Genomic DNA, 60,948 nt, shown 5'->3' with positions numbered 1-60,948 from the left:
GAGAAAGAGAGAAACATGTGCGTGTCTGAGAATGGACGGATGCGTAGATAGACACCGGGGTGGCTGGGACATACAGTGGGTACTGTTCTCCTTGGTTAAATCCCCCCAAACCACCCTGAAATGCAGCTACCAATTCTTAACTCCTTTTATTTTCAATCAAACACACAATTCCCGTGTAAGTTGCGAGTTAAACGATGGAGCAAATGAGACTCTTCTCCCTCGCCAGAGTCCACGTTGACCAGACCTCAGGACACTACAGACCTGCACACACAGACACACACACAGACACACAAGGAAATCCAGTCCCTGCCGTGAGATGGGGGTGGAGGACTGAGGGGCACGGGGCTGAGCTCAAGCTCCAGCGTGGGCTGCCCCACGGGGACGTCCGGGGAAGGACTCTGCCCTCCCTGCTCTGGGTTCTGCGGAGCTCAGACCCTTCAGCGGCCGTTGTCGCGCCCTCTGCGCTGCCGTGGAACATGGTCCCTCCCGGTGTCCGGAGAGGGGGCAGGAGCCCGGCAGGGCTGAAGATGGAGGGAGAGAATGAAGAGGACGAAGCAGTGCTGTCCCCTCCTAGGAGCCCGGAGCCGGGCACTCACCGCACCTGTGGGACACAGAAGGCAGAGGGGTTCAGCCGGTGCCGCTCACGGGCAGCATCCTCGGCTGGGAGAGCAAGGCCAGAAGGGACCCTTGGGACCATCTAGCCTCGCCCAGCCACGCCTGCGTCCTCCCAGGATGTCTGGCTTGAGCTGGAGCTCATCTTCCAGACAGAGACACCAGCCTTGTCAAACCGCCTCAGGGAACGGCCACTGCCCAGCGGGTGCCGCACACCAAGTCCCTGGGGAGCCGCAGCTGCCTCCGCCGATTCTCCCTGCTTCTGGTACCAGCCCCATTGCACCGCGGCCCGGCACAGAACCGGCTTCACGGGCACCTCTGGCCCTTGTGCTTCTGGGCCCGACGACTGATCCTTAGCGATCACGGCTGAGTGCTTATTGATTGACGCTCATTGAGCCTTGCTCTTGGAACATTTCCTCTTGCATCTTAATTAGGGATCATTCAGTTTTGGTCATTGATCATTAATTCCTCATTATGGACAAGTGATTCTTATCAATTGATAATTATTACCAGCTTATTGATGCTTGATCCTCGATTCTTTAACATTAATTACTGATCTGTGAGTGTTGATTATTGATAATTAATTGCAGATTAATGGCTATTCAGCATTAAGTACAGATCACTAGGTACTGACCAGGGACAGCCAATCCGTGATTTTTGATTTCTCAGTGATAAACGATTGGAATTGATAATAGACTGTTGATTCTCATGTATTGATCACTGCCGCATTAACCTTGATGTCAGCTCATTAATTAGTGATGACGGGTGGTGGATTATTAATAAGTAATCGTTCCTGATTCTCTCTCATTGATCGTTGGTCACTGTCAGGAATCAGGGCTGGCAGCAGAGCCAGTCCCAGGCAACCTGACCTGCGCACCTGGCCTGGAGCCGGCTGCCTGATTGGCTCCGCCCTGATTGCTTGGCAGAGTCAGCAGCCCGGTTCATGAGCCCAGCAGAAGTTAAGCAGCTGCCCAAAGAATTTCCCCAGGGCTGCGATAGCAGCTGTGACTGCTTGTTCCAGCCCGGCTCCTGCCTTCTTCCCGTCTTGGTCCAGCCATGCGCCTAACCCTGGGCTCCAACTCCTGACTGTGGCTCTCGCCCTTGGCTCTGGCCTCTGACAATCACTGACTATGGGTGGTGTTGGCGGCTGGCTGCATGCTGATGGCGTGGGATCGATTCCTGAGCACGGGTTGTTGCTCTCAGCAGTGACGCGGGACCATGAAGGTCGCTGCTGCTCTTACCTTAAGCAGCGTGACGCCGGCGCTGTACAACAGGCTGAGCAGGAAGAGAGCAATGAAGGCAACAGGTGTCCAGAGACCGTCAGATTCCTCCTCTCCTCCTTCAACAGAGACGCCTTGGTCCTCCACGAGGCAGAGAGGAGCTGGGGATGAGACACACGTGCCGGTTAGAGAGGCCTCTTCGTTAACCCAGGGAGCTGAGCAGGCACAGCGGGGAGCTCCGATCTGTGCTCTTGGCAAGAGATCCCCGTCCAGAGCCAGAGACAGAGGGTCCCTGCCAGCGGAGACCGGGCAGGCTGCAGGTGGAGACCCCCCGTCACAGGCTGCAATTCTCACAGCAGCCTCAGGGATTTCAGCCCCAACTTCCATTAAATTTCACGCCCTTTGGCTCCTTTACACACCCCAGCCACTCCGAGCATGCGATTCCCCTCCCCAGGCCAGCAACAGAGCTGGGCTGAGACCTGCCAATGCATAGCTCAATGGGGCCATGCACACCCATCCAACAGCGACATCTTCCCAGCCAATGCCAGCTTGAGCTATGCTGGGACCAGTTCCTGGGCAGCAGAGGCACCAATTCCCCCCGATCCCTATTCTGGGGACCTGGGGAATTTACCCACAGAGCTGTTCTGAGACCTCCCTCAACTCGTATCATCCCACAGGGAGTGAGGTCCAATGAACAGGGCACTAGGATGGGACTCAGGACCCCCATGGGTCTATTTCCAGCTCTGTCATTGACTTTGCAGGACCTCAGGCAATTCACCTCCCCGTCTGTGCCTCAGTTTCCCTTCACATCCTTTCTCTTTTTGGACATTTAGCTCTCCTGGGCAGAGACTATCTCTTACTCTATGTGTGTGCAGCTCCTAGCGTATTGGGGTCCCAAACTCAGTGGAGACCTCTGCACACGACTGTAATACACCTAATAACGGGGCCATCTGATGGGAGCAACTTTTAAGCCACTACCCGCTTGGACTCCATTTCAACCCATGCTCCTAGAAGAGGAAAGATCTGTAGCTCATCACCACATTTGGGCAACACCTGACCAGCCCACCCGCAAGCCCTACAAAAAGGGGGGAAAGGCACGGCCACCCCATCAGCAACACCCTGAGCTGCCCCATATTGTCAGACACTGGAAACAGAAGTGATGGCCCCCAACTGACTTCTCCCTTGGGGCGACTCTGCCACCATCACACAGCAGTGACCTCTGTCCCTGTAGGCAGACGTCTCCATGGCCCATTTCTAATTCCTTCAGCCGTTTATGTTGTTGTGTCATGGAGACTGAGTAAAGACCTCTCCCGACTCATCCCACATGGGATACCACTCAGTCAGAGCCCCTTTCACCCACCACCAGCCTGGGCTCCGCTGGGAACCCGTTCCCAAGAGTTGGAAGGACTCACAGCCCAGCATTCCCTGAGCCTGTCCATGTGTCTTGTCAATGGCATGAACATCGACTGGGAAATGGCCTGGAGCCTCCTCAAATTAGAACACACCTGGGCACTCAAAGGGCTGGCATGAGAGGCCTCAGCTGTCTGGATGTACCAGCTGAAATCTTAATTCACTCACCAGTGCACTCTATGGCCCAGGCAGTGGATGGATAATTGACGTGACCTTCCTAGCTCTGAAACCTTGACTGGTGCATTTGTAGATCTTAAGGCAAGAAGGGACCATTACAGTAACAAGCCTGACCTCCTGTATATCACAGGCCAGAGAATCTCACCCAGCTACCCCTCTATGCAGCCCAATGACTTGTCTTTGCTGGGAGCATATTTTCCAGAATGGACCACAGGCTGGATGTACAAATCTCGAAATGGAGACTCCACCTCTACCACTGAAAGTTCGTTCCAATGGTTCCCTTCCAGATTTCATGCCTGTGATGGGGTGTGCATACCTTCACTGTCCAGGAAAGGGTTAATCCCACCCTAGGGTTGGAGGAAGTCCTGCCCCTCAGGTCAGGCTAAGCGTGCTCCAAATGCTGTGCTGGTAGAAAGAATACCATCTCCTCCATAAATTTATCAAGCTTTGTCTTGAAGCCAGATATGTCTTTTGCCCCCACTGCTTCCCTTGGAAGGCTGTTCCAGAACTTCACTCCTCTGATGCTTAGGAAGCTTCATCTAATTTCAAGTCTAAACTTCCTGATGGCCAGTTTACATCCATTTGTTCTTGTGTCCACATGGGTACTGAGCTTAAATATTTCCTCTCCCTCCCTGGTATTTATCCCTCTGATATATTTATAGATAGCAATCCTATCTCCTCTCAGCCTTCTTTTGGTTAGGCTAAACAAAACAAGTTCCTTGAGTCTCCTTTCATAAGACAGGTTTTCCATTCCTCCTTTCATCCTAGTAGCCCTTCTCTGTACCTGTTCCAGTTTGAATTCATCCTTCTTAAACATGGGAGACCAGAACTGCACACAATATTCCAGATGAGGTCTCACCAGTGCCTTGTAGAATGGTACTAACACCTCCTGATCTCTACTGGAAATACCTCGCCTGATGCATCCCAAGACCGCATTAGCTTTTTTCACGGCCATGTCACATTGGCAGCTCATAGTCATCCTGTGATCAACCAATACTCCAAGGTCCTTCTCCTCCTCTGTTACTTCCAAGTAATGTGTCCCCAGTTTATAACAGAAATTCTTGTTATTAATCCTTAAATGCATAACCTTGCACTTTTCACTATTAAATTTCATCCTATTACTATTACTCCAGTTTACAAGGTCATCCAGATCTTCCGGTATGATATCCCGGTCCTTCTTTGTATTGACAATACCTCCCAGCTTTGTGTCATCCCCAAACTTTATTAGCACATTCCCGCTTTTTGTGCCAAGGTCAGTAATAAAAAGATTAAACAAGATTGGTCCCAAAACCGATCCCTGAGGAACTCCACTAGTAACCTCCTTTCAGTCTGACAGTTCACCTTTCATTGTGACCCACTGTAGTCTCCCCTTTAACCAGTTACTTATTGACCTTTCAATTTTCATATTGACCTCCATCTTTTCCAATTTAGCTAATAATTCTCCATGTGGAACCGTATCAAATGCCTTACTGAAATCGAGGTAAATTAGATCCACTACATTCCCTTTGTCTAAAAAATCTGTTACCTTCTCAAAGAAGGAGATCAGGTTGGTTTGCCACGATCTACCTTTTGTAAAGCCATGTTGTATTTTGTCCCATTTACCTTTGACCTCAATGTCCTTAACTACTTTCTCCTTCAACATTTTTTCCAAGACCTTGCATACTACAGATGTCAAACTAACAGATGTCAAACTGTAGTTACCCGGATCTCTCTTTTTCCCTTTCTTAAAAATAGGAACTATGTTAGCAATTCTCCAGTCATACAGTACAACCCCTGAGTTTACAGATTGATTAAAAATTCTTGCTAACGGGCTTGCAATTTCATGTGCCAGTTCCTTTAATATTCTTGGATGAAGATTATCTGGGCTCCCCGATTTAGTCCCATTAAGCTGTTCGAGTTTGGCTTCTACCTTGGATGTGGTAACATCTACCTCCATATCCTTATTCTCATTTGTCGTCCTACCATTATCCCTAAGCTTCTCATTAGCCTCGTTAAAGACTGAGGCAAAGTATTTGTTTAGATATTGGGCCATGCCTAGATTATCCTTAACCTCCACTCCATCCTCAGTGTTAAGCGGTCCCACTTCTTCTTTCTTTGTTTTCTTCTTATTTATATGGCTTGTGACGGGGCAAGGCCAGATGGCTATGGAAAAGTACTGGGAGATAGATAGATTAGCTCCTGGCTAAACAAATCCCTGGTACCAGGATAAGTGAAATGGCAGCTGTTCCAGGTCAATTAAGACACCTGGGGCCAATTAAGAACTTTCCAGAAGGCAGGGAGAAGGCTAGGTTGATTGGGACACCTGAAGCCAATCAGGGGCTGGCTGAAACTAGTTCAAAGCCTCCCAGTCAGTCAGGTGGGGGTGCATGTCAGGAGCTGTGGGAGGAAGTTGTGCTGTTGGAGAGGCTGAGTAGTACACCCCATATCAGGCACAAGGAAGGAGGCCCTGAGGTAAGGGTGAAGTGGAGCTTGAGGAAGTGAGGGCTGCTGTGGGGGAAGTAGCCCAGAGAATTGTACATGTCATGGTTCTAAAAGGTCAGCTACCATAGCTGATACTATTAGGGTCCTGGGCTGGAGCCCAGAGTAGACGGTGGGCCCGGGCTCCCCCCCGCCCACCGTTGCCCCCTGATTAATCACTGAGACTGGGAGACAACAGAGACTGTGCAAGGAAGGATAACTTCTCCTCACCTCCCTCACTGGCTTATGATGAAAATGGCTCAGTAGACTGTGACCCTTGTCTCTAGAGAGAGAAGGGTTATAGGGAGGGTCACAGTGAGCCTCTGAGGCTAGTGAAATGCACCAGGGAAACACGGGACCCACGGAGGCAAGGACAGAGCTTTGTCACAGGCTATAGAACCTTTTACTATTGCTTTTAATTCCCTTTCCAAGGTCCAACTCTACATGGCTTTTGGCCTTTCTCACTTTATCTCTCCATGCTCTGACCTCAGTAAGGTAGCTTTCCTTGCTGATCCCTCCCATCTTCCATTCCCTGTAGGCTTTCTGCTTTTTCTTAATCACCTCTCTGAGATGCTTGCTCATCCAGCTTGGTCTACAACTCCTGCCTATGAATTTTTTCCCCTTTCTTGGGATGCAGCTTTGACTTGAAGTAATTCCAGGCCTCCTCTGCCTTTAGATCCACAAGTTTTTCAGTCCAATCCACTTCCCTAACTAAGTTCCTTAATTTTTTAAAGTCAGCCTTTTGGAAATCAAAAACCCTAGTCACAGATCTATTTTTGTTTATCCTTCCATTTAGTTTGAACTGAATTAGCTCATGATCGCTCAAACCAAGCTTGTCCCCTACAATCATTTCTTCTATGAGGTCCTCACTGCTCACCAAAACCAAATCTAAAATGGCGTCCTCTCTTCTCAGTTCAGCAACTACTTGGTGAAGGAATCCATCAGCTATCGTATCCAGGAAAATCTGAGCCCTATTATTATTACTAGCACTTGTCCTGCAGTCTATATCAGGAAAGATGTGGACAAATTGGAGAAAGTCAGAGAAGAGCAACAAAAATGATGAAAGGTCTAGAAAACACGACCTATGAGGGAAGATTAAAAATTGTGATTGTTGAGGCTGGAAAAGAGAAGGTTGAGAGGGGACATGATAACAGTTTTCAAGAACATAAAAGGTTCTTACAAGGAGGAGGGAGAAAAATTGCTCTCCTTAACCTCATAGGATAGGACAATTAGCAATGGGCTTTAATTGCAGCAAGAGAGGTGTCGGTTGGACACTAGAAAAAACTTCCTGTCAGGGTGGGTAAGCACTGGAATAAATTGACTAGGGCGGTTGTGGAATCTCCATCATTGGAGATTTTTATGAGCAGGTGAGACAAACACCTGTCATGGGTGGTCTAGATAATACTCAGGCCTGCCATGAGTGCAGGGGACTGGACTAGATGAGCGCTCAAGTGAGCCCGTGTCCCACTGCCCTTGCCATCATCCCCTCCGGTGACGGCCCCTGGGTGTGGCCATTACCACACTGCCCTGCATTTGAGGTCCTCTCTATTCACTCTGGCTGCTAGGCCACACTCCCCTACACTCAAGGGCTGCTAGATTGACTCTAGCCCCAAGAAAACAAAGTCCTGCACTTCAGGGCTGATATATTCACCATGGGCACTAGGCCACACCGCTCTGTGCTCATGGGTGCCCTTTAATAGACTTATCCTCCAAAAAAGAATTAGATAAATTCATGAACCCACTTATATTTTGGGCCATCACAACATCCCCTGACAACTACTTCCACATGTTGACTCTGTTGTGTGAAGAAGTTCTTCCTTGTGTTTGTTTTAAACCAGCTGCCATTTAATTTCATTGGGTGACCCCAGGTTCTTGTATTATGTGAAGGGGAAAATAACACTTCCTGATTTACTTTCTCCACACCCGCCATGATTTTATAGACCTCTGTCATATCCCCCTTAGTCATTTCTTTTCTAAGATGAAAAGTCCCAGCCTGTCTAATCTCTCCTCAGACGGAAGCTGTTCCATCCCCATGATCAACGTTGTCCCCTTTCTCTGTACCTTCTCCATTTCTAATACATCTTTCTTGAGATGGGGCGACCAGAATTGCATGCAATATTCAAGCTGTGGGCATACCATGGATTTATACAGTGGCATTATGAGATTTACTGTCTTAATATCTGTCCCTTTCCTAATCGTTCCTACCATTGTTACCTTTTCTGACTGTCACTCCGTGTTGACTCCAGAACTGAATGCTGTATTCCAGTATTGGTCTCCCTAACCCCGTACACAGAGGTGAAATCACTTCCCCTGCACACTACCTCCATGTCTATACATCCAGGGACAGAGCTGGGAGGAAAGAAGGCTCCTAACTCAGTCTCACCCTCCCGCCTAGCTCTCTAAACACATAAAACCAGATTCCTGGGCACTCTGCCTCTAACCTTATGTGGTCAAGTGAGGACGCATCTCCTAAGGGTTCTCACGCCAGAGTGGCTAGGGCTACATTGCGAGACAGGTGCAATAGTTAAGAAACAAGTCTTGGAGATGGGGGATCAGGGCTCTATTCCCACTTCTCCCACTGACCTGCAGTGTGACCAGAGACAAGCCACCTGGGCTGGGGTCTTTAAAGGACTCTGCGGAAATTAGGTGCCAGTGAAGATAAACTCACAATTGCAGTGGGAGTTGGGTGTCTTGCTTCTTTATAGCATCCCTATTTTAATCCTTTTGTGCCAAAATATCCCATCCCAGCCTCTGTCTGCTTAGACTATCAGCTCCTTGGTTCCAGGACATTTGCTCTGTGTGTGTTCGTACAGGGCCCATCCAATGGGGCTCTGACCTCAGTCAGGAGATCTAGGAGTTGCAATATCATGAATAATAATGGATGGATAGCAACTCACTGCAGAGGGATGGACAGGTAGAAACATGACAATGCATGAAGATGGATGGATGCAGAGAGGAGATTGCATAATTTTGCATGGATGGACATTGTAGAATCAAAGAGACAGGTATAGAATCATAGGATATCAGGGTTCGAAGGGACCTCACGAGGTCATCTAGTCCAACCCCCTGCTCAAAGCAGGACCAATCCCCTATTTTTGCCCCAGATCCCTAAGTGGCCCCCTCAAGGATTGAACTCACAACCCTGGGTTTAGCAAGCCAATGCTCAAAATACTGAGCTATCCCTCCCCCAGAGCCTAGGATGGGTGGATGGATCCTGTTTGGAAGAATGAATTGATGTAGTCTATACATAAGGAAAGGAGGATGGCTGGAGAGAAAGAAAGAAATAAAGGTGGGGGGATACATCTAGATATTGTGGGAGGAAGCGTGGATGGGTGGATGAGACACAGAGACAGTCTCCGCCAGAAGACATACCCTTCATCACAAACTCTGGCATGCTGCATTTTTATTTGGGCATATTCCACACACAGCCACGCTCTGTACACCAGAGCTCCCACAGCTTTACACACAGGCTAAGAGGAATCCCAGACCCCACGAGGTTCCCTGGCCATCTCAGATACGCCGTGAGGAGCCCACGCGGCTCTGCTCCTCAGTAGCAGGTGACGTCGGTATCAGACAAGATCACAGAGACATTGACGGCAGTGGGTTTACCGGAGGCTTTGTCCACGCTCCGGTGGATGAAGGTCATGGGCAGACCCTCGTGCCCCACCACGCAGGCGTACGTGTCCCCCCGCTCCCATTCAGATGCCAAGACATTGAGCTTGCTGTAGATGAAGTAGCGCTCCTCCTTCCCAGCCTCCCGGACGGGGCCAATGTTGGTGTAGGCTTCCTGGGGCACGGGCTGGTCCTGCTGGGTCCATGTCACCAAGATGGCTCTGGGCCGGAAGCCGGAGGCCAGGCAGGTGATGGTGGCCAATTCCCGGAGAGCCAGCTCCTCAGCGTGAGGAGGGGAGATGTAGACAGAAGGGGCCCGGAGGGAAACCACTGCCATGAGAAACAGCAAAGGGTTGATGCGAAGGATTGGGACCCAGGAGTCCTGGCTACCATCCTCCACCCTCATCGCCCTGCTATATCCCACTAGACCCCCCACTCTCCACCCAGACCCATGGATACAATCCAGGAGTTCAGGCCACACTAACCCACCAGATCCAAATACCTTCCCTGAAAAGGGGCTAGAACTCAGGACTCATGGCTTCCAGTCTCCCTATTCTAACCCACGACATCCCACTCCCCTCCCAGAGACAGAAAAAGAACCCAGGAGTCCTGACTCTGTCCCCCTCTGTCTCATAAATTTGCCCATTTCATCCCAACCACAAATTTGCGACTCCCAGTCCCAAAGACCTCAAGCCGGATCAGAACTAGCGCCCCCTAGAGACAGAAGGTCCCGTGTCCCATTCCCCACATCCTGAGCCAGCCATTCCCCCAAGCCTGCAGCCAGATGGGAGCTGGCGCCCCCTACAGGGGAAAGGCTGAGTTCTTACTGTGACTCTTGCGGATGCTCTTGACAATGGCCGATGGGATGTCTTGGTGCTTCACGGTGCAGGTGAACTCCTCCCCCGCCTGCCACTCCTCCACGCACACCCGCAGGATGCTGGTTGCACTGTAGGTGCCATCTTCCTGCAGCACTGGCTCCCTGGAGACCACAGCCAACGGGCCCCCGCTACCCCGGTTCCAGGAGACCTCCAGGCTGCCGGGGGTTTCCATGCCACTCACCAAACAACTGATGGTGGCGTTCTGCCCTATGTAGAGGTCCTCCAGGGAAGGGGGAAGGAGAGAGACCTCCAGAGGGTGTCGATTACAGTTGCTGACACCTGGTGGGGGGCAGGAGGCAGCGTTGAGGGCTGGGCTGAGCAAATATTTCAACAGGCACGAGGTGGAAACTGAGTGCCTCTCTCTCAGGGGCACAAAGCCCAGGGGCTGTTTGGGAAAGGGGCTGAGGGTCATTGGAGGTAGAAATAGGGCACTGGGTTCCCTGGTAGAAGGGGCGGGACCCTCATCTTATGGAGCAGTGGGGAAAATGGCTGAGATTTTCCAACCAACTGAGAGATTGGGATTCCTCGGTCCCATTATGGTTATTTGGGTCTCTGGGTCCCAGCAGCAAATCTGAAGGTCTCTGGTTTTGTTGGCAGAAAGTTCCATTGAGGAAAACATGGCTGGGAACAGACCAGCCATGGTGGCTCAAATCAGGGTCCTTCTGGCCTGAAATTCACGAGCTTGATGACCCGCCTGAGCTCAGTGCAGTTATCCCCATTTCCCAGAGATGGCAGCTGGAAAACAGGACAAATGACCTGCCCATGGTCATGACTGGCACCCAGATCCTCCTGCTCTAACCACTAGACCCCACACTGCACCCACGGCTCAGGACGGAACTTGTGTTTCCTAAACCCTACCCCCTGCACAGGCAGAAGGGCCATTTATATTGCACACCCATGGTCTGCCGAGGTCCCTCAGGGCATGAGTCCCTCAACTTCCACTGCAAGCCGATGGGGGAGGGGAGACCTCGAATCACTTTAGAAATCTCAGAAGGGAAGCCCAGACTGATGGAAGTCCTGGCACCCAGGGACAATGTCCTCTATTGAATGTTATGTGAAGGATATGCATGGTGTCACTCATGAGATTAGTTTCTAAAGTGGATGCTGCTGGAGCTGGGATTCCAGATTCATATGGACTCCCAAGCCCCACTGTGGGGCAATGGAGCTGAGGGGTTTCTCTCCTTTGTTTGCATGAGTTCGTCAGCTTCTGAATCCGATATGGAATCTGCCCCACCCCAGCTCATCTTTTCCTTGAGAACAGATTTTAATGGGTGCCTGTCATGGCTGCAGATCCAGGAAGACATTCCTAATGTGCCAGCAACAAATTTGAAGAATAAGAAGGGACCATAAGGGCAAAATTGTGAATCTGCCACCGTGGGAATCCGTGTTCAAGAGTGGAGCAAACAACACCCAGGGTGATCCATGGTTAAGAAGAAAAGAACATTTTCAGCCAACCACCTCCCAGCCATGAAAAACCTCTTTGAACTTTCCTGAAGAGCAAGAGTGTCCACTCCAATGTCTTGGCCAAATCACAGCCCAATGAGATTACATTCTGCACCCTCCCTTAAATTCTCTCTTGCAATTAGGACAGTTTTCCTGCACTTCCTTTAGTGGTGATGTGCTCTGTGAGGCTGTGGAATCATCTCCTCCAGGGGTGGGGTGGGATCCCCATTACTTGGGGCATTTTGGACTGGATAATGCCTTGGAAATACAGGGAACTCTCCTGCACTGGAGTGGAGGGGACATTCTCCACCCAGATCAGGTTGCAATAAGTCTTGGTTTCACCAAAGACAGCATCATAATGGAGATAGAAATCCTTCATTGCCACCCCTCCCATGAGGGCTCACATGGAGTCACGCGGTTGTTCATGCCATTGGCTGGATGGGATAAGAACACATGTGAACATCCCCAAATTAATACCTGCCTCTGAGAATCCACTTACCGAGGGACACCTTTTCCACAACCCTCTTGGGCTCTTCCATGGCTGGGTGATGCACCACGCAGGCGTAATTTCCTTCTCTTTGACTTTGCTCAACCTTCAGGACGCTGTAGGCAGAGAAAGTGCCATTTCCTGACACAGGGCCACTGTTGTAACTGGACTTGAGTTCCGGGGAGTTATTCTTCAACCATGACATGCTGATCTCTTCAGGGTAAAAGCCACTAGCTTCGCAGATGAGAGTAAAGGAGACACTGTTCCCAGAGATGTCTTCGTGGTATGCTCGGGAGACGGTGACTGTGGGCTCCTTCTTACTGATGCCTAAATGAAAAGGAAGAGGGGCAAGAGAAAAATAAGATTTGGTTAGCATGTCTAAGTTACGGACTTAGATCCAGCAGCTATCACTGTGTGAAGGGGCCAGGGAGGGCAGTTGTTCAGAGTATGTGTGAAACTAGACCAGGCAAAACAAAAAGCCAACCATTGAGCATCATCTCCCTTGAAACTCAAAGACTCAAATGGACCATCACCCAAAGACTCAACTGAACTCCAAAGCCTTCCCCGCAGAATGTACAGTGAACTTCAACCTTAAAAGGCAACAACTTAACATCATTATCTTCATCTTCATCACCATCATCATATTCATTTTCTTCACCTCCCTTGTCTTCATAATTACTTCCTTCCTCTTTATCGTCCTCTTTTTCAGATCAAAATCTTCATCATCATCCTCTTCCTCTTTATCTTCATCATCTCCTTCAGCATTCTAACATTCTTTCTCTTTTTCTCCTTCAGCATCTTCATTTCCTTCTTCATTGTCATCGACATCATCTTCATCATCTCCTTCGAGATCATCATCCTGATCGTTATCCTCAGCTTGGTTTTACCGTAATGCAGATGGGCAGGGGACTTTCAGCTAGTCCTGCGTCCCAAACCTGAACCCTCACCCCAAGCCTTGAACCACACTATCTCCTCTTCACCCCAAGTCTCCGCCATGCATCATCATGACATTGGGTCACCAACCCATTTGCTCACTCAGATGGAGCCTCTGCCCTCCTTCAAACGCTCACAGCAAAATTCAACACAATCGAGATTTTCAAAGGCTGGCTAAGGGACTTGGACACCTTGGGTATTTCAATGGGATTTGGGAACCTAACTCCACTGGACACTCTTAGAGAGTCTCACAAGAAATATCCCTGAAAGGCCGAATGCCGGATGACAAGCACCAGCCTGATTTCCAGAGATAAGAAGTACAAATGCACATCAGACCAGAGTCACAGATAGGACACTAAGTCCCTCAAAGGCCACATCCCCAGATCCCAGGGAGCAAAAGGGAGTGAAATTCTTAGAGGAGCTGGCATTCAATGATAAGAAGAAAGTGAGTACTGGGAAAACCTCTAAACTGGATATTAATGGTGATCCCCTGAATGAGAGATTCACAGGGGAAATATTAATTACGGCTGAAATACACTCCTGTGCTGAGGGCCTCGGCTCTGCTAAAGAGTTATTTGGGGGGTTTAACTGGGACTTCAAGGCTTCCTAGGACTTGTGTGGGATGAGTTTCACCCTCTAATCCCAATTAACAATGACTGGAATTTGCCTTTCCCTTTCACATGCCAAGGCTACTCACCTGTATTGCTCATGCTTATGTCCTGGGTTAGTTCTCCAGAACAGAGTGTGGTCACTTTGCAGGTAAATATGGTGCCTTGTCCCCACTGGGCCAGTGACACAGGGTGAGAACTGACCAGGCTGGTGGTCCCGTTGCTGTTCTTCTTGAGAGTTTCTGTCTTTGCCGCAGAGCTGACTTGCCCATCCACTTTCCATGCGATTCTGCTGGCTGCTAAGTCATAACCCAAAACTAAACAGGTAACATGACCAGAATTTTTGATGACGTCTTCATAGGAGGGTTTGGTTAAGTAGATGCTTGGGTCAAGTGAACTTCTGAGGCAGGCTGAGAAATTCAAAGAGATGTCATTGACCAGCATAAATAATGTGGAAAGGCAGAAAAAGACTATTGAAATCTAATCTAATCTAATCTATCCATCCATCCATCCATCCCCATCAGAACACTGGTAGTATCCATCCCATCCATCCATCCATCCCCCCATTATATCTCTTTCTCTTCCCATCCACCTACAGTATCAATTTCTCTATGGTACTCCTATGTCTCCCATCACACTGGGGTCTAGGTGCAGTCCCACCTACCCTTAGGCAGGGCTGGTTTCTGAGTAACTCTCCACCCCACCTCCCCACCATGCACGGGCGTAGCCCCTCACCCAAGCACTTGCTGGCGTTGTGCATGGAGAGCTCTGTTCCCACTGCTGGGTGGGTCACGTGACAGGTGTAGACGTCCCCCATCTCCCAGCTCTGCCTGGTGACGGTCATACGGCTCTGCCCCATGTAGGAGCCATCTGTGCCCATTGCAGAGGAAAAGGCCGGGGTGGGGGGGCTCCTCTCCTTTCCATTCACCAGCCATTTCACGTCGGCTTTGCCGGGTTTGAAGCTCAGGAGGAGACAAACCAGCTCCAGCTGGCTCTCTGTGGTGCTGTCCTCGCAGGTGGGGACCAGGAGGTGAACCTGGGGTGGCATTGTCAAACCACACACTGAGAGCAGAGAGAGGGGAAAACACAGTCCAGTGTCATTCTCCTTAGATCCCCACTCCCCTTCCTGAGAGAGTGCTAACTCTACAGTCCTCCCGGCACTGGCAAAAACTCGACCTTGTTGTGCTGTGTTTACACTGTGTACTTTATTCAGCCTCTAGGGATTAACTTCACAGCCACGTAAGGGATTAAAACAAATGGGAACAGGGCCCTTAAATCATTTAGGCAAATATTGAATGCCTCCATGCATTCTTTCCGTACATGCTGCATGGAGTGTGTTCTCCCTGGTAAACAGCAGGGACAAAGCTGGAACTTGAGCTGTGTTTCTTTGAACTTCTTTTCCTTAATTAATGTCCCCTGTTTAAGGGGGACTGTGGTGCTGTAGAGCATGACATGGCATCAGAAGAAAACCTGGGAGAGGACTGACTGTGTCTGACTATGGAAAAAGGGTCAAATCCTCAGCTGATGTAAATCGGCACAGGGCCACTGACTTCCGTGGAGATCAGTCGATTTACACCCGTTCAAGTTCTGAGCCCAGAATGCCTACGTTTGCTGCTCTGGGGTTGTATCCATTTCAAAAGATGCCCGAGAACAGCCAGAGTGCAAAAAACACACACAGCTCCATGACAAAGAGGTGTAAGCGAGTGCTAGCTTGTAAGGGGGTGTAGCCCCGATACGGCCAGTGGTTGCTGGGAATTGGAGTTTCATGGGACTGCTTGCTGCAGTCTATATAAGGGAAAGCTTCTGGCTCAGTGCTGAGGAAAGCACCTGAGGGGGAAATCTCTAGATGCGGACCAGGCAGGAGGGCTAGGAACCATGCGGGAAAGGGGACCTAGTGGGAAAGGGGGGGTGTGCTCCCCATCCAGCCGGCTGAAAGCTGCGGGGGCCCCGGGTGGCTGGGAGCCTGTGCTCTGAGTTGCACTGGTTTTGCTTTGAGTCCTTGTGTGTGAACAAACCTGGCCTTTGGACTGAAGCAGCGAATGGGCTTTGTTCTACGCCCCCAGTGGGAGGAGTCTGGGTCTGGGTTTGGGTTTGGGTGAGGGTGAGGGAGTAAGGCAGTGAGCCGAAGATTTCCCCTGTACAGAAGGGCAGCATGTGGCTTAGGTGCCATTTCAGACCAGCTGCGTGTCTAAGATTTCCTAAGGTGCCTCAGGGATTTACATGCCAAGTGCCCAGGGGAACCGGGGGCCTAAATATTTTAGGCAGGGCTGAAAAATCTCCCCTTTAGTGGAACATAGGTCTCTGCCCAGGGGTGCATTTCACCCTGAGGTTTGCCTCATTCCAGGGCCCACGGAGAGGGGCGCTGGGGGCGGGAGTTCTGCAATGACAAAGCACCAGGGCTCAGCGTGTTTCAACATGGGGCCAAACTTTCCCCACTCTTTCAGGGTGAGATTTTTCCAAAGGCACCTACGGGATGTGGATTAAGATTAACTGGCTCCCAGACCCTCTCGGCGCTTTGAAAATCTCAGCCTGGCTGCCCCCTCCTCCCCCCGCCGCATGTCTTACATTCCTGAGGGAACTTCCCGGACACTGTCTTTGCTGTGCCTTGATGCGTCACGTCGCACTGGTAAGGGTCGCCCTGCTGGGAACTGTCAGAGGGGATCAGCAGACTGCTCTGGGTGTGGAGCCCATTGCTCATCGTCACCTCTGGGAAAGTTTTGACCCCCTTGGTCACTTGGCCAGAATTCCACTTGATGTCCACTGGTGATGGCAAATAGCCAGTTACGAGGCAGGCCAAGCTGGTGTCCGGGGGCACATTGACGGTCTTGCTGCAGCAGGGAACCAGGGGGAAGACGGAGGGCGTTGTGGGGGTCGCTGGAAAAAGAAAGAGAATATGAGAGAAACCATCAAAAGGGGGGAAACTCTGAAAACCAGGCCACTGATCTACCTACATCCGTCCATCCACCTCCCTCTGTGGCCTGATGGCTGCCTGGCCCAGTGGCCAATTCACTGGGAAAGGAGTCAGGACTCTTAGGTTCTATTCCCAGCTGCTGTGGGACCGTGGGCCTGTCGCAGACCTTCTCTCGCCCTTTAACTTTCCATTGTGAAGTGGTGTCCGAGTGATGGACGAAAAACACGAGAAATGGGATTCTGACCTTGGCTGCTCCAGTGTAAACCTGGAGCAACTCCAGAGGACTCGCTCTGGTTTTGTGCAAGTGATGCTGAAAGGAGACTCTGGTCCTTTAGAAGGCAGAAATATTCCCCACACGCCTCACAATGTGAGTCCAGCCCTCCTCAGCTCTCCAGTGTGAAGTGAGCATCAGTACTGTTATTGAATAGATGGGGAAACTGAGGCCTGGAGAGATGACGTGGCTTCCCCAAGGTGACAGGGGGAGTCTGTGGGAGATCTAGGAACCAAAGCCAGCTCCCTAAGTCCCTTCCTCTGTCTGATGACAAGACCATTTGTTAAAGCTAGGGAAGAGCCCTCCATGAGTCATGGATGGATGAGATAACTCAACACGCACACTTTCTCCTCCGGTCCCTGCCCTTCTGTGCAAACACATCTTTCAAACCATACACCTCGGATTCTGAGCTCTTCAATCTGCCTCTCCGGGACACTGACAGGTCCAGGGGAAATTCACTGAGGATGAAATATTCACTCCCAGCTGGCTTTCCCAATTTTACAGTATTTTGGGGGTTGCAGTCCTTATTTCTGGATTCTGGTGGACTCTCCATGACACGGAGTCCTTAAAGCCAGCTTTGGCCTCTCTTTCTAACTGCTCTGCTTGACCAGAAGGTGGGGGCTTGGGCCAGGAATCGCTGGGGGACATGCCGATCACAGTGATCCCTTCTTCTGCCCTGAAACTCCACGAATTGATGAGTTCTAAACACATCAAATTGCAGTGGACATTCCACCACCAGTCATGGTGCGAGGAACCACCCAAGTACTTCTCACCACCTTCACAGGAGCAAGGACCAGAAGAGACCCTTTGTGTAATAAAGACAAACTGCCAGGAGACATTAAAAGAAAGAAAAATGGCTAGGAGGAGACATGATACTTGTGTGCACCTAGGTACAGGACATCTATCTATCCCCGAACACACCCACTATCAATCTATCCATCCTGGGTGGTTGAGAGTCAGGACTCCTGGGTTCTATCCCCAGTTCCAAGACAGCCGTAAAGTCTTCTTCTTCACCCTCCCACACTGCAGGTTCTCAAAAAGAGCCCCCAGGGGCCTCAATTTTTTCTGAGCTCTGCGGCCGTCGTGACCAATCTCTGGGGAAAACTGACCAACAAAAAACATGGGCTGAAAAGGGGAAGTTTACACAAGTGAAAGTCACACCAATGTTGTTTTTTCACCCTGGTTTTTTCACCTCGCCAGCCTGTCCAATTTTCACACCTTCTCACCAGCTGTAACAGTGAAAGCTCCCCAGTGGGCGTCATCTCTTGGTTTTAATCTATAATTATCTTGACTACCATTTGGGGGGGAGGAGAGGGGATGTCTGACAGGCAAAGATACCTCAGAAGAGCTACGCGACAGCCACAGAGCAGAGCTGGACTCCCGGACAGAAACCCCCGGTCTACAGTGCCGGACCACGACCCAACATGGCCGGTGATTTGGTGAGTAAATTACAGGAAAGTGGCTGCTGTTGGCTTCTCACATGAGTGCAGAGGGTGTTTTAACCCTATCAGAGATAAATGGGGGGCAGAGTGTGCTGGAGAGGGGAGCAAGACACCTGGGTTCCCTCCCCAGCTTTGGGAAGGGAGTGGGGTCTAGTCAGAGCAGGGGGCTGGGAGCCAGGACTCCTGGGTTCTCTCCCCAGCTCTGGGAGGACAGTGGGTCTAGTCAGAGCAGGGGTCTGGGAGCCAGGACTCCTGGGTTCTCTCTCCAGCTCTGGGAAGGCAGTGGGGTCTAGTCAGAGCAGGGGGCTGGGAGCCAGGACTCCTGGGTTCTCTCCCCAGCTCTGGGAGGACAGTGGGTCTAGTCAGAGCAGGTGGCTGGAAGCCAGGACTCCTGGGTTCTCTCCCCAGCTCTGGGAGGACAGTGGGGTCTAGTCAGAGCAGGGGTCTGGGAGCCAGGACTCCTGGGTTCTCTCTCCAGCTCTGGGAAGGCAGTGGGGTCTAGTCAGAGCAGGGGGCTGGGAGCCAGGACTCCTAGGTTCTCTCCCCAGCTCTGGGAGGACAGTGGGGTCTAGTCAGAGCAGGGGTCTGGGAGCCAGGACTCCTGGGTTCTCTCTCCAACTCTGGGAGAGAAGTGGGGTCTAGTCAGAGCAGGGGTCTGGGAGCCAGGACTCCTGGGTTCTCTCTCCAGCTCTGGGAAGGCAGTGGGGTCTAGTCAGAGCAGGGGGCTGGGAGCCAGGACTCCTGGGTTCTCTCTCCAGCTCTGGGAGGGAAGTGGGGTCTAGTCAGAGCAGGGGTCTGGGAGCCAGGACTCCTGGGTTCTCTCTCCAGCTCTGGGAAGGCAGTGGGGTCTAGTCAGAGCAGGGGGCTGGGAGCCAGGACTACTGGGTTCTCTCCCCAGCTCTGGGAGGGGAGCAGGGTCTAGTAGGTTTGAACAGCTGGTCAGGATGCCAGAGCTTTGAGCAGGGGGTGGGACTAGGTACCTCCTGAGGTCCCTTCCAACCCTGATATTCTATGTTTCTATGATTGACTGTTGTGCTCTGTTCTCACCTACGAAGGGCAGTGGGGTATGCCCCCTGTGTGGACCCAAAACCAGGGCAGGGTGCAGAACATGGCTCCCCTGCAGAGCCTGGATATGCTGGGGAGGTCGGGATGGGTAACATAGGCAGCGCTGTGCCCCCTGCCCCCCACAGAGACAGGGGAACAGAGGTGCTTATCTCACACTCTACCTATAAGCTGGGATAACAGTTTTGAAAGAACTGTAGGGAGCGAGCCCAGGGCTCGGTTAGCAGGGCCTGTGGGTCGGGAGTGAGGGGCACTCACAGAGCTGTGGGGGAGCCAGGGCTGGGCTCGCACAGTGCTGTGGGTCAGGAGTGAGGGGCACAGGCAAGACCGGCGGGGCAGGGCTGAGATATCAGGCAGCTTCAGGTCAGCATTGAGGGGCACTAGCTGAGCTGGGTGGGGGAGCCTAGGGCTGGGCTAGCAGGGGATGTGGGTCAGGAATGAGGGGCACCCGCAGAGCTGTAGGGGGAACCCAAGGCTGAGATAACAGGGGGTTGCAGGTCAGGAGTGAAGAGCACCGGCAGGGCAGTGGGGCAGAGCGGGGCTAGCAGGGGCTGTGGGTTGGGAGTGAGAGGCACCAGCAGGTCTGGGGGGAGCCCATGGCTGGGCTAGCAGGAGGCTGGGGGTCAGGACTCAGGGCCATTAGCAGACGTGGGGCGCTCAGGGTTGGGGGGCTGAAACTAGAGGTTTGGGGGAACAGCTGAATTGTTTCTAAGGGACTTTTGTTGTCTCCTCTCTTTAGCCCAGTCGCAAATATTTGCAACCAAAACCTTTCTAAACTGAGGTATAAATTTCCCTTTGCATGTCCCTTGTCAGAAGTAAAACCCTGAACTCACTGAGTGCAGGAACACGTCTCTCTGAGCCGTCCCAGCCTCCCTCCACCAGCTCTGTGCTCATGCTCCATGCTGAGGGCCGAGCGTGGGGAGTTCCCAGCACAGCTAGATGTCAGCTTGGCTGCCTGGGGCTGGACGTAACTGGCAGCCCCTCTTCGGGCAACAGCTCAGAGTTTAGGCTCCTAATTTGGCCTTTGAGTTGAGCTGGCTCCGTTTTTGCGGCGCACTCAGCTGGAGATGCGTTGGGCTTCCTTTCCAGGGGGGACAAGCTCTGACGTCTCCAGCTAAAGCCCACTGGAGATGCAGACCCCGGTAACTGCTCCCCAAGGTGCCTCAAGTTTGGGCATCTAGAAAGTGAGGCCACTGGAATTCTTGGGAGATTTCTCCTGTAGAGTTCAGCAAAATCTTCATCCAAATTGGTTAGAATATGAGTGTTTCTTGAGTGGGAATCTGGCTAGAAATGTCATGAGCGAGGGGGCGTGAAAACCAGTCGACTACTATGTTTGGGGGAGGGAAGCTTTTTTACCCTAACCACAGAACTATCACCCTAAACCAAACCTTAAACCCAAATACTTATACCCCCAACTCTGACCTAACTCCCTAACCAGGACCCTAACCCCAGTGTCCTAACTCCCGACAGATGCACCAACTCCTTAACCCCAACACCCTAATCTCGCCCTTTCCCTATAGTCCTATCCTCATCCTGAACCCTGGCTCTCTAGCCCCTACTCCCTAACTCTGACCCCCAACTCTGATCCTCTCGTCAAACCCAACCCCTAACCCTAACGTCCCAACCTTATCCCCCCAACCCTGACTTTAGGCTGCTTAGGCTGCAATGGTCCTGGGTTCAGTAAAGTCCTCATCCTTATTTCTCTGTAAAGCTCCTGGCGCGATGGGTCCCTGATCCTAGATTGGGTTTTCTAGACACTGTGATACAAGTGCTAACGACCAATTATACCCCAAACCATAACCCCAGCTCTAACCCTAACCTCCCAACCTTGACCCTCTGAGCACTAGGGTTTCCATGTCTCCAGTTGGGTAACAAGCATCCCAGCATCAGAATTGAGAGTCATCGTGGCAAACTGGCCCCTTGGGATAGGACCCAAGAGTCTCACTAACTCCCTCTGGGAAATGGCAGCACAACCGGTAGGAATCTGATGGTTGAATGGCTTCAAAATTGGCTAGAAATCCAATCACAACACATCAAATATTGAACTTGAGAGTGGAAAGGTATTTGACCCGAACCATTAAACCATCACACTTAATTATAGCCCGTAACCCCAGCACCTAACCCTAACTGCTAACCCTTAATCCTCCTCCCCATGTATAATGATAACCCGAACTCTAACCCAAAGGGCCCAAATGTCCCGGGTTGATTTGGACAGTCCCAGTCTTTCCTATCAGTGTCTCAAGTGAGTTCCCAGGACTCTAATAACGTGTGTTTGAGCGACAGAATTGCTAATTGGCCACTAGGGACTGATGATGTTAGAAGTGAACCTAGGAGCCTAGTGAGAATATAACATTTAATATTCGTACCCAAGCTAAAATTGCTGGTCTAACATCTGCATGTCTCCAGCTGGAGACCGGAAGACCCAAACGTTTCTGGTACCACACTTCTTCCGAGAGCCCAGAAGTGTCCCCCAATTTCAGTTCCTTGGTCAAAAACTTGGGTTGTTTTCTAGCTGCAGACACTGTGATTTCTCCAAGGAGAATTTCTCTGCCACTTTGGCACCTAATTCCCTTTGGTTCCTCGGGAAAAACCCGGTGCAAATAACTGGGAACAACCCTCCACTCTGGGAAATCAACCCATGTCCCTGCTGAACCGCGGCACCAGCACAATGCGTCACCCAGTCCATAGAGCAGAGGTTGGGACACAGGACTCCCGGTTTCTGTACCTGGCTGTGCCACTGACCTGCTGTGACCAGGTCCCTGCCTCACTCTCTGCCTCAGTTTCCCCTCTGACCCTTCCTTTACCTTGCCTATTTGACCTGTAAGTTCTTTGGGGTAGGGACTGTCTGTCATTGTGTCTCTCTGCAGCAGCCGTGTAATGGGGCCCCCGACCACAGACAGGGTCTGTTTAGCACTAAGTGATTTGGGGGCCCTGATCCTGGTCACTCTGTGACACAACCAGGAAGACGGGGGGCAGCCTCTCTCAGGCACCCACTTACACACAGACATTAACAAGACCTTGCAACAGTCTCACCACAAGCTGTCTGCTGTGCTGAGTGGAGCAGAGTGGGGCTCCGTTAGGGGACGCTCTCCCCCGGCATTGAGTGCTGGGCCCAGTGCCACGCTAGGGCCCCCGTGCTGCAGGGAGCCGGGTAGGGGCTGCGTCTCATGGCCTCGCTCTCTCTCCCTTTGCAGTTAGCCCCACGGCCCCGTCTGTCTTCCCCCTGACCTCCTGCCCCGACGACGACACCCCCCAGGTCACCTTCGGCTGCCTGGCCAAAGGATACTTCCCCGAGCCGGTCACCGTGACGTGGAGCCCAAGCGTCGCCTCCTCGGGCGTGAAGACCTATCCCTCCCTGCTGCAACCTTCCAGCGGCCTCTACACGCTCATCAGCCAGGTCACCGTCCCGGCCAGCAGCTGGAAGTCTAACACCTATAGCTGCAACGTACAACACCAGCCCACCAGCTCCAGCATCTCCAAGGAAATCCCAAGTAGGGACGGCGCGGCGCAGCCCGGGGGGGAAGGGGAGGGGCTGGGGGTCTCTCAGGTCCCTGATCTGGTGACTGTGGCAGGGAGAGAGGATGGGAGCCTGCCGGCGCTGTGAGCCGAGGGAGTCGCTGTGGTGGGTGGATGGACGGAGAGGGAGAGACACCACGCCGAGAGAAGTGATGGGTGCTGCAGTGCAGGGAAAGGAGCAGAGGGCTCCGTAGGGGGCGCCGTCCTGCGCGGAGCTGGGGGCTCAATAGGGGGCACCATGCTGCGGGGAGTGGGGGCGGCCCAGGAGGGGTCTATACAACAACTAACCCCTGCCACCCTTCTTCCAGAGCACCTCCCCATTGAACCCCATGCCCCTGAGGTGCACGTCCTCCACTCCTCCTGCACCAACCACCCAGGCACAATCCAGCTGGTGTGCTTCATCTCCGGCTTCTACCCCGAGCCTTTGACGGTGCAATGGCTGGTGAACGGTGAGCGTGGGCTACTTCAAAGTGACACTGACCTTGCCAAGAAGGACGCCGACGGCCACACCTTCAGCACCCGCAGCAATGCCAGTGTCTCCCAGGACGAGTGGCTGGAGGGCAAGACGTACACCTGCCAGGTGTACCACCCGGGCACCAGGAGCACAGAACAGCACCATGCCCGGAAGTGCAGAGGTGACACTGAGCAGGGCCAGGCTGCCTAGGAAGGGGAGGAGGACACCGGGCTGGGCTCGAGCGGGGAGAGGAGTGGGGAGGAGACTGGGATGGGCTTGGGCAGGGGAAACCAGGCCTAGCCACTGACCTGGTCTCTCCTGTCCCCAGAAGAAACAACATCTCCCAGCAACATCCAGGTCTTCCTGGTGCCCCCGTCTCCTGCCGCCCTGTATGTGGCCCAGAGCCCCATGCTCACCTGCCTGGTGGTCAACCTGCCGAGCGACTCTGGCCTCCAGGTAGTCTGGTCCCGAGAGAAGCCAGGGTCCATTGTCCCTGATCCCCTGACCCTCACTGAGCAGTTCAACAGCAGCTTCACCGCCTCCAGCTCCATGCCCATCTTCACCCGCGACTGGGATGCCGGAGAGACCTTCACCTGCAAAGTGGAGCACTCAGAGCTGCCCTCGCCCCTCATCAAATCCATCTCCAAGAAGCCAGGTAAGAGGAGAGCAGGGTCCCTAAGGTGAGAGACTCCCCTATCCCCACCCCCAGCAGGGAGGGATGCTCCTTAAGGGGAAGCCCCAACCCCCAACAACCTGGGATCCCGGCCTTGGGTCCCTTTGCATCCCCATGTGAGATGGAGACCATCCTATCCCCCATCCTGCTCTCTGGGGCTACCAACTCCCAGTCCTCAGCCCCTCCATCCTGGAGGAGAGAGGGGATGTTCCTACCCCCACACCCACACACACACACGCACATTCCTTCTCCCCGCGTGGCCCCAGCTGAGTGATGTGCATGGCTCATCTGTGTCCTCCATCCCCACGCACCGAAGGCAGGCGCTCTGGCCCAGGCATCTACCTCCTGCGCCCCCACAACGATGAGCTGAGCAGCTCCGAAGACTCTGTCAGCCTCACCTGCCTGGTGCGGGGCTTCTTCCCCGAGGACATCTCGGTGCAGTGGATGAAGAACCACAAAGCCGACGAGAGCATGGAATACTTCACCACCCAGCCCATCAAGGACGGAGCTGGCGACTCGAACTTCTTCCTCTACAGCAAGCTGAAAGTCAGCAAGGCCAGCTGGAACAGCGGGGACACCTACACCTGCATGGTCATCCACGAAGCCCTGCAGATGAAGTTCACCCAACGCAGCGTCAGCAAAGTCTCTGGTAAATGAAGACGTCTCCTCCCAGCCCCACTGCTAGTATTGTCCAGTACAACTTCCTGTAAATAATCTCTGTGCCCGCAATGACAAATGAATAAACGGAACTAGTCTGAGCTCACCCCCAGGTCTCCTTGTTGTGGTGTCACTGGGTGAAATCTGCAGGTTGCCCAAGGTGGACGAGGTCCCAGGTTGCAGGCTGGGAGAAGCCGAGATGCTAAAAGTCTGGGGATGCCAAATCCCAGATCCTGAATGGGTGGATACATATACACCATGGATGGATGGGTAGATCCATGGGTAGAGGCCATGGAAGAAAGGATGGGTAGATGCTCTGGAAGGAAGGATGTGTTGATGTCATGGAAGGAAGGATGGGTAGATATATGGTTAGATGTAATGGAAGGAAGCGTTGGTAGATATATGGTTTGATGCCATAGGAAGAAGGATGGGAGTTACCGGGGTAGATGCCAGAGAAGGAAGGTCGGGTTGATGCCATAGAAGGAAGGATGGGTAGATACATGGGTTGATGCCATAGAAGGAAGGATAAGTCGATACATGGTTAGATGCCATGGAAGGAAGGATGGGTAGATACATGGATTGATGCCATGGAAGGAAGGATTGGTAAATACACTGGTTGATGCCATGGAAGGAAGGATGGGTTGATGCCATAGGAAGGAAGGATGGGTAGATACATGGATACATACACACCACAGAAGCAGTGATGGAGAGAGGGGTAGATGGACAGTTGCACACATACATACTATAGAGCCCATATCCAAGCCCAGCTCAGTTAGAAGGCCAGGTGTTCAGAGAGATGTTTAGATGGATACATACATACTTCAGAGGGAAGGACTAATAGACCAACAGATATCACAGAGAGAAGGAGAGAGAGAGAGAGAGAGAGATAGAGCTTATTATTTGGATTAAAGTAGTACCTCCACCCCCAACTCAGATAGGGTCCTGTTGGGCTGGGTATGGCACAGACACAGTGGGAGACAGTCCCTGTGTCAAAGGACTCACACCTAAATAGAGAAGGAGGGAGAAGAAACAGAGACACCAAGAGGGAAAGGGACATGCCCAAGGTCATGTCTGTTACTGAGCTCGAAACAGAACCCAGGTATTCTCAGAGTCCCACCCAGTCCCACTAGACTGCGCTGCACTGCGGGAATGATGGGTGGATGGTTCACAGGTGGGGTGCCAATGGATAAGTGGAAGTGGATGGGGATGGATGGATAAATCTATGGTGAAGGTAGGAGGGGTACCCATTCTGAAGGATGAAGGGAGGAATAAATGGATGGCCCTAGATGGACTGCGATAGATGGATGGCTAGAGATGGGGATGGGTAGGGACGGATGCATGTATAAATGAATGGATGGGTGGGTGCGTATGGTAGTGGATCAGTACCGATGGGGATGGATGGTGATAGGAAAATGAGAATGGATGGGGATGGACGGACGGATGGATGGATGGGATGGTACAGATGGTGAGTGATAGATAGATGAGGATGAATGGATGGGTGAATATGGCAATGGATGGATGAACGACTGACTGTGTTAATGGAGACAAATGATGATGGATGGTTGGGGATGCATAATATATAAAGGGATAAGTGGAGGACAACAGAAATTATTAGGGGGCTGGAGCACAGGACTTATGAGGAGAGGCTGAGGGAACTGGGATTGTTTAGTCTGCAGAAGAGAAGAGTGAGGCAGGATTTGATAGCTGCTTTCAACTCCCTGAAAGGGGGTTCCAAAGAGGATGGATCTAGACTGTTCTCAGTGGTAGCAGATGACAGAACAAGGAGTAATGGTCTCAAGTTGCAGTGGGGAGGTTTAGGTTGGATATTAGGAAAAACTTTTTCACTAGGAGGGTGGTGAAGCACTGTAATGGGTTACCTATGGAGGTGGTGGAATCTCCTTCCTTAGAAGTTTTTAAGGTCAGGCTTGACAAAGCCCTGGCTGGGATGATGTAATTGGGGTTGGTCCTGATTTGAGCAGTGGGTTGGACTAGAACCTCCTGAGGTCCCTTCCAACCCTGAGATTCTATGATTCTATGATAGATAAGTGGATGGGGTTGCATGTATGGATGGAAGATATGGGTGAGTATGAATGGATGGATGGGTAGGGATGATGATGGAGATGGATGGATGGGGAGGTAGGAGAATGGATGGTATAGATCTATATGGATGGATGGAAGATATGGAGGATGGTTAGAGATAGGTGGGTAGGTGTATCAGTGGACGGCCAAGCCATCCCTGGCATCTCATTGAGGTGAGATCCTCTCTAGGCTATAACACATGCATACGGGGGAAGGGGAGATAGGACAACATACAGCAAACACCGCACAGCAGGGATCAACTCCTGGGACTCAGTCCCCACAAAGTAACAGCAGTAGCAGGGCTGTTATCTGGAGAGGACATTAAGCAGGGACTCACCTAAAGTCTCATTAGCTCTGGTGACATAGGGGGCCCAGGCAGTGGGGTGGGACAGATGATGCAGGTACCCCTATGGCCCCCCACATGAGCCCCGTTTCCTACCCAGCCCCTCACTCACACACCTTTCCCCCACCTCCATATGTGTATCAGCCCCAAAGACTGGATGGGCGAGTGCAGGACTCAAATCCACCAGTGCCAAGCACAGAGCTCGCACCTGGCATTAAAGAGTGGGTAGCCTGCAGCGGCAGTGTTAGGGCTGTTATCCTGGGGGCCGTGCAGGGGCACACAGAGTAAGAGAGTGGGAGGGTTGGCTGAGAGAGAGCTCAGTCCAGTGCAGATGGACACACCTGTAATATGGCATGACCGAGGGACCCTCCCACCTGGGCTGTCATGTTTCTACACACAGAGACACACACAGAGACAAGCAGATTCATTCATCTGTTCTCCAGACATCTCTAGGGCAGGGGGATCAGTAGGGGGCACCATGCTTCAGGGAGCAGCATCCTTCATATCAGAGAGAAACGTTAGATCCCATCCTTAAAATACTTGTGGCTCTGTTCATAAAAGCGATAGTGTTCAAAATCCCCACAGACGAGGCAAATCCAGGTTGGCAAGAGAGCCCTGTATAAACAGGCCCAGAGGTGGCTGCATTCCATCTGATATGGCTTCTGGGTGTATAGTTACATTGGGAGCAGGGTCATAGAGGCACATGTGTGAAATCTATCCATCCTGGTCTTTAGGGAGCTCCCCCACCATGGCAGCATCCCGGCACCTCGCCCGCCTCAGAGGGATCCTGAGCCACCTTTCTCAGGCAGAGAAACTAAGGCACAGAGAAATTCAACCCTCAGCCAATGCCAGGATGTAGGGCCATAGCCACATGGGACAAGTGAGATGAGACCTGGGAGGCTCTGCATCCTTCATTTCATCACAGCAGGCAGGGGTGGGTGGATGGATGGAGGGGTGCATCTAGAGATGGATGGATGAATGGAGGTGTCTAGGGATGGACGGTGGAGGCATGGACAGACGGAGGGAGGGAGGGAGGGAGGGGTGTGTGTAGGGATGATGCTTTTTGGTCATGGATGGATGGATGGATGTACCTAAAGATGGATGGCTGGAGGGGTGCATCTAGGGATGGCTGGATGGATGGAAGTGTCTAAGAATGGACTGATGGATCGATGGGTGGTTTGTGGTCATGGATGGAGTGGAGAGGCATAGATGGAGGGATATCTGGGATGGATTGATGAATGAATAGATGTTTTGTGGTCATGGATGGATGGATGGATGGATGGATTTAGAGACGGATGGATGGTTTCTGGGGATGGATGGTTTGTGGTCATGTATGGATGGATGTATCTAACGAGGGATGCGTGGAGGGATAGATAGATGGATGAGTGGAGGTGTCTAGGAATGGATTGATGGATGGATCAATGAGTGGTTTGTCATCATGGATGGATAGATATATCTAAAGATGGATGGGTGGAGAGATGGATGGATTGATGGATGGAGGTGTCTAGGGATGGATGGATGGATGGATGGTTTGTGGTCATCGATGAATGAAGGGGTGAATGGGGATGGGCGGATGGATGGATAAATCTAGAGATGGATGAATGGAAGGAGGGGTGTGTATCGGGATTGAATGATGGATGGTTTGTGGTCAGGGATGGATGGATGTATCCAGAGATAGATGAGTGGAGGGATGGAAGGATGCGTGGAGAAGGGGATAGGTGGGTTGGTGTTGGACGCACAGTCTGAGCTCTCTCTGTCACAGTGCCTGAGTTGGAGTTGATGTCTCTTTCTCTCCCCCAACAGAGGTGATCGTGTCAGGTGAGTTTTGCAGTGAGGATGGCGATGAGGAGCTTGACGGCCTCTGGGCCACCATCTCGGTCTTCATCACCCTCTTCCTTCTGAGCGTGTGCTACAGCGCCACCGTGACCCTGTTCAAGGTGAGAGAGAACGAACATAGGAACGAAGGAATGAATGAGTTTAGCACAGTAGAGGGCAGCTTGGAAGGGAAAGAAAGAACTGAAGAAGGAAATGATTTAGTTGGGGATCGGTCCTGCTTTGAGCAGGGGGTTGGACTAGATGACCTCCTGAGGTCCCTTCCAACCCTGATATTCTATGATTCTATGAAAGAGAAAGAAGAGTGGGTGAATAAGGCAGAGACAGAGTGAATGTGACACAGACATAAAAGCAGGAAGGGATGACACAGACAGACAGACCGAGCAGCTCCCCCAGTGCTGACCCTTCTCACCCTTGCTCTCTCTGCCCCCCTGCAGGTGAAGTGGCTTTTCTCCACTGTGGTGCAACTGAGGCGTGGAAGGGGCCCCGAGTACAAGAACGTGATCCAGCGCGTGGTGTAGGGGCCGCTGCCCCCGTCCGCCCGGAGACAAGGGGCCGGGACTCCCGGCTCTATTGGTGACACCACCCTGAGTCCCACAGCTGCCCCCCACCACTGCTGTGCCTCTGGGAGACCCCCCTGGGGGAAGCGAGGAGCTCACCCCACATGGCCTAATCCGCCCTCAGCCACTGGGGACGCTGCCCTGCTGGGAGCTGGGCTGAGACCGGACAACTTGTACCATGCAGGGAACCAGCGCCCCTAGCAAGGAAACAACCTGAGTGCCACTTCCCACCCTCCTGAGCCCAACAGCCCCCTGCTCTGGGACTGGATCAGAGCCAGCAGCCCCTAGAGCAGAAAGGCTCCATGTCCCATTCCCCCACCCTGGGGCTAGATTGGAGCTGGTGCCCCCTAGTGGGTAAGGGCTCTGTGCCCCATTCCCTGTCCCCCTGAGCCAGCCAGCCCCCCACCTGGGGCTGGATCACAAATGGCTTTGTCTCTGTTGCTCTGAATGTTGTGTATTTAGCTCCCGGCTCTTTTTTGTGACTTTTGTGGTTTGCACTGAGTGACCGTAAATAAATAAATATTCAATGCGGGCTCCTTGTCGTTCACAGCCTCCAACCCTGACTTTCAGGGGCCCCTGAGACCCTCCACTGTGTCATGGGGGAAGGGGTGCCACTGGGCATGGGGAATAGACTGAGTGGTGCCCTCTGAACTGACCCCAGTGGGAGATGGGGGGCCTAGCTACAAACCCAGAGACCTGGGACTTTGTCCCTCATCCTCTTCAGGCTGGGAGAGAGGATCAGCAAGGAGAGAGCTCCAGGGCAGGAAAAAGTTACCACTAATAAGAAAGAAAGAAAGAAAGAAAGAAAGAAAGAAAGAAAGAAAGAAAGAAAGAAAGAAAGAAAGAAAGAAAGAAAGAAAGAAGTGTATGGAGGGAGAGAGTTTGATTGATCAATTACTAGAACAAATTATTAAACAATCAATTTGTAAGCACCTAGAGGATAAGAGGGTGATAAGGTAGAGCCAGCAGGAATTTGTCAAGATTAAATCATGCCAAACCAACCTAATTTCCTTCATTGATAGGGTTACTGGCCTGGTGGATAGAGAGGAAGCAGTAGATGTGATATACCTTGATGTTAGTAAGGCTTTGACACAGTCCCACATGATACTGTTGTAAGCAAACTAGGGCAATGTGGTCTAGATTAAATTATTGTGAGGTGGGTGCACAACTGATTGAAAGACCATTCTCAAAGAGTAGTTATCAACGGTTTTCTGTCAAGCTGGGAGGGCGTATCTAGTGGGAATCCCACAGGGGTCAGTCCTGGGTCAGGTATTATTCCATATTTTCTTTCGTGACTTGGATAATGGAGCGGAGACCATGCTCATAAAATCTGTAGATGACACCAAGCTAGCAAGGGTGGTGAGCTCTTTGGGGAACAGGATTCGAATTCAAAAGGACTGCACTTAGGAAGGAAAAATTCAATGTACAACTACAAAATGGGGACAGACCAGCTAGATGGTAGCACTGCTGCAAAGGTGCTGGGGGGTTAAGTGAATCAGAGACCAGACATGAGTCAACAATGTGATGCAGCTGCAAAAAAAGGCTAATATCATTGCGGGAGGAACAAAAGGGTCATATGTAAGACACAGGAGGGAATTGCCCAGCTCTACTCGGCACTGTGACTGAGTGCCACGTGGAGTCCTGTGTCCAATTCTGGGCGCCATGTATGTCATAGTAGATATATCTACCAATGTGATCTATGCCATCATGAGCCAGCAATGCCCCTCTGCCATGTACATTGGCAAACCGGACCATCTATACGTAAAAAAATCAATGGGCACAAATCCGACATCAGGAACGGTAACATACAAAAGCCAGTGGGAGAACACTTCCATCTCCCTGGACATTCAATAACAGATTTAAAAGTAGCCACCCTGCAACAAAAAAACTTCAAAAATAGACTTCAAAGAGAAATCGCAGAACTACAACTAATTTCCAAATTTAACACCATTAATATGGGCTTGAAGAGGGACTGGGAGTGGCTGGCTCATTACAAAAGCAGCTTTCCCTCTCTTGGTCCTGACACCTCCGCATCTATTATTGGGAGTGGACCACATCCACCTGGATCGAATTGGCCCTGTCAACACTGGTTCTCCACTTGTGAGGTAATTCTCTTCCCTTCATGTGTCTGTATAATAATGCCTGCATCTGTAATTTTCACTCCATGCATCTGAAGAAGTGGGTTTTTTACCCACAAAAGCTTATGCCTGAATAAATCTGTTATTCTTTAAGGTGCCACCGGACTCTTCGTTGTTTTTGTGGATACAGACTAACATGGCTACCCCTTGGATAGGAAACACTTTGTAACTCTAAGACTAGATCAGCTCTGGAACTGGCTTCCAAGGGAGGTTGTGGCGTCCCCATCACTGGAGGTTTTTAAGACCAGGTTGGACAAACCCCTGCCAGGGCTGGTCTAGGTGTACTTTGTCGTGCCTCGGAGCAGGGGGCTGAATATGGTCCCTCCAGCCAGATATTTCTGTGATTCCCTGATAGATTAGCTTAGCTTTGGCTAGCCTCTCTAGCCATGTTGCTGTCTTTGCGGGGTGGGCGGCCCGGCTGGCTGAATCTCACCAGGGCAGGTGTTTCCTGTTTTTCTCACACCCTGCTCTGCCTTGCGTCCCCAGAGGAAGAAATGCAAAGTCGGCTCTCTCTGGTGTGTCAGTGTGAAGAGCTGGAAAGTCCCGGAGGAAGGGGGAGGGAGGGACAGTTTAACCCAGCACCCCTTAATTGTTACCCTCCCTCTTAGAAACTTGCCCCAAATTTCTACTCTGAATTTGTCCAGCTTCAGCTTCCAGCCCTTGGACGCATCTGCTGGATGGGAGCCCTCAGAAATCTTTTTCCCCACAGTCCTCAAATCGCCCTATAACCTGCCCTTGTATCAATGGACTAGATTGGCTACGAAAGCACTAGCCCTGTCTGCAGCCCTGGGGCGACCGCGGCTGGAACCCTGGATAGATTCCAGGCCACCAACGAGAAGGTGAAGGGGTGACTCAATCTCAGCTGACCAGCACCTACCTGGGGGACAGAAAGTTGATGGTGGGGGGGCTCTTCGCTCTGGCCAACAAAGGTCTAGCCGGGGCCGGTGGCCGGCAGCTGAAGCAAGACAAATTCAGCATGGAAATTCAGGGGTCACGTAGCTTCTGTTGGCTGAGCTCACGGCTCACCCCTGGGGCTCCTTACGTTCTTCCTTTCTCCCACACACACACATTCCCTGTAGGCTGCCCTTCAAGCCCCTCTGTTTCAGGGACTCCCCAGTCTGCCCCCCATGCCAGCAGCTGTGTCTTCCCACTTCCTCCTGCAGCTGGGACCCCCATTCTCCCACCCACGCTGGGAGTGCTGCATGCACCCCCTGCACCCCCATTTCCTGACTGCTTCCCCCTGTATGACTGGTCTGGCTGGTCAGCCATTCAGGGTCTCATCGTAGTATCACAGAAACATCGGGCCAGAGGGGTCCATGGGAGGTCACCAAGTACAGCCCCCCAGCGCTGAAGCAGGACCCAGTAAATGGGCAAGCCCAGGGCCAAGCCACCCCTGATCACAGGACGAGCCCCACCTGAGAGGGGCCAGGTGCTCCTGGTATAAAAGGCATCAGGATTCAGTGCTAGGAGGGCCCAGCTGGGGACAGGCTGGTGGGAAGTGACCGTAGGACACAAGAATGCTCCCGCCTAAGCAAGGAACCCTGGGAATGCCCCTGAGTAACTGGGCAAAAGCATGGCTGCAGGGGAGCCCCAGAGAGCCTGGAAGGTTTTGTTTCTGGTAAAGACAGGTTTGAAACTTAATTTGGGACCCCATAAGGGGTGGGCTAAAGACTGACTCAGGCAGAGGGCTGAGCCACCTGGCAGAGAAACCCCCACAGCATTGCTGCAACCGTCCACCGGGGGCGCTGGCCCAGTGAGGGGGCCCAAGGGGTGAGTGGGAGTCTGTGCCAGTCTAAACATAAGAACATAAGAACAGCCATACCAGGTCAGACCAAGGGTGCATCTGATCCAGTATCCTGTCTGCTGACAGTGGCCAGTGCCAGGTGCCCCAGAGGGAATGAACAGAACAGGGAATCATCCAGTGATCCATCCCCTGTCACCCATTCCCAGTGTGACATTCTGTACCCCAAAGCAACATCCTGGCACCCCCATATTTACCATGGTGACAGGATTATGATATGTTTTGTGCAAAGTATGCCTTGTTCTAAAAGTCTTGATCTGTTGCACATGAATTTCCTGTTGGATTGTATGTGCTGTCTTTGTATCTGAAGTTATGAATATTGACTATGTACCAGTATTTCAAATGTGTTTGCTCTTGGGGTGACACCCACAAAGTGGTTTACATCCCGTCTGGCCAGCGCATTGTGGTTGAACCTTTCAAGTTGACAGCCCATCAGTGAACACAATGGGCCATGGAAGAAGCTTATCCCCACCTGATGGACTTTCCTGTGAACGTTGTAGCCAGAATATGGGGAATGACCCCTGCTATGACTCATGGAAGCATGCAAGGGCATGTGGCCAGCTCATGTGACACTGGACTCCATCTTGTGCCTGAACTTTCCCACTAATTATGCTGGGAACTTTGGTTGGGACAACGAAGTTCCCTCCACATGGAAGAAGCTATAAAAGGGGAAGTGACATCATCACGTGGCCTCACTGCCCCCCTCACAACTCAACACCTGGAAACACCAGAGGAACAAAGACTGAACTGGGGAGGTCCTCCCTGGTGGGAAAGGAGTAATCCATCCCAGCCTGTGTATGGAAGATTGGTGAACTGTTTGTACCATCAGGGTGAGACACAGCTTGTTTCAAATCCTGTCTAATGTATAGAACTTAGATTGCAATTTTGTTTTATTTCTTAGGTAACCAACTTTGATCTTAGGCTATTACTTACAATCACTTAAAATCTATCTTTCTGTAGTTAATACATCTGTATTATATTTTTTACTTAAAACACTGTTTTGTTGAAGCACAAAGGGAAATCTGCTCAGGAACAGGGGCTGGTGCCACACAGAGGGAGGGGCACACTGGATAATAACTTACTCTGATCAGGCTTTTGACCAGGGCAAGATGGTACAGCTCCGGGGTCGTAGGCTGGGGAGCTGGGGAAATTCGCTGGAACCTCTCTATTGTTGGTTCATGAGCGGCTGGCGAAAGCATTCATGTAACTGCAGCTGGGTGTGTCCCTACTTGCATAAGGCTGTGTGAGTGCAGGACTGGGGAGGGCTCTGCAGCTTATCACAGCATCACAGTGAGAGAGGGAGCCCAAGCTGGTAAGACAGAGGACTCAGTAGTACCCCATTTCCAGGTTGCACCCCAGGGAAGTACATCACACCCAACTTCTGGCAAACAGAGGCTAGGGATAGCATCCCTGCCCATCCTGGCTAATAGCCATTGTTGGACCCATCCTCCATAAACTTGTCTAGTTCTTTTTTGAACCCTGTTATAGTCTTGGCCTTCACAACATCCTCTGACACACAGTGGTTGACTGTGTGTTGTATAAATAAATACTTCCTTTTGTTTGTTTTAAACCTGCTGCCTATTAATTTCAGTGGGTGACCCCAGGTTCTTCTGTTATAAGAAGGAGTAAATAACACTTCCTTATTTTCTTTCTCCCCACCAGTCATGATTTTATAGACCTCTATCATATCCCCCCTTAGTCGTCTCTTTTCCAAGCTGAAAAGTCCCAGTCTTATTAATCTCTCCTCATATGGAAGCCGTTCCATACCCCTAATCATTTTTGTTGCCCTTTTCTGAATCATTTCCAATTCCAATATATCTTTTTTGGGATGGGGAGACCACATCTTCACGCAGTGTTCAAGGTGTTTATATAGAGGCAACGTGATATGGTTGTTCTGAAAGGCATTAATGGTGCCACCCACCAGTGGTCTGATCTATACACAGTTGCAGAGGTGGTAGGTCAGTGCCTCTGTGATGTGTCTCCTGTGGCTCTTTGCAGCACATGTTGTTAAAACACTGTGTGATTTAGTTAGTAACCAATCTAAGTTATTAACCCAGCGGGACGCTTTTACTATGTCTTTGACCAATTCAGTTATTAACTTATTTACTGTGAGAATACATATGTACTAAATATTTCCATCAAACTACTTAAATATGACTCTATAGCACCATAGGAAATAAAACAATCAATTCACACCACTGGGGCTCCTTCTGGTAATGTTGATCACTAATTTGGCTCCTAAACCACTGAGGTCCGAGCACAAGTGTTGCCGTTATGGTTTGCAGGTGCGTGCATTTGGAGCGGGGGGCAGGAAGAGGCGGAGCAAGGGCGGGGCGTGGGGGGAAGAGGTGGAAGAGATGTGGGAAGAGGCGGAGTGAGTATGGGGCCTTGGGGGAAAGAGGTGGAGTGGGGGCAGGAAGAGGCGGAGCAAGGGCAGGTGTTGGGGGGAAGAGGCAGAACGAGGGCAGGGCCTGGGGGGGAAGAGGCAGAGCAGGGGCGGGAAGAGGTGTAGCGCGGGTGGGGCCTTGCCTCCAAAGGCAGGTGCCCCGCATCCGGCATTTCTTGTCCCATTTGGGGAGGCTTTGCCTCCCCAAGCCTCTTATGCCCACCCCCCCAGAGCACCCATGGAGTCAGCACCCATGGGTCCAAGTATCACTAAGCTACAGACTGTGATAACTGACAGGGACTCCATGTGCCCCCCATTTTCCCCCTTCTGCTTGCCAATTGTCCCCAAATCAATCGGGTTCTGGCCCTCGGTGCCTAGAACATTCCCGGAAGTGCTGGGACTGAGCGGGTGAGCTGTTAAAGAGCTATTGCACTGCGGACAGACCCAGTAATGCTCAGCTAACAAGGTGCAAACGTTTAACCATGAGGGGAATTCTCCATCTGGGTGGGTGGGTTCTCTGTCACTGGTGATGGTTTTAAAGCAAGACAGGATGATTTTCTAAAAGATCTGCTCTAGTCCAAGCAGCAACTAACTTGGGGAAGTCCCAAGGCCTGTGTTACAAGGTAGGCCAGACCAGATGGTCACAGGGTTCCTCGTGGGCTTATAATCCATGAATTGGACAGAGAACCCAGTCACGGTTTCATTAAGGCTTTAGACAAGGCATTGCCCTCTTAATGGGCATCACACCAGGAGCTCAGATCAGTTTTGTGTGACTGCTAAGTCCTTTTCCAAGTCCCCAGTCCATCAGTTGATGCAGGGAACCCACCTTCCTTTGTTCCTAGATGCACAACCTTGCCTTTGGTTGTGTTAAAACACACGTTGATCAAGCAGACCCAGCATAGCAAGCAATCCAGAGCATGCAATATGGCCGCCTTGTCCCCAGCAGTAGTTTCCACTCTGCCGTTTTTGCCTCATCATTGGTGCTTTTTGCAGGAGTCAGAAGGGGATTTTACCTCTGTGTACGGCAGTGGGGAAGCCAAGCCTGGAACCCCGCCTCCAGTTCTGGGGTCTGCAGCTTGAAAGGGTGCAGAAGAGAGCCACAAAAAATTATTCAAGGCCTGGAGAAAACGCCTGACCATGAGAGACTTCAAAAGCTGCATTGTTTGTGCTCCTCCAACGGAAGACTGAGAAGAGATGGGGTTACGGTGCAGAAGGACCCGCACGGGGAGAACATACTGGGCACCGAAGGACTCTTTATCCTAGCAGAGAAAACCAGCAGGCTGAATGTGAAAACCAAACCAAGCCAGATTAGAAGGGAGGTGCAGATTTCTAACAGGGAGGGAGATTCCCCAATGGAAGAAACCACCAAGGAACTGGTGGATTCTCCATCTTCTGGCTGCCTTCTGGGAAGATGGTTTGGTCAAACACAAGTTATAGGGCTCAATATAGGGGTACCTGGGTGAACTACTCCCACCTGTGGAGGTCACACTAGATGAACTAATGTTGCCTTCTGGCCTTAAACTCTCTGAATCATCTTTCATTTTCCTTGAGGTTGTCAGGAAAGAGAGTGAACAGAACTGGGCCACCGGCAGCAACCCCCATTAGGTGACGATTCCACCTGAAGAACCGATTAGCCAGTTTGCAATAGGAGCAACATTAAAAGGGCGTTCTGCAAAACCCAATCAGAACATCCTAAGTCAGATGCCTTCACAGACGTCTCAGCAATGGGTGACAACGCGGCTCCCTTTATCCACCACAAAAGAAATCGAGTTAGGCTCACGAGATCGATTCGCCACAACGCCCTGTTGATGTTCATGAATGGTGCACCTTGCTTTTAACTCATAATGAATTGTAGCCCCTATCAGCTGTTCCACGACTTAGGCCGGGATTGGTGTCCGGCTAACTAGCCCATCGTTACCCATGTCATCCTGCACCTGCATGGATGGATGGAGGGAAGGATAGACGGACGGATGGATCAGTCAATGGATCAGACTAGCCCCTGGCTGATTTCACTGTGTCTCTCCAAGCCCCACCCTGTCCCAATGAGTCTGTCATGAAATAAAACTGCTGAATAAACAGTTATACGTTATTTTGAAATGTAGAAGGCCCTTTGTAAATTCATGGGGCTAAATTTCACAACATTGTCCACACTTTGGCATGCAACTCATGATTGGCTGGGTGTTTGAGGTGCCCTGAGCCCCAGGTTCTCAGTCGGTGGCTCCCCACTGCGCCCCACCCCTTCTCCCCTCCACGCTGGAGCCTGCAGCTGGCCCCTGCCGCCCCGCTATGCAAATCCCCCACACGGCTTCACACCTCCAGGATAATTTTAGCCAGGAGCTGCTGGGGCGAGCGGGGCCAGGGACCGAAAGCACCTCAGCGTGGAACCTGGGGAAAGTCCCCACACTTGGGGATCAGCTGCTGCTGTTTGTTCTGGCCAGTGAGTGTACGGTCATCACCACCTCAGGGACAGAAATGTGTCAGCCCAGCTACCTCCGTACACACCCTTCTATCCACCCCGGGGCGCCCCTCCCCGACCTGGAGAAAGGGTCTAGGACTCTGGTTTTACTGCGGGCTGGGAGGGGCTGAGAGTCAGGACTCCTGGGTTGTCTCCCCAGCTCTGGGAGGGGAGTGGGGGCTGGTGGGTTAGAGCTGCGGGGGCTGAGAGTCAGGACTCCTGGGTTCTCTCCCCAGCTCTGGGAGGGGAGTGGGGGCTGGTGGGTTAGAGCTGCGGGGGCTGAGAGTCAGGACTCCTGGGTTCTCTCCCCAGCTCTGGGAGGGGAGTGGGGGCTGGTGGGTTAGAGCTGGGGGGGCTGAGAGTCAGGACTCCTGGGTTCTCTCCCCAGCTCTGGGAGGGGAGTGGGGGCTGGTGGTTAGAACAGGGAGAATGGGGACGCAGGACATTTTTACGATGGTGTCGGGCTGAGAACTGCAGCCCGTGTCTCCCTCTCTGCTTCATTTCCTCGGGGCCAGGCTATCACAAACCCCAGCAGCTCCCACTGTGGGTTGCTGAGGTCTGGGGAAACCTCCAGGTACAGATTCTATGTCACTGCCCATCACCCCGCTGTCTGGTGCTGCACTGGGGGAAGAGCGCATCACAGCCCCTGCCTCACTGAGAGCCCCTTTGCCCTGGGGCAGCAGCCCCCCATTCTCCGCTAGGCGGGGTGTCCTGCTCAGGGCCAGCTACATGGTATGGAGCTGGGAGTAGAGATCGCTGTGGGGGGGGATCCCCAGTGGGTGAAAGTGGCTGGAGCATCCCTGCCCACCTCGATAGCTGTGAACATCCCCTGGCACACACAGACTCTGGGCAGAACGGACAGACAGAGACAGAGGAGAGACAGACAGACAGTGAAGGGCCCAGAGAGACAGGCCCAGACAGACAGACAGACAGAGACAAGCCCAGACAGGCAGAGACAAGCCCAGATGGACAGACAGAGACAGACAGACAGACAAAGACAGGCCCAGACAGATGGACAGCAGCCCCGCCACCCCTCGCCAGCCGATCGCCCAGGCTAAGCCGTTGCAGGGAGCTAGGGTGACCAGACAGCAAGTGTAAAAAATCGGGATGGGGGTGGGGGGTAATAGGAGCCTATATAAGAAAAAGCCCCCAAAATCAGGACTCTCCCTATAAAATCGGGACATCTGGTCACCCTACAGGGAGCAGAGAAGCTCCTCCGACCCGGGTCCATGGGCAGAGTTCGAGGAAACCACAGACCCTGGGCAGGTCGGCCCCTCCAGAGCAGACAGGGCATCCACAGGGAGGGGCAGGTCAGCACTGAGCCCAGGACCCTCCGGCCGCCTGCCTTGGACTCCCCTGTCTGTCTGTCTGTCTGTCTGTCTGTCTCCTTCTGTCGTTTCTGCCCAAGGCTGCAAGCTGCCCACACCTGGCACTTATCGGCTGCAGATGTCAAAGTGCTTTACAAAGAAGGGCGGCCTCATTACTGCCACCACCCAGATGGGGAAACTGAGGCATGGGGGGGACATGAGTGACCCGAGTTCCCCCTCCCCGCCACAACTGGCCAATGGCAGAGCCAGGAATAGAGTCCCCTGACTCCCAGGCCACTCACACAAACGAGATTTCAGATCGCCGCGTGGTGGATCAAAGTCACACAAAGCAGGAAGGATCTGCCAGTTGCTTTCAGCTGCCTCAGCCCTGGGCGAACAGATGGCGTGTGAATCCCTGGGCAGCAACCGCCCTGGGTTAGAGACGACTCAGCTCACGCCAGGGGGTTTCCAGCCACTAGCCACGTGGCCAGCGCGGTAAAAAAAAACCCTTGCAGGCAGAGATTCATTCGTAGATTCCCAGGCCCCCGGGAGGATCCTCCAGGCCAGCTTCCTCCCTCTCACAGGCCATACGATTTGCCCCAGAAGGTGGATTGAAGCATCTTCAGAAAGCAAGTAAATCCCATCTTAAGGATCCCCAAGCTCTTTGGAGCAAGGGTCATCTTTTAATGGGTGTCCAGCCGGAGACCAGGACAACAGGGCCCTGATCTTGGTCAGGGTCTGGGCAGCGCCCGGCTCAATGGGGCCCTGATCTGGGCAGAGCCTGGCACGATGGGGCCCTGATCTCAGTCGGGCTCTGGGCAGCGCACGGCGCAATGGGGCCCTGATCTCAATTGGGGTCTGGGCAGTGCCCGGCGCAACGGGGCCCTGATCTCAGCCGGGGTCTGGGCAGCGCCCAGCCTGATGGGGCCCTGGTCTCGGTCTGGGTCTGGCCAGCGCCTGGCACAATGGCGCCCTGATCTCGATCGGGGTCTGGGCAACTCCTGGTGCAATGGGAGCCCAAAAAAAGTCATTTATTTACACCATATGCACCAGTCGTGGTGCAGGACGGTCACATGCTGGCCTTGTGCCAGACACCAATGTCCAATTTCCCAGAGAGCAACCCCGCCCCACAAATTAACCCTAGTGATGTTATGACACAGCAGCAAATTCCCCTGCTGTTTGCAACAGATGCTCCGACTGAAAAGCACATCACAAAACCCTGAGCAACGCCGCAGCCTCCTCCAGGACTGAGACCCCACTTGCAGGCTCCATAATGATGAAGTGTAACATTTCATCTAGTGGGGCCTGAGATCGACAGGGAAAGTTCACTGACCTGGAGAGTCATGTAAACTGGGATGGTCAAACAGAACCAAGCCCACTTCTGGGTCTAATCTAGGTTGGGTTCTTCTCAGTTCATGGGAAACCATTTCCAAGCGGCCGACCTGCTGTAAGTAGTCGATATCTCCGCTTGCTTGGACTTTCTTCCTTCTTGGAGCTGAAAAAGTAGGGCAGTCACAAAACAAAGCCCAGAGAAAATCGATCCCACCTCTGGGTTTAACTGGACTTGGGTTCTTCTCAGTTCATGGGGAGACCACTTAGTTCTTCATAAACTTGTCCTGTTAGACTTCTCCATGAGGTCAACTTAACCCAAAACCCTGGGCTAATGACTCAAGGGGCCCGGAGCCATTTCAAAAGGTCTTGGGACAGAATGATTATCAGACTGGGTCAAACCACTTCTCCTGGGTTCTCTCCCTGGCTCTGGGAGGGGAGTGGGAGCCAGGACTCCCGGGTTCTATCCCCAGCTCTGGGAGGGGAGTGGGGTCTAGTGGTTAGAGCAGGGGGGGCTGGGAGCCAGGACTCCTGGGTTCATCTGCAGTTGGAAAAGGGAGACCAGGTCCTGTTATGGAGCCAGGACCTGACTCCATCTTCAGCTTCTGCTGCTGCCATGTGGCCATTTCTCACCAGTGCCCCCAATCTAAAATAAAGTCCTGTTAACTCAACCCCAGCCCCAGGGGCCCTGCTGAGCCGTTGTCCCTTTAATTGGGTCATTTACTTTGCACGGTGCTGCCCACCCTGCTGCAGAGAAGGGGAGAAGCTGGTCAGGGGCAGGGCAGGGTCTCAGCCTGGGAGCCAGGATGTTGGGGTAGGATTTTATATTTGTACTAAAGGTCATACTTTATCCTGCCAGCCACCCTTTTTGAATAGCCAAAAGGAATGACCCCCTGGAGCACCAGGTTTAGGATAAAAGGGTTGTATTATAAAAGGTGGGGTCTTGTTTTCTATATGCATTATAAACTTCCCTCTTGTCATTTCTTTGTTTTAAGGTTTAGTGAGTAAAAGACAGGGCCATGTATTGTGTCTATGTTAATTAACTTAAAGGAATGCTGAAGGCCCAAGCCACAGCATGAACTGTTTTAATTATAAGATTTAGCAAGGCTTAATTTACAATGTCTTTTGCTCAGTATAAAACACTGCTGTTTGTGTACCTTTGAAGGTCTCTGTAAAAGACTGGTTGCATGAATGAGGAGTGCATGCATCCGGAACAGATAAGATGTGAAGGCCATTGTCGGAGCCAGATGGTCAAAAAAAAAAAGGAATGAAAAAATTTAACAGATTTATCAATGCCAAAGAACGACCAATACGCAGCCAGGACTGAAGGAAGGCAGATTGATGACCCTAAGGTAAAGGCTGGCACCCCTAAAAACAAGAAAATTAATTAAATCAAAAGGACAGAATGGCCCTTTGGAAGGTGCTTTAAAATGTTAACATCAAAAAAACACCAATTAAAAAGTAACTGTTCACAGACTAACCCAGCAAAATCCATAAACTTCAACAACAAGAAAAGACTGTAAGAACAGGGTGCTTGCCCATGGGACTTTGGGTTCGTCTTGCCACTACTCCAGGAGCATCTGATCGCAAGCAACAGAGCCCAGCTCCCCTCTGCGACCAATCTGGCTGGCCCCTAAATTAATCCAAACTCTGAATTAGTAACTAGAAATATCGGCTGGTGGGAGCGTGCAAGGCGTGTGTGTGTGACTGAAAAGCATACGCCAGCTGCTGTATTCGCAATAAATGTGGCGCTTTGCCCTCTCCCCTGTAAAAGATCTTGTGTGCTTTGTACAGCATCACAAGGACACCTGGGTTCCCTCCCTGGCTCTGGGAGGGGAGTGGGGTGTATAGGGCAGGGGGGTAGGAGCCAGGACACCTGGGTTCCCTCCCTGGCTCTGGGAGGGGACTGGGCTGTATAGGGCAGGGAGGTAGGAGCCAGGACGCCTGGGTTCCCTCCCTGGCTCTGGGAGGGGACTGGGCTGTATAGGGCAGGGAGGTAGGAGCCAGGACGCCTGGGTTCTCTCCCTGGCACGGGGAGGGGAGTGGGGTGTATGGGGCAGGGGGGTAGGAGCCCGGACTCCTGGGTTCTTGGTTTGGGAAGGGGAGGCAGAGTCAGTTCAGGACACTGGAGCTGCCTCAACTCTGCTCCTCTGCTGCCGCCTAGTGGCCATTTCTCCCATTGCACCCATTCAAACCACAGGCCTCTAATAAACCCAGCGTCCCTTGAGTCTCTTTAATCACCTGCTTTCACTTCCCCATTCACTGCCTGGCCCATCGGTGTGAATCACAAAAACACCTCGGGGGAGGGTCTGAGCCTGGGTTCTCTCCTTGGCTCTGGGAGGGGAGTGAGGTGTGGTCAGGTGGTTAGAGGAGGGGCTGGGAGCAGGGAGCACTGCACTCTATCCCTGGCTTTGGGGAGGGAATATAACAATGGCCAGACTGGGTCGGACCCAAGGTCCATCTAGCCCAGTGTCCTGTCTCCGGACAGTGACCATGCCAGGTGCCCCAGAGGGAATGAACAGAACAGGGAATCCTGAAGTGATCCATCCCCCCTCACCATGCCCAGCATCTGGCAGTCAGAGGTTTGGGGCCACCCGGCGCAGGGGGCTGTGTCCCTGACCAGCTTGCCCAATGGCCATTGCTGGACCCGGCCTCCAGGAACGTGGCTCCTTGTGTGTCTTCAGTGTATACACCACTCATCACAGGCAAGGGGGTTTTGGACCTTCTACTTCTGGCCTCAGCCCATCCCATGGCAGTGAGTTCCACAGGTTAACTGAAATCCTGCCTGCTGGAAACCTGCTGCATGTTCATGAGCCCCCAGTTTGTGTCAGCCCTAGTCACCGTCTCCGCCCTGGCCCTCTGCCGTGGGCCCGCGGTCGCCCCTTCTCCCTCCTAAGCAGGCCCCGGCTTTGCCATCTCTCCTCACACGGAGCCCACTCCAGCCCCCACAGCCTGGTTCTGGCCTTTCTCCCAGTGCCTGGATCTGGGCGTGCGGGATGCCAGGGGTGGGCACTAGGATGGCAGGGGTGGGCACTGGGGTTCCCTGTCTCGTTCTCTCTCCTAACGCGCCGGGAGCTTTTCCGAGGGCGGCTGCGCGGCGAGCGGCTGTTTGCCGGGAACGAGCCGCGGCTCCAAGATCTCTCTCGTGGCAGCAGCTAATTTAGCCCTGTAGCGGGGTGGTTCCCTGCTCCGGCCCTGACAGGGCTGAAGCTGGCCCGGGGAGAGGGCTGGGGCTGTGGGGAAAAGCCCAGCCGGATTAAGGCAGCAGCCGCAGCTGTGGCCAGCTCCATCAGGCCTGGCTGGCCCTATAAGAGGCTGTGAGCCAGGGGCCCAATCAGTCTCCCTCTGCCTGGAGAGGGAGAAGGGCCTGGCTGCAAGGTGCCGAGCAAGACGCCCAGACTGGAGCAGGGCTGGGAAGGGCCAGAGGGGCTGGGAGCTCCAGCCTGGAAAGCCTCAGGCTGCCGACCTGACGACAGGCCAAGTAGGCGCAGGGTTGCAGAGGGCAGCCCATGGGTAGGTGCAGGCAGCAGGTCCAAAATCCCCTTGCCGGTGATGAGTGGAGTCGGCTAAGTGGGGCCTGGCAGTAGCCCAGACTGAGGTGGGGTTAGAGGGTGGGGGTCCCCCTGGGTGGGGAGACCCAGAACCTGAGAGTGGGGGGGTACTGCCAGGGGGGCAGCACCCCAGAGAAAGGGGCACCGGGTCCTGGGAGGGACATGGGGGTGGCGGTAAGGCGGATCACTGGCCTGCAGAGGGCGCTCTGGTGGCGGCATGAGCTAATTCCCCACAACTACCAGCAGGAGGCGCCGCCGGGTGAGTCTGAACCTCCGCGGGCCTCATCATTGTGTCTGTAGCGGGGGTTACTTCTCCCCGGTACCTTCCCTTGTATCTATCCCCACTGACTCCGGAGGGAGGGAGGGAGGAGGAGCCCGGACGCCTGGGTTCTCTCCCTGGCTCGGGGAGGGGAGTGGGGTGTATGGGGCAGGGGGGTAGGAGCCCGGACTCCTGGGTTCTTGGTTTGGGAAGGGGAGGCAGTCAGTTCAGGACACTTGAGCTGCCTCAACTCTGCTCCTCTGCTGCCGCCTAGTGGCCATTTCTCCCATTGCACCCACTCAAACCACAGGCCTCTTTAATACACCCGACGTCCCTTGAGTCGCTTTAATTAGCTGCTTTCACTTCCCCATTCACTGCCTGGCCCATCGGTGTGAATCACAAAAACACCTCGGGGGCAGGGTCTGCGCCAGGCCTCCTGGGTTCTGCCCCCATCTCGTGTTTTCCCCAGGAATTGAAGTTGGACTGTGGGGGGTTGTATGTGGGGGTGGGAAAATGACTAAATGGGTGACACTGAGTAGTTGCCCACAGGGGAGGGATGAGAGTTCAGAAGGGGCCTAGAAGCCAGGACTCCTGGGTTCTTTCCCTGGCTCTGGGAGGGGAGTGGGGGGCTAGTGGTTGGAGGATGGGGCAGGATAGAGGACTCCTGGATTCTTTTACTGGCTCTGGGAGGGGAGTGGAGTCTGGTAGGTAGAGGAGGGGCTGGGAGCCAGGAGTCCTGTGGTCTTTCCCTGGCTTTGGAAAGGGAACATAAGAATGGCCATACTTCGTCAGACCAAAAGTCCATCTAGCCCAGTGTCCTGTCTTCAGACAGTGGCCAATGCCAGGTGCCCCAGAGGGAACAAACAAAACAGGGAATCACCAAGTGACCCATCCCCTGTCACCCAGTCCCAGCATCTGGCGGCCCGAGCTCTGGAGCCACCCGGCGCAGGGGGCTGCATCCCTGGCCAGCTTGGCCAATAGCCATCACTGGACCCAGCCTCCAGGAATGTGATGCACTGTGTGTCAAACCCCTTCTACTTCCAGCCTCAGCCCATCCCCTGGCAGTGAGTTCCACAGGTTAACTTGGTGCCATGGGAAGAAATACTTCCCTAGGTTTGTTTTAAAGCTGCTGCCTCTTCCTTTCATCGGGTGACCCCTAATTCTTGTGTTATGCGAAGGGGCAAATAACAAGGCCCTAGTCACAGTCTCCGCCCCGGGCCTCTGCCGTGGCCCCATGGTGGCCCCTTCTCCCCGCAGAGCAGGCCCCAGTTTTGCCATCTCTCCTCGCATGGAGCCCGCTCCAGCCCCTGAGGCCTGCTTCTGGCCTTTCTCCCAGTGCCCTGGATCTGTGCGTACGGGATGCCAGGGGTGGGCACTGGGGTTTCTTGTCTCGTTCTCTCTCCTAACGCGCCGGGAGCTTTTCTGAGGGCGGCTGCGTGGCGAGCGGCTGTTTGCGGGGAATGAACCGTGGCTCCGAGATCTCTCGCGTGGCAGCAGCTAATTTAGCCCCCACCATTGTGTCTGTAGAGGGGGGTTATTTTTCCCATTGTATGTTACTTTGCATTTATCAACACTGACTTCTGAGGGACGTAGGAGGAGCCCGGACGCCTGGGTTGTCTCCCTGGCTCGGGGAGAGGACTGGGCTGTATGCGGCAGGGGGGTAGGAGCCCGGACTCCTGGGTTCTTGGTTTGGGAAGGGGAGGCAGAGTCAGTTCAGGACACTGGAGCTGCCTCAACTCTGCTGCCGCCTAGTGGCCATTTCTCCCATTGCACCCGCTCAAACCACGGGCCTCTTTAATACACCCGGCGTCCCCCGAGTCTCTTTAATTAGCTGCTTTCACTTCCCCATTCACTGCCTGGCCCATCGGTGTGAATCACAAAAACATCTCGGGGACAGGGCCTCAGCCTGGGAGCCCGGACTCCGGGGTTCTCTCCCTGGCTCTGGGAGGGGAGCGGGCTCTGGTGGTTAGAGGAGGGCTGGGAGCCAGGAGTCCTGTGGTCTAGCCCCATCTTTCGGAAAGGAACATAAGAACGGCCAGACTGTGTGAACAGGGTCGTACCTAGGCATACGCAGCTGCGTAGGGCACCATGAAATTTGGGGCACCAAATGTCATGGTACCCTAGGCAGCTGCATGCTGCATACACGGCAGGACCAGACCCGGCGACCAGCCCTGTCCCGTGGGCTGTACCCACTGCAAGGGGCAGGGCCATCCCTAGGTGGTGTGGGGCCCCAGACAACTCCCTCTGCTCCACCTCTTCCCCTTCCCCCCTGCTCCACTGGGGCCGGGCCGCTCCACTTCCCAGCGGTGAGTGGGTGGCAGGAGGAGGGATCCCTTCCCCCAAGCCTCTTCCCCCAAGGCCCCTCACCCAGGCAACACGGTTGGGGCTGGGGTGAGGGAAGCAGAGTGGGCTCCTCCTGGCCCCTGCTAATCCCCTGGGCCTGTGGGGCCCCCAAAGTGGCCCCCCACAGCTCCTGCCTCCCAGACCCTGGGGCCCCACACAGCCCTCCCACCCATGGGGGGCTGCATAGGACACCCATATGGCTAGGGACAGCCCTGTGTGTCAGACCACAGGCCTATCTAGCCCAGTGTCCTGTTTGCTTTCAGTGGCCAGTGCCAGGTGCCCCAGAGGGGATGAAGAGAACAGGTGATCATCAACTGATCCATCCTGTGTTGCCCAGTCCCAGCTCCTGGCAGCCCGAACTCTGGAGCCACCTGGTACAGGGGGCTGCATCCCTGGCCAGCTTAGCCAATAGCCATCACTGGACCCAGCCTCCAGGAACGTGACTCACTGTGTGTCAAACCCCTTCTACTTCTGGCCTCAGCCCATCCCCTGGCAGTGAGTTCCACAGGTTAACTTGGCGCCATGGGAAGAAATACTTCCCTAGGTTTGTTTTAAAGCTCCTGCCTCTTCCTTTCATCGATTGACCCCTAATTCTTGTGTTAAGCGAAGGAGCAAATAACAAGGCCCTAGCCACAGTCTCCGCCCCAGGCCTCTGCCGTGGGCCCACGGTCGCCCCTTCTCCCTGTGGAGCAGGCCCCGGCTTTGCCATCTCTCCTCGTACGGAGCCCACTCCAGCCCCCGCAGCCTGGTTCTGGCCTTTCTCCCAGTGCCCTGGATCTGTGCGTGCGGGATGCCAGGGGTAGGCACTGGGGTTCCGTGTCTCGTTCTCTCTCCTAATGCGCCGGGAGCTTTTCCGAGGGCGGCTGCACGGCGAGCGGCTGTTTGCCGGGAATGAACCGTGGCTCTGAGATCTCTCACGTGGCAGCAGCTAATTTAGCCCCCACCATTGTGTCCGTAGGGCGGGGGTTATTTTTCCCATTGTACTTTACTTTGCATTTATCAGCACTGACTTATGAGGGAGGTAGGAGGAGCCCGGACGCCTGGGTTCCGGTTTTGGGAAGGGGAGACGGAGTCAGTTCAGGAACCCAGGAGCTGCCTCATTTGTGGGCCTCTGCTGCCACCAAATGGCCATTTCACCCATCGCACCCACGCTCAGCACAGGCCTCTTCTGCAACCCGAAAGGCCCCAGAGTAACCTGAGTCTGTAATTAGCTCCTTTCACTTCCCCATTCGCTGCAGGCTCATTGGGGCGACCCACAAAAACAACTCGGGCACAGGGACTCCTGGGTTCTGCCCCATCTCGTGCTTTCCCCAGGAATTGAAGTTAGGGGGGATGATCGAATTTATGGGGAGTGGTGGTTCAGAAAATGACTAACTTGGCAACACTGTGACCACAGGGGAGGGATGGGATCCTGGACTCCTGGGTTCTCACCCTGGCTCTGGGAGGGGAGTGAGGTGGGGTCTGGCGGTTAGAGGAGGGGCTGGGAGCCGGGAGCCCTGCGCTCTATCCCTGGCTTTGGGAAGGGAATATAACAATGGCCAGATTGGGTCAGACCCAAGGTCCATCTAGCCCAGTGTCCTGTCTGCTGACAGTGACCAATGCCAGGTGTCCCAGAGGGAATGAACAGAACAGGGAATCCTGAAGTGATCCATCCCCCCCCGCCATACCCAGCATCTGGCAGTCAGAGCTTTGGGGCCACCCAGCATAGGGGGCTGTGTCCCTGACCAGCTTGCCCAATAGCCATCGCTGGACCACACCTCCAGGAATGTGGCTCATTGTGTGTCAAACCCCCTTCTACTTCTGGTCTCAGCCCATCCCCTGGCAGTGAGTTCCACAAGTTAACTGAAATCCTGCCTGCTGGAAACCTGCTGCATGTTCATGAGCCCCCCAGTTTGTGTCAGCCCTAGTCACTGTCTCTGCCCCGGCCCTCTACCGTGGGCCCGTGGTTGCCCCTTCTCCCTCCTGAGCAGGCCCCGGCTTTACCATCTCTCCTCACACGGAGCCCGCTCCAGCCCCCACAGCCTGGTTCTGGCCTTTCTCCCAGTGCCCTGGATCTGTGCGTGCGGGATGCCAGGGGTGGGCACTGGGATGCCAGGGGTGGGCACTGGGGTTTCCTGTAGCGTTCTCTCTCCTAACGTGCCGGGAGCTTTTCTGAGGGCGGCTGCGTGGCGAGCGGCTGTTTGCCGGGAATGAACCGTGGCTCCGAGATCTCTGGCATGGCAGCAGCTAATTTAGCCCCCACCATTGTGTCTGTAGAGGGGGGTTATTTTTCCCATTGTATGTTACTTTGCATTTATCAACACTGACTTCTGAGGGACGTAGGAGGAGCCCGGACGCCTGGGTTCTCTCCCTGGCTCGGGGAGGGGAGTGGGCTGTATAGGGCAGGGGGGTAGGAGCCCGGACTCCTGGGTTCTTGGTTTGGGAAGGGGAGGCAGAGTCAGTTCAGGACACTGGAGCTGCCTCAACTCTGCTGCCGCCTAGTGGCCATTTCTCCCATTGCACCCACTCAAACCACAGGCCTCTTTAATACACCCGGCGTCCCCTGAGTCTCTTTAATTAGCTGCTTTCACTTCCCCATTCACTGCCTGGCCTATCGGTGTGAATCACAAAAACATCTCGGGGACAGGGTCTGAGCCTGGGAGCCCGGACTCCGGGGTTCTCTCCCTGGCTCTGGGAGGGGAGCGGGCTCTGGTGGTTAGAGGAGGGGCTGGGAGCCAGGAGTCCTGTGGTCTAGCCCCATCTTTCGGAAGGGAACATAAGAACGGCCAGACTGTGTCAACAGGGTCGTCCCTAGGCATACGCAGCTGCGTAGGGCACCATGAAATTTGGGACACCAAATGTCATGGTGCCCTAGGCAGCTGCATGCTGCATACACGGCAGGACCAGCCCCGGCGACCAGCCTCGTCCCCTGGCCAGCCCCGTCCCGTGGGCTGTACCCACTACGAGGGGTAGAGCCATCCCTAGGTGGTGTGGGGCCCCAGATAACTCCCTCTACTCCACCTCTTCCCCTTTCCCCCTGCTCCACTGGGGCCGGGCCGCTCTGCTTCCCAGCGGTGAGTGGGTGGCAGGAGGAGGGATCCCTTCCCCCAAGCCCCTTCCCCCCAAACCCCCTCACCCAGGCAACACGGTTGGGGCTGGGGTGAGGGAAGCAGAGAGGGCTGCTCCCGGCCCCCTGCTAATCCCCTGGGCCTGTGGGGCCCCCAAAGTGGCCCCCCACAGCTCCTGCCTCCCAGACCCTGGGGCCCCACACAGCCCCCCCGCCCCCCCGCGGGGGGCTGCATAGGACACCCATATGGCTAGGGACAGCCCTGTGTGTCAGACCACAGGCCTATCTAGCCCACTGTCCTGTCTGCTTTCAGTGGCCAGTGCCAGGTGCCCCAGAGGGGATGAAGAGAACAGGTGATCATCAACTGATCCATCCTGTGTCGCCCAGTCCCAGCTCCTGGCAGCCCGAACTCTGGAGCCATCTGGCACAGGGGGCTGCATCCCTGGCCAGCTTAGCCAATAGCCATCACTGGACCCAGCCTCCAGGAACGTGACTCACTGTGTGTCAAATCCCTTCTACTTCTGGCCTCAGCCCATCCCCTGGCAGTGAGTTCCACAGGTTAACTGAAATCCTGCCTGCTGGAAACCTGCTGCATGTTCATGAGCCCCCAGTTTGTGTCAGCCCTAGTCACTGTCTCTGCCCCAGCCCTCTACCGTGGACCCGCGGTCGCCCCTTCTCCCTCCTGAGCAGGCCCCGGCTTTGCCATCTCTCCTCGCACGGAGCCCACTCCAGCCCTCACAGCCTGGTTCTGGCCTTTCTCCCAGTGCCATCGAACTGTGCGTGCGGGATGCCAGGGGTGGGCACTGGGGTTCCCTGTCTCGTTCTCTCTCCTAACGCGCCGGGAGCTTCTCCAAGGGCGGCTGCGCTGCGAGCGGCTGTTTTCCGGGAATGAACCGTGGCTCCGAGATCTCTCGCGTGGCAGCAGCTAATTTAGCCCCCACCATTGTGTCTGTAGAGGGGGGTTATATTTCCCATTGTACGTTACTTTGCATTTATCAACACTGACTTCTGAGGGACGTAGGAGGGGCCCGAACGCCTGGGTTCTCTCCCTGGCTCCGGGAGAGGACTGGGCTGTATGCGGCAGGGGGGTAGGAGCCCGGACTCCTGGGTTCTTGGTTTGGGAAGGGGAGGCAGAGTCAGTTCAGGACACTGGAGCTGCTTCAACTCTGCTGCCGCCTACTGGCCATTTCTCCCATTGCACCCGCTCAAACCACGGGCCTCTTTAATACACCTGGCGTCCCCCGAGTCTCTTTAATTAGCTGCTTTCACTTCCCCATTCACTGCCTGGCCTATCGGTGTGAATCACAAAAACATCTCGGGGACAGGGTCTGAGCCTGGGAGCCCGGACTCCGGGGTTCTCTCCCTGGCTCTGGGAGGGGAGCGGGCTCTGGTGGTTAGAGGAGGGCTGGGAGCCAGGAGTCCTGTGGTCTAGCCCCATCTTTCGGAAAGGAACATAAGAACGGCCAGACTGTGTCAACAGGGTCGTCCCTAGGCATACGCAGCTGCGTAGGGCACCATGAAATCTGGGGCACCAAATGTCATGGTGCCCTGGGCAGCTGCATACACGGCAGGACCAGCCCCGGCGACCAGCCTCGTCCCCTGGCCAGTCCCGTCCCGTGGGCTGTACCCACTGCAAGGGGTAGAGCCATCCCTAGGTGGTGTGGGGCCCTAGACAACTCCCTCTGCTCCACCTCTTCCCCTTCCCCCCTGCTCCACTGGGGCCGGGTCGCTCCGCTTCCCAGCGGTGAGCGGGTGGGAGGAGGAGGAGGAATCCCTTCCCCCAAGCCCCCTCACCCAGGCAACACGGTTGGGGCCGGGGTGAGAGAAGCAGAGTGGGCTGCTCCCGGCCCCCTGCTAATCCCCTGGGCCTGTGGGGCCCCCAAAGTGGCCCCCCACAGCTCCTGCCTTCCAGACCCTGGGGCCCCAGACAGCCCCCCCCCCGCCCACCCGTGGGGGGCTGCATAGGACACCCATATGGCTAGGGACAGCCCTGTGTGTCAGACCACAGGCCTATCTGGCCCAGTGTCCTGTCTGCTTTCAGTGGCCAGTGCCAGGTGCCCCAGAGGGGATGAAGAGAACAGGTGATCATCAACTGATCCATCCTGTGTCGCCCAGTCCCAGCTCCTGGCAGCCCGAACTCTGGAGCCACCTGGCGCATGGGGCTTCATCCCTGGACAGCTTGGACAATAGCCATCACTGGACCCAGCCTCCAGGAACGTGACTCACTGTGTGTCAAACCCCTTCTACTTCTGGCCTCAGCCCATCCCCTGGCAGTGAGTTCCACAGGTTAAGTTGGCACCATGGGAAGAAATATTTCCCTAGGTTTGTTTTAAAGCTGCTGCCTCTTCCTTTCATCGGGTGACCCCTAATTCTTGTGTTATGTGAAGGAGCAAATAACAAGGCCCTAGCCACAGTCTCCGCCCCGGGCCTCTGCCGTGGGTCCGCAGTCGCCCCTTCTCCCCGTGGAGCAGGCCCCGGCTTTGCCATCTCTCCTCACACGGAGCCCGCTCCAGCCTGCAGCCTGATTCTGGCCTTTCTCCCAGTGCCCTGGATCTGTGCGTGCGGGATGCCAGGGGTGGGCACTGGGATGCCAGGGGTGGGCACTGGGGTTTCCTGTCTCGTCCTCTCTCCTAACGAGCCAGGAGTTTTCCAAGGGCGGCTGCGTGGCGAGCGGCTGTTTGCGGGGAATGAACCGTGGCTCCGAGATCTCTCGCGTGGCAGCAGCTAATTTAGCCCCCACCATTGTGTCTGTAGAGGGGGGTTATTTTTTCCCATTGTACGTTACTTTGCATTTATCAGCACTGACTTTTGAGGGACGTAGGAGGAGCCCAAACTCCTGGGTTCTCTCCCTGGCTCTGGGAGCGGAGTGGGCTGTGGGGCAGGGGGGTAGGAGCCCGGACTCCTGGGTTCTTGGTTTGGGAAGGGGAGGCAGAGTCAATTCAGGACACTGGAGCTGCCTCCACTCTGCTCCTCTGCTGCCGCCATGTGGCCATTTCTCCCATTGCACCCACTCAAACCACAGGCCTCTTTAATACACCCGGCGCCCCCCCGTCTCTTTAATTAGCTGCTTTCACTTCCCCGTTCACTGCCTGGCCCATCGGTGTGAATCACAAAAACATCTCGGGGACAGGGTCTGAGCCTGGGAGCCAGGACGCCTGGGTTCTCTCCCTGGCTCTGGGAGGGAAGTGGGGGCTGGTGGTTAGAGGAGGGGTTGGGAGCCAGGAGTCTTGTGGTCTATCCCCGACGTGGCCAATAGCCATCGCTGGACCCAGGAACATGGCTCATTGTGTGTCAAAACCCTTTTGGTCTCACATGATCCCCTGGTAGTGAGTTCCACAGGTTAACCATGTGGCGGAGGAAGAAATACTTCTCTACATTTGTTCAGTTCATCGGGCGACCTCTGGTTCTTGTGTTATATGAACGGCCCTAGTCACTGTCTCTGCCTCAGGTTTACAGCCCTCTCCCGTGTCTTCTGCCCGCTGAGCAGTCTGGCACCGTATCCTCTGCCCTCAGACGGAAGCCGCTCCGGCCCCTGCAGCATTTTATTCCCAAGGGTCCCAGACTCACCTGAGACTCTGTCATTAGCTCTCAGAGCAGCAGCCGTGTTAGTCTGTATCCGCAGAAAGAACAGCGGGACTTGTGGCACCTTAGAGACTATTTGAGCATAAGCTTTCGTGAGCTACAGCTCACTTCATCGGATGCATACAGTGGAAAATACAGTGGGGAGATTTATATACACACAGAACATGAAACAATGGTGCTGCTTCCCTCTTTTGGTTTTAGACCTTTAGGAGACGTCTCCCCTGGTCTACTCGGGCCCAGGCCTTAGCCTGCGAATCTCATTGGTGGCTGAAAGTCCTGGGTTCCTGTTCTCCGAAGCTCACAGGACTGGTGAGGCTTCACACACTGGCAGGACTGGAAACGTGAGGAGAGACGCTGGTGGGACCACATATCGGAGGTGCCTCCCAGCACTGGAGCAGCTCCCAGGCCTGCTGCCCCCCTGCAGGGTTCTTATCTCCATCTAGCTGAGGCATAGGGCATCTGTGGCAGGAGCAGGGAATTGAGCCCTGTCTTGGGTTAGTGCAAGCCCCTAACTACTGGCCAATGCTTCCTCTCAGATACCCCAGCCACTGGGCTGGCTGGGGTTGATGGCTGCAGCACTGAGGTGGGATTTGGTAGCTGCTTTCAACTACCTGAAGGGGGGTTCCAAAGAGGATGGCTCTGGACTGTTCTTAGTGGTAGCAGACGACAGAACGAGGAGCAATGGTCTCAAGTTGCAGTGGGGGAGGTAGTGATAATCAAGGTTGGCCATTTCCAGCAGTTGACAAGAACATCTGAGGAAGGGGGGGTGGGGGGGAATAAACAAGGGGAAATAGTTTTACTTTGTGTAATGACCCATCCACTCCCAGTCTCTGTTCAAGCTTAAGTTAATTGTATCCAGTTTGCAAATTAATTCCCGTTCAGCCGTCTCTGGCTGGAGCCGGTTGCTGAAGGTTTCTGTTGAGGAATCGCCAGTCTGGGGCCCGAGGTCGAGCGGCCGGGGAGGTTGACGTGCCCCCGCCTGGGGTGTGAATGTTCCCGTCCCTGGCGTCTGGTGTGTGTCCCGGAGTCTCTGGCGCAGGGAGGGTCCGGTTGGCCAGCGGGCGTGGCAGGGGGCATTGCGGGCACGTGGTGGCATCGATCACATGGGTGGATGTGCAGGGGAACCAGGGCAGAGTCTCAGCCTGGGAGCCCGGACTCCTGGGTTCTCTCCCCAGCTCTGGGAAGGGGGCGGGGGCTAGTGGCTGCCGGGGGGAGGCCACGGGGCCGGTCCCTTTAAGACGTTTCGGGTATAAGTCTGAGGTCACTTTTTGGGGACACATCCAATAGGGCTGCCTCCAGGGCGCCCTCAGACCGGTGGCCGGCGAAAGGCCCCCTTGCCCTCACCTAAAATGGCCCCAAGAGTCCTTTGCCAAAATTAAATATGGCTGCCGCCATGCAATCAAAGGCACATCTGCGCAGGACAGACCACACTCAAAATGGCCGCCACACCTGCCCTCAGCCACGCTTTGCCACATTCACTATGGCTGCCGGCGGACATCCGGTCAATGGAGGCGTTGCCCTTTCTCGATATGGCCGCCTTTGGTAACAAATCATGTGACCATGCCTTCAGCCAACATGGCCGCCTTCCGAACACGCACGCGCGCCAGCCCTTTCTCATCATGGTTGCCTCTGAAGAACACTCGGACGCTGCCCTCATTCAATATGGCTGACACACGCCGCGGACGGACGCCGCCAGCCAGGACGGCGCCCACGCCCACGCGTACGCGTTGCCGGGTTGTTGCCACCATCGAAGATGGCCGCTGCCCATAATCCGGAGGTGGGGATACTGCCCGCACTCAAGATGGCGCCTAGCTGTATCAACACGTGATGCGTGCCCATAAACAACATGGCTGCGCTCGCTTCGCCACAGCGTCGCATGCAGCACTGCGCTGGCTCAGAAGGCGGGCGCGCGGCCGGGGGCGGCTCCTCCCCGCGAACATGGCGGCTTGTGCGGCTGGGAGACGGGGCTGGCGCCGGCTGGGACCCCCGGAGCTCGTCCCGCTCCTCAGGGGGCTCCACACGCAGGTGGGATCCGGGGGGACCCTGTGACGTCACAGCGGTCATGACCTTAGGGAAGCGGGGAGCGGGGCGGGGGAACCCCCGGGGGTCACGTGGTCTGGGGCTTGGGACCCGCCGCCGTGGTCATCTCGGTGCTTTAGAGGTCGAAGGTCGTGACCTCTGAGGTGGGGGAGCACGAGGGGTTCGCGGGCATGACCCCGCTGGTGACGTCACGGAAAAGGGAAAGACACGCCCCCTTGGGCCTTAACCTGCGATCAGCCTGGGGTCAAAGGTCTCTGTGGAGGAGGGGTCGTGACCCTCCCCTCGGGGTTCACAGGTGGCCAGTGGGAGCCCTGATCCTTGGCATGACGGGGTCAAAGGTCACCAATCCCCTCTCCCCTTTTCTCCCCCCAGATCTACAGGGGCGGGGCCCCCCCTGCCTGGCTCCATGGAAACGCATCACATGGGGCTCCCCTGCGCCTCCGACTCGCCCTGCGGCCGCCCCCGGCCCGGTGCCAGAGCAGCGCGGCCCAGGTGAGGGGCTGCGGGTCGGGAGTGAGGGGCAGCGGTGGGTGGGGGGCAGGCCTGGGCTGGCAGGGGGTTGCGGGTCAGGAGTGAGGGGCAGCGGTGGGGGGGGGCAGGGCTGGGCTGGCAGGGGGCTGCGGGTCGGGAGTGAGGGGCAGCGGTGGGTGGGGGGCAGGCCTGGGCTGGCAGGGGGCTGCGGGTCGGGAGTGAGGGGCAGCGGTGGGTGGGGGGCAGGGCTGGGCTGGCAGGGGGTTGCGGGTCGGGAGTGAGGGGCAGCGGTGGGTGGGGGGGCAGGGCTGGGCTGGGCTGGGCTGGCAGGGGGTTGCGGGTCGGGAGTGAGGGGCAGCGGTGGGGGGGGGGGGGGGGGGGCAGGCCTGGGCTGGCAGGGGGCTGCGGGTCGGGAGTGAGGGGCACCAGTGGGTGGGGGGCAGGGCTGGGCTGGCAGGGGGTTGCGGGTCGGGAGTGAGGGGCAGCGGTGGGTGGGGGGCAGGGCTGGGCTGGCAGGGGGTTGCGGGTCGGGAGTGAGGGGCAGCGGTGGGTGGGGGGGCAGGGCTGGGCTGGCAGGGGGTTGCGGGTCGGGAGTGAGAGGCAGCGGTGGGTGGGGGGCAGGGCTGGGCTGGCAGGGGGTTGCGGGTCGGGAGTGAGGGGCAGCAGTGGGGGGGGGCAGGGCTGGGCTGGCAGGGGGCTGCGGGTCGGGAGTGAGGGGCAGCGGTGGGGGGGGGGGGCAGGCCTGGGCTGGCAGGGGGCTGCGGGTCGGGAGTGAGGGGCAGCGGTGGGGGGGGGGGGCAGGCCTGGGCTGGCAGGGGGCTGCGGGTCGGGAGGGGGGGGCAGGCCTGGGCTGGCAGGGGGCTGCGGGTCGGGAGTGAGGGGCAGCGGTGGGGGGGGGGGCAGGCCTGGGCTGGCAGGGGGCTGCGGGTCGGGAGTGAGGGGCACCAGTGGGTGGGGGGCAGGGCTGGGCTGGCAGGGGGTTGCGGGTCGGGAGTGAGGGGCAGCGGTGGGTGGGGGGCAGGGCTGGGCTGGCAGGGGGTTGCGGGTCGGGAGTGAGGGGCAGCGGTGGGTGGGGGGGCAGGGCTGGGCTGGGCTGGCAGGGGGTTGCGGGTCGGGAGTGAGAGGCAGCGGTGGGTGGGGGGCAGGGCTGGGCTGGCAGGGGGTTGCGGGTCAGGAGTGAGGGGCAGCAGTGCGGGGGGGCAGGGCTGGGCTGGCAGGGGGCTGCGGGTCGGGAGTGAGGGGCAGCGGTGGGTGGGGGGCAGGCCTGGGCTGGCAGGGGGCTGCGGGTCGGGAGTGAGGGGCAGCGGTGGGTGGGGGGCAGGGCTGGGCTGGCAGGGGGTTGCGGGTCGGGAGTGAGGGGCAGCGGTGGGTGGGGGGGCAGGGCTGGGCTGGGCTGGCAGGGGGTTGCGGGTCGGGAGTGAGGGGCAGCGGTGGGGGGGGGGGGCAGGCCTGGGCTGGCAGGGGGCTGCGGGTCGGGAGTGAGGGGCACCAGTGGGTGGGGGGCAGGGCTGGGCTGGCAGGGGGTTGCGGGTCGGGAGTGAGGGGCAGCGGTGGGTGGGGGGCAGGGCTGGGCTGGCAGGGTGTTGCGGGTCGGGAGTGAGGGGCAGCGGTGGGTGGGGGGGCAGGGCTGGGCTGGCAGGGGGTTGCGAGTCAGGAGTGAGGGGCAGCAGTGGGGGGGGGCAGGGCTGGGCTGGCAGGGGGCTGCGGGTCGGGAGTGAGGGGCAGCGGTGGGGGGGGGGGGGCAGGCCTGGGCTGGCAGGGGGCTGCGGGTCGGGAGTGAGGGGCAGCGGTGGGGGGGGGGGGGCAGGCCTGGGCTGGCAGGGGGCTGCGGGTCGGGAGTGAGGGGCAGCGGTGGGGGGGGGGGGGCAGGCCTGGGCTGGCAGGGGGCTGCGGGTCGGGAGGGGGGGGCAGGCCTGGGCTGGCAGGGGGCTGCGGGTCGGGAGTGAGGGGCAGCGGTGGGGGGGGGGGGGGCAGGCCTGGGCTGGCAGGGGGCTGCGGGTCGGGAGTGAGGGGCACCAGTGGGTGGGGGGCAGGGCTGGGCTGGCAGGGGGTTGCGGGTCGGGAGTGAGGGGCAGCGGTGGGTGGGGGGCAGGGCTGGGCTGGCAGGGGGTTGCGGGTCGGGAGTGAGGGGCAGCGGTGGGTGGGGGGGCAGGGCTGGGCTGGGCTGGCAGGGGGTTGCGGGTCGGGAGTGAGAGGCAGCGGTGGGTGGGGGGCAGGGCTGGGCTGGCAGGGGGTTGCGGGTCAGGAGTGAGGGGCAGCAGTGCGGGGGGGCAGGGCTGGGCTGGCAGGGGGCTGCGGGTCGGGAGTGAGGGGCAGCGGTGGGTGGGGGGGCAGGGCTGGGCTGGCAGGGGGCTGTGGGTCGGGAGTGAGGGGCACTGGTGGGGCAGGGCCAGGCTGGTGCTGTGGGTTGAGAGCGAGGGGTGCCTCTGTCTCATTGTCTCCTCTCCCCAGGTGCTGCCCCCCGCGGCTGCTCCGCCCCCAGCCCTGGGGGGCACAGTGCCCGGGGGGGAGCTGGCGGAGGTGCCGGAGCTGGGGCTGGCAGAGCTGGGGCTCGGCTCCTACACGCCCGTGGGGCTGATCCAGAACCTGCTGGAGTTCCTGCACGCCGACCTGGGGCTGCCCTGGTGGGGCGCCATTGTGGCCGGTGAGGGGCATGCTGGGATAGCGGGGCGCTGGGCGTAACCCCCAGGTCTGGAGAGAGCTACCCACAATGCACTGTGGGTGACACTCCCCCCCAAGGTATGGGGGCAGCCTCTGCAGTGCATTGTGGGTAATCCTATCTCCCCCACCAGGCCCGGGGGAGGTCTGCCCATTGCCTTGTGGGTGACGCTTTCTTCTCCAGGCACGGTGGGGGCGCGCTGCCCGGTGCATTGTGGGTAACGCTCTCTGCCCGGGCCCAGTGGGGGAGCGCTGCCCGGTGCATTGTGGGTAATGCTCTCTTCTTCAGGCACGGTGGGGGCGCGCTGCCCGGTGCATTGTGGGTAACGCTCTCTGCCTGGTGCATTGTGGGTAATGCTCTCTTCTCCAGGCACAGTGGGGGTGCGCTGCCCGATGCATTGCGGGTAACGCTCTCTCCCCGGGCACGGTGGGGGCGCGCTGCCCGGTGCATTGTGGGTAACGCTCTCTGCCCGGGCCCAGTGGGGGAGCGCTGCCCGGTGCATTGTGGGTAATGCTCTCTTCTCCAGGCACGGTGGGGGCGCGCTGCCCGGTGCATTGTGGGTAACGCTCTCTGCCTGGTGCATTGTGGGTAATGCTCTCTTCTCCAGGCACAGTGGGGGTGCGCTGCCCGATGCATTGCGGGTAACGCTCTCTCCCCGGGCACGGTGGGGGCGTGCTGCCCGGTGCATTGTGGGTAACGCTCTCTCCCCGGGCATGGTGGGGGCGCGCTGCCCAGTGCATTGTGGGTAATGCTCTCTCCCCGGGCACGGTGGGGGCGTGCTGCCCGGTGCATTGTGGGTAACGCTCTCTCCTCCAGGCACGGTGGCGGCGCGCTGCCCGGTGCATTGTGGGTAACGCTCTCTCCTCCAGGCACGGTGGCGGCGCGCTGCCCGGTGCATTGTGGGTAACGCTCTCTTCTCCAGGCACGGTGGCGGCGCGCTGCCCGGTGCATTGTGGGTAACGCTCTCTTCTCCAGGCACGGTGGGGGCGCGCTGCCCGGTGCATTGTGGGTAACGCTCTCTCCTCCAGGCACGGTGGGGGCGCGCTGCCCGGTGCATTGTGGGTAATGCTCTCTTCTCCAGGCACGGTGGGGGCGTGCTGCCCGGTGCATTGTGGGTAACGCTCTCTCCCTGGGCACGGTGGGGGCGCGCTGCCCGGTGCATTGTGGGTAACGCTCTCTTCTCCAGGCACGGTGGGGGCGCGCTGCCCGGTGCATTGTGGGTAAAGCTCTCTTCTCCAGGCACGGTGGGGGCGCGCTGCCCGGTGCATTGTGGGTAACGCTCTCTCCTCCAGGCACGGTGGCGGCGCGCTGCCCGGTGCATTGTGGGTAACGCTCTCTTCTCCAGGCACGGTGGCGGCGCGCTGCCCGGTGCAGTGTGGGTAACGCTCTCTTCTCCAGGCACGGTGGCGGCGCGCTGCCCGGTGCAGTGTGGGTAACGCTCTCTCTCCGGGCACGGTGGGGGCGCGCTGCCCGGTGCAGTGTGGGTAACGCTCTCTGCCCGGTCACGGTGGGGGCGCGCTGCCCGGTGCGTTGTGGGTAACGCTCTCTCCTCTAGGCACGGTGGGGGCGCGCTGCCCGGTGCATTGTGGGTAACGCTCTCTCCTCCAGGCACGGTGGCGGTGCGCTGCCCGGTGCATTGTGGGTAACGCTCTCTTCTCCAGGCATGGTGGGGGCGCGCTGCCCGGTGGGTAACGCTCTCTTCTCCAGGCACGGTGGGGGCGCGCTGCCCGGTGCAGTGTGGGTAACGCTCTCTTCTCCAGGCACGGGGGGGGCGCGCTGCCCGGTGCAGTGTGGGTAACGCTCTCTGCCCGGTCACGGTGGGGGAGCGCTGCCCGGTGCATTGTGGGTAACGCTCTCTTCTCCAGGCACGGTGGGGGCGTGCTGCCCGGTGCATTGTGGGTAACGCTCTCTCCCTGGGCACGGTGGGGGCGCGCTGCCCGGTG

General features: G+C 55.5%; 1 protein-coding gene and 2 gene segments (V, D, J or C); 2 read left to right on the top strand and 1 right to left on the bottom strand.

Annotated features, from left to right (window-relative positions):
• Window positions 1-592: 592 nt before the first annotated feature.
• On the bottom strand, window positions 593-17,572 carry LOC141997125 (Ig heavy chain C region, membrane-bound form-like). The segment is given in 9 exon segments: window positions 593-601; window positions 1,854-1,993; window positions 9,486-9,818; window positions 10,316-10,645; window positions 12,309-12,623; window positions 13,927-14,247; window positions 14,573-14,899; window positions 16,403-16,711; window positions 17,362-17,572. Coding segments are annotated over 9 exon segments (2,295 nt in total).
• A 2,038-nt stretch (window positions 17,573-19,610) lies between these two features.
• Window positions 19,611-29,599, top strand: LOC141997124 (Ig gamma-3 chain C region-like). The segment is given in 7 exon segments: window positions 19,611-19,614; window positions 22,718-23,014; window positions 23,348-23,674; window positions 23,822-24,148; window positions 24,483-24,815; window positions 29,049-29,182; window positions 29,516-29,599. Coding segments are annotated over 7 exon segments (1,506 nt in total).
• Window positions 29,600-55,710: 26,111 nt separating this feature from the next.
• Window positions 55,711-60,948, top strand: part of OXA1L (OXA1L mitochondrial inner membrane insertase) — a 7,602-nt gene continuing 2,364 nt past the window's right edge. The window contains exons 1-3 of one of the 2 annotated variants that reach the window (XM_074969331.1): window positions 55,711-55,860; window positions 56,248-56,367; window positions 58,798-58,990. In XM_074969331.1, coding sequence (XP_074825432.1) covers window positions 55,774-55,860; window positions 56,248-56,367; window positions 58,798-58,990 — 400 coding nt within the window. In that variant the 5' untranslated portion in view covers window positions 55,711-55,773. The remainder of the gene's footprint in view (window positions 55,861-56,247; window positions 56,368-58,797; window positions 58,991-60,948) is intronic. The other variant, XM_074969330.1, reaches the window with a different exon arrangement.

The sequence above is a fragment of the Natator depressus genome, chromosome 13 (assembly GCF_965152275.1).
Source record: "Natator depressus isolate rNatDep1 chromosome 13, rNatDep2.hap1, whole genome shotgun sequence".
Classification (NCBI taxonomy): Eukaryota; Metazoa; Chordata; order Testudines; family Cheloniidae; genus Natator; species Natator depressus.
The sequence above is the reverse complement of the archived record's forward strand: the minus strand, read 5'-3'. Positions and strand labels throughout refer to the sequence as shown.